The sequence below is a fragment of the Triticum dicoccoides genome, chromosome 1A (assembly GCF_002162155.2).
Source record: "Triticum dicoccoides isolate Atlit2015 ecotype Zavitan chromosome 1A, WEW_v2.0, whole genome shotgun sequence".
NCBI lineage: Eukaryota > Viridiplantae > Streptophyta > Magnoliopsida > Poales > Poaceae > Triticum > Triticum dicoccoides.
This window is the reverse complement of record NC_041380.1, coordinates 346781809-346853897: the sequence shown is the minus strand read 5'-3', so window position 1 is coordinate 346853897 and position 72089 is coordinate 346781809. Positions and strand designations below refer to the sequence as shown.

Sequence of the window (72089 nt, the reverse complement as noted above, 5' to 3'; positions counted from 1 at the left end):
AAATCCAGTCAGCAGAAAAAGCCATTCAAAAAGAATACTCAGGGCCTGTCCAGTTTGGACCGAATACTCGATCGCTTGTGCCAGATACATGGCACCCCCGAAAGGCCAGCCAATCACACTAACAGGGATTGTTGGGTGTTCAAGCAAGCAGGCAAGTTAAGGGACGAAAACAGAGACAAGGGGTTGCACAGCGATGACGAGGAGCCCAAGCCGCCGAACAACAATGGACAGAAGGGCTTTCCCCCACAAGTGCGGATGGTGAACATGATATACGCAACCCACATTCCCAAGCGGGAGCGGAAGCATGTGCTACGGGACGTATACATGATAGAGCCAGTCGCCCCAAAGTTCAACCCATGGTCCTCCTGCCCGATCACTTTTGATCGAAGGGACCATCCCACTAGCATCCGTCATGGCGGCTTCGCCGCATTGGTTCTCGACCCAATCATCGACGGATTTCATCTCACAAGAGTCCTCATGGACGGCGGCAGTAGCCTGAACCTGCTTTATCAGGATACAGTGCGGAAAATGGGCATAGATCCCTCAAGGATTAAGCCCATAAGAACGACCTTTAAAGGCGTTATACCAGGTGTAGAAGCCAACTGTACAGGCTCAGTAACACTTGATGTGGTCTTCGGATCCCCGGACAATTTCCGAAGCGAAGAGTTAATCTTCGATATAGTCCCGTTTCGCAGTGGCTATCACGCCCTGCTCGGACGAACCGCATTCGCAAAGTTCAATGCGGTGCCGCACTACGCATATCTCAAGCTCAAGATGCCAGGCCCTTGAGGAGTAATTACGGTCAACGGAAACACCGAACGCTCCCTCCATACGGAGGAGCATACGGCGACTCTCGCATCGGAGGTACAAAGTAGCCTTCTCAGGCAATTCTCCAGTCCGGCCATTAAAAAGCCAGACACTACCAAGTGCGCCCGGAGTAACCAACAGAAGGACCGCCTGGCACACTTTGAGCAAGCGTAGCAATGCGGCCCCAACCCCAGCTTTCGCGACATAGCGAAACTAGTACCTCGCGTACATAACTACGCCCTTGAAATACCATGGGCACAGGGGAAGGGACACAATAACGGCACGCCCAAAATACGGCTTAAAACGTACTAGGGGCTGCCGGATTCTTTTTTTAATTTTTTTCTTACTTTCAGGACTCCATACTTCGGACGACCTGTTAGGCAATTTGACTGCCGCACAAACGATGCAAGATCCAGGGAGGCAGACAAGCCATGCCGCATTATGGAACTCCCAGGTGGTCTCTGTTATGAGCGGTATACCTGTTTTAAATAAAATTCCGCGGCCTGCCCCTGGTTAGGACATACTGAATAGTCCAATATCTTTTGCTTACCGCACTATTTGTATCGTTCGGCTTTGATAAATAGCCTCTATAAACAATGCTTAGCTTCTTGTCTATTTTTTGCATTATCTTCTTTTCACATTTATGTTTATTAAATGACATGATTGCACCCGTACACCATGGTACGGCAAACACGCCAGGGGCTTCAGTACCCCTCATAATGGTGTGAGAAGTCCGTACACTTTCGCAAGTGCGGCACCCCGAACTTATAGCACTATATGCATCGGCTTCGAATCATGATTTGGGTCAATAATTGGGTTTGCCCGGCTCCTATGTTTTGGTGCCTTACGTTCCGCTCTATCAGCTAAGGTAGCACTAGGAGAACCACTGCGATTGGGCCCCGGTTCAGCTGGGTTAAGCACCTCAGTGGAGAAAGCTAAAACTGACTGTCATGATGTGGCGAGAGACCGGTCGCTATTCGAGAGGTTTTTCGAGTCCCTAAAGGCTTATGCCGCTTCGAGCGAGGAGCTGGCTTTGTCCGGCCAAGGCGTGGATAGCGCCCCGAACTCGGTCTTCCGAACTAGGGGCTTCGCCGAAATTTAAAATTATAGAGTTCTATGGCTAAGTGAGAGTGTTCAAGCATTATAGTCTGATTGCCTGGTTCGTTGTGCTAAGCGCCTCCCTCGAAGGACCCAACTATGGGAAAAAGAGCGCTCAGGTTTATCCCGAACACCCCAGCACTAGTGGCATGGGGGCAGAAGCCGACGACTGGCCATCTCTCAATTTTTTGATAAACGGCCGCACAGAAAGTAATATTTTAAATTCAATAAGCATTGCTTAGCGCATATGAACAAGTTTTCAGCACACAGGATAAACACGAGCGAGTTCATTCAAATATTACATCCTTGGTACATTCATCCGCCACAAGGCGGGCACCCGCAAGAACATCCTTATAGTAGTTCTCGGGCTTGCGATGCTCCTTCCCCGGCGGCGGCCCATCCCTCACAAGCTTTTCACCGTCTAGGTTACCCGAGTGCACCTTTGCACGGGCAAGGGCCCTACGGGCACCTTCGATGCAGACGGAGCGCTTGATGACCTCGAGCCTTGGACAGGCCTCCACCAGCCGCCGCACCAGCCCGAAGTAGCTCCCAGGCAGGGCCTCTCCGGGCCACAGCCGAACTATGAAGCCCTTCATGGCCTGTTCGGCCGCCTTGTGGAGCTCGACCAGCTGTTTCAGCTGGTCGCTCAAGGGCACAGGGTGTCCGGCATCAGCATACTGAGACCAGAACACCTTCTCCGTCGAGCTGCCCTCTTCAGCTCGGTAGAATGCGGTGGCGTCGGATACGCTGCGGGGAAGATCTGCGAATGCCCCTGGAGAGCTCCGGATTCGGGTAAGTAACAAGTAGTTTACTTTTATATTTCTGCTTTGCATAAAGAATGCCTTACCCGCTGTAATCTTCTTCATCTCCTCCAACTCTTGGAGGGCCTTTTGGGCTTCGGCCTTGGTAGACTTGGCAGTCCCCAGGGCCGCCGCAAGCTCGGATGCTTACGTCTTTGACTCAAGCTCCAAACTCTCATGTTTTTTCATGAGAGCCTGAAGCTCTTGCTGCACCTCGCCGACCTGGGCCTCAAGTCTCTCTCACTCGGTGCGCTCTGCGGCCGCTTTCTTTTCGACCTCGGACAGCGCCTGCTTGAGGGTCGCCACCTCAGTCGTGGCCCCTACAATAAGCAGTACAATCCTGTTATTTTTTGCAATCACGTCTTTTTATAAGCACCTTTTCTGTAAGGTATTTTCTTACCTTCTTTCTCCTCGAGCTGCCGCTTGGCAAGGCCGAGCTCTTGCTCGGTCCGCTCGAGGCCCTGTTTCAGGGCACCCACCTCCGCAGTCAGTGCGGCGGTGGCTAGCAGCGAAGCCTGCATACACATATTGACTCTTTGTTGTTAGACTCCTGCAAAATTTAATAGATCCTCTATTCGGCTTTTTTTTCGAACGCCAAACAGAGCATCAGGGGCTACTATCTATACGGTTATATTTTTACATATTTTTTACTTACCTCGAAGCCTGTTAGGAGGCTAGCGCAAGCTTCACTCAGTCCGCTCTTGGCGGACTGAACCTTCTGGATCACCGTACTCATAATAGTACGGTGCTCCTCGTCGATGGAGGCGCCGTCAAGCACCTCAAGCAGATTGTCTGGCACCTCCGGTTGGATGGAGGCCGCCGGCTCAGAAGGCTTGCTCCTCTTGGAAGGAGTTCGCCTACCGCGGTCCGGAACTGTTGAAGATTCCGGCGTGGTGTCCGGTACAAAGCCGGACTTGGAGCCCTGGGGAGTCTTGTCCCCTTTACTCCTGGGGTCCGGGAGGTCACCTTGCGGCTCCTTCAGGACCACCTCCTCCTGCCCCGGAGCTCGTTGCGACGCCACTTCGGCGTCGTCTGCAGTGCAGGGGGAGACAGCGGGCGGAACTGAGTTCACGTCCGATGAATCCAGGGAGCCGCTCGACGACTCGTTGAGTTCGGCCCGGGGCGGGCTGCATAATTATGTTCGACATTAGGGAAAGCTGTGCAACAAAGGAACGTCATGAGTTACTCTGATATCCGAATACTTACGATTTCGTCGGACGCTTGGCCCTATCTGGCCACTCCTCTTCGTCCTTTTCGGCGTCAGGGGAATAGTTCAGTGGAGGGGTCTTCCTCTTCCTGGACCCTTCGGCCTCCCCCGTTGGGGCGGCCTTCCTTTTCTTTCCTCCCCCTGCTGGAGGGGGAGAGTTTTCTTCTTCCTCCTCCTCGTTCTCACGGGAGGAGAGCGTCTCGGACTCGTCGGATGACGAGTCCGACACCACCACATTACGGGCACTCTTTCGAGTCCCCGTGGCCTTCTTCTTCTTGGCCTTCTTCTCCGGCACCACATAAGGTGCCAGAACCAGCAGCTTCACTAGGAGAGCAGAGGCTGGGTCTTCGGGCAAGGGAGCCGGACAGTTAATCGATCCGGACTGCGCCTGCCAAGTCTGTCAAAGGTGAGGGAGTTTAGATCCCGCATAGAGTCAAACTATGAAAAAACTTAACATCCTGTAAAAGGTGAAAATAGCTTACCTCGCTAGCGTGACGCTGCGAGCTATATCCGCGGTCCTTGGAAGCAGGTGTGGGAGCCTCGGCGCCTTTGGTTAGCACCTTCCAAACGTCTTCATACGTTGTGTCGAAGAGCCTGTTAAGGGTTTGGTGCTGTGCCGGGTCCAACTCCCACATATTAAAGTCCTGTTGTTGACACGGGAGGATCTGGCAGACGAGCATAACCTGGACTACATTGACGAGCTTGATCGGCTTGCTCACCAGGGACTGGATGCATGTCTGCAGTCCGGTCACCTCTTTTTCGTCGCCCCATGACAGGCCGTCTCTTTCCAGGACATAAGGCGCGTGGGGGGTCCGGATCGAAACTCGGGGGCTGCGATCCATTTCGGATCGCGTGGCTCGGTGATGTAAAACCACCACGATTGCCACCCCTTCAGGGTCTCCACGAAGGAGCCCTCGAGCCATAGGACGTTGGCCATCTTGCCCGCCATGGCGCCTCTGCACTCCGCCTGGCTGCCGCGCACCACCTTGGGCTTGACGTTGAAGGTCTTGAGCCAGAGGCCGAAATGGGGGCGGATGCGGAGGAAAGCCTCGCACACGACGATAAATGTCGAGATGTTGAGGACGAAGTTCGGGGCCAGATCATGGAAATCCAGGCCATAGTAAAACATGAGCCCCCAGACAAATGGGTGGAGTGGAAAACCCAGTCCGCGGAGGAAGTGGGGAAGGAATACTACCCTCTCATGGGGCCTTGGGGTGGGGAGAAGCTGCCCCTCCTCGGGAAGCCGGTGCGCGATGTCTTTGGACAAGTATCTGACCTTCCTTAGCTTTTTGACATGGCCCTCTATGACGGAGGAGACCATCCACTTGCCTCCCGCTCCGGACATTGCTGGAGAAGGTTGAGGTGGGAAGTGCGGGCTTGGGCACTGGAGCTCGAGTGCAGAGGAGATGGATAGGCAAAGGAGGAAGAAGGCGTAGGTAAAAAGGTGGATCCTTATCCCCTTATATGGGCAGATGCGGTTGTGCGTCCCCACCAGCCTAGTAAAACTCACTTGTCTCCCAAGTGCCGTGACAAATGGCGCGGTTGGGTTACCCACGTCCGTATTGATGAGAATCCCGTAAAAGGGGTACACGATCTCTGCTTTGACAAGACGTGCCAAGGAAACCGCCTCGCAAAACGTGCTGAGGTGGAAAAGTAAAAACGATTCGAGTAAAGGACTTGGCCGTAGTGTGATGACGCACTGCGGAATACGTCGGCAGATTTGATTTGTGTCAATATTATCTCTCTATGGCAATATGTGGAAACTTATTTTGTAGAACCGGACACTACTCTTGGTGTTTACAATCTTCTATGAAGGACTTGGAGGAGGAACCCACCTTGCAATGCCAAAGACAATTTGCGCGCCGGACTCGTCGTCCTTGAAGCCTGGTTCAGGAGCTACTGAGGGAGTCCTGGATTAGGGGGTGTTCGGGTAGCCGGACTATACCTTCAGCCGGACTATACCTTCAGCCGGACTCCTGGACTATGAAGATACAAGATTGAAGACTTCGTCCCGTGTCCGGATGGGACTTTCCTTGGCGTGGAAGGCAAGCTTGGCGATGCGGATATTCAAGATCTCCTACCATTGTAACCGACTCTATGTAACCCTAACCCTATCCGGTGTCTATATAAACCGGAGGGTTGTAGTCCGTAGGCAATCAACTCCATACACAACAATCATACCATAGGCTAGCTTCTAGGGTTTAGCCTCCTTGATCTCGTGGTAGATCTACTCTTGTACTACCCATATCATCAATATTAATCAAGCAGGAGTAGGGTTTTACCTCCATCGAGAGGGCCCGAACATGGGTAAAAAAACATCGTGTCCCTTGTCTCTTGTTACCATCCGGCCTAGATGCACAGTTCGGGACCCCCTACCCGAGATCCGCCGGTTTTGACACCGACAACCACCGACAGGACAACGAAAATCTACTCAGACATCATACGATGGCAACACATCATTGGATAATAATATGAAGCATAAAGCACCATGTTCAAGTAGAGGGTACAACGGGTTGCGGGAGAGTGGACCACTGTAGATAGAGGGGGCAAGGTGATGGAGATGTTGGTGAAGATGGCGGAGGTGTTGGTGTAGATCGCGGTGATGATGATGATGATGTCCACGGAAGTGTTCCGGCGCCACCGGAAGAGAAGGGGAGAGGGGGGCCCTTCGTCTTCTTCTTCCTTTACCTCCTCCCTAGATGGGAGAAGGGTTTCCCCTCTGGTCCTTGGCCTCCATGGCATGGGAGGAGCGAGAGCCCCTCCGAGATTGGATATATCTCTCTGTCTCTCTATGTTTCTGCATTCTCTGATTCTTCCCTTTCACCGTTTCTTATATTCCCGGAGATCCATAACTTCGATTGGGCTGAAATTTTAACACGACCTCTATCCAAATATTAGCTTTCTTGCGGCGAAAGAAGGGCATCAACCGCCTTACGGGGTGGCCATGAGGGTCAGGGGGGCGCCCCCTGCCTCATGGCCCCCTCGGGCATCGTCTCGCGTCGATTTTTCTTCCCAAAAATCATATATATTCCAAAAAACTCTTTGTCAGTTTTTATCCCGTTTGGACTCCGTATGATATGGATATTTTGCGAAACAAAAAACATGCAACAAATAGGAACTGGCACTGGGCACTGGATCAATATGCTAGTCCCCAAAATAGTATAAAAAATTGCCAAAAGTATATGAAAGTTGTAGAATATTGGCATGGAACAATCAAAAATTATAGATGTGACGGAGACATATCAGCATCCCCAAGCTTAATTCCTGCTCGTCCTCGAGTAGGTAAACAATAAAAAAAGATAATTTTTGATGTGGAATGCTACCTAGCATAATCTTGATCATGTAATCAAATCATGGCATGAATATTAAGACACGAGTGATTCAAAGCAATAGTCTATCATTTGACATAAAAACAATAATACTTCAAGCCCACTAATAAAGCAATCATGTCTTTTCAAAATAACAAGGCCAAAGAAAGTTATCCCTACAAAATCATATAGTCTGGCTATGCTCCATCTTCACCACACAAAATATTCACATCATGCACAACCCCAATGACAAGCCGAGCAATTGGTTCATACTTTTTAACGCGCTTCAGCATTTTCAACCCTCACGCAATACATGAGCGTGAGCCATGGATATAGCACTATAGGTGGAATAGAATGGTGGTTGTGGAGAAGACAAAAAGGAGAAGATAGTCTCACATCAACTAGGCGTATCAACGGGCTATGGAGATGTCCATCAATAGATATCAATGTGAGTGAGTAGGGATTGCCATGCAACGGATGCACTAAGAGCTATAAGTGTATGAAAGCTCAGACTGAAAACTAAGTGGGTGTGCATCCAACTTGCTTGCTCATGAAGACCTCAGGCATTTGAGGAAGTCCATCATCAGAATATACAAGCCAAGTTCTATAATGAAAATTCCCACTAGTATATGAAAGTGATAACTCAAGAGACTCTCTATATGAAGAACATGGTGCTACTTTGAAGCACAAGTGTGGTAAAAGGATAGTAACATTGCCCGTTCTCTCTTTTTCTCTCATTTTTATTTTTTTATATTTATATATATTTATATATTTATTATTTTTTGGGGGCCTTCTCTTTTTTTGGCATTTCTCTCTTTTTTTAATTTTTTTCGTCCGGAGTCTCATCCCGACTTGTGGGGGAATCATAGTCTCCATCATCCTTTCCTCACTGGGGCAATGCTCTAATAATGATGATCATCACACTTTTATTTACTTACAACTCGATATTACAACTCGATACTAGAACAAAGATATGGCTCTATATGAATGCCTCCGGCGGTGTACCGGGATGTGCAATGATCTAGCATAGCAATGACATCAAAAAACAGACAAGCCATGAAAACATCATGCTAGCTACCTTACGATCATGCAAAGCAATATGACAATGAATGCTCAAGTCATGTATATGATGATGGTGGAAGTTGCATGGCAATATATCTCGGAATGGCTATGGAAATGCCATGATAGGTAGGTATGGTGGCTGTTTTGAGGAAGGTATATGGTGGGTTTATGGTGCCGGCGAAAGTTGCACGATACTAGAGAGGCTAGCAATGATGGAAGGGTGAGAGTGCGCATAATCCATGGACTCAACATTAGTCATAAAGAACTCACATACTTATTGCAAAAGTTTATTAGCCCTCGAAGCAAAGTACTACTATGCATGCCCCTAGGGGGATAGATTGGTAGGAAAAGACCATCGCTCGTCCCCGACCGCCATTCATAAGGAAGACAATCAATAAATACCTCATGCTCCGACTTCGTTACATAACGGTTCACCATACGTGCATGCTATGGGAATCACAAACCTCAACACAAGTATTTCTACTAATCCACAACTACCCACTAGCATGACTCTAATATCACCATCTTTATATCGCAAAACTATTGCAGGAATCAAACATATCATATTCAGTGATCTACAAGTTTTATGTAGGATTTTATGACTAACCATGTGAATGACCAATTCCTGTCATCTCTCTAAACAGATATAAGTGAAGCAAGATTTTTAATTCTTTCTACAAAAGATATGCCCGTGCTCTAACAAGTATAAGTGAAGCAAAAGAGCATTCTAAAATGGCGGTTTTCTATGTAAAGAGAAACAGGCTATCCAAACTTCAAATGATATAAGTGAAGCACATGAAGCATTCTATAAAGCCATACTCAAAAGATATAAGTGAAGTGCATAGAGCATTCTATAAATCAACCAAGGACTTTTTCATACCAGCATGGTGCATAAAAGAAAAATGAAAACTAAATGCAAAAGACACTCCAAGATTGCACATATCACATGAACGAAACGAATCCGAAAACATGCCGATACTTGTTGAAGAAAGAGGGGATGCCTTCCGGGGCATCCCCAAGCTTAGACGCTTGAGTCTCCTTGAATATTTACTTGGGGCGCCTCGGTCATCCCCAAGCTTGAGCTCTTGCCTCTCTTCCTTCTTCTCACATCGAGACCTTCTCGATCATCAAACACTTCATCCACACAAAACTTCAACAGAAAACTCGGTAAGATCCGTTAGTATAATAAAGCAAATCACTACTCTAAGTACTGTTACAAACCAATTCAATTTTTTTGCATTGTTTCTACTGTAATATAACATTGTCATGGCTTAATCCATTGATATTATCGAGAGTTTCATCAAAACAAGCAAACTATGCATCAAAAACAGAATCTGTCTAAAACAGAACAGTCTGTAATAATCTGAACATTCACCATACTTCTGATACTTGAAAAATTCTGACAAAATTAGGAAAAATAAACAATTTGTATAGAAAGACATTGCAAAAATAATCAGAACCATTTTACGTTCCAGCTAAAAATGTAAAATTGCGCACTTCAGCCAAAGTTTTTGTCCTGCACCACACAAACCAACAAGCTTTGTAAACATCCTAAAGGCAAACTTTGGCACATTATTTTTATAATACAATGGAATTGTACAAGGGGATAATTATTTTTGTTGAAAAGTTTCTATAATAAAGATTCACAAAGTTGTCGTGAGCATGAACAAAGTTCAAGGAGCTCTCCCACTTCAACAATGCTTGTCTTTCTCACTTTCACTTTCCCTTTTGAAAAAGTTGTGGGTTACCCTCTTTATTTTTGTTGTTTTTAAACTATATGAAAGCACTCAACAGAAATAAATGACTCTCTAAAACTTCCGGGTTGTCTCCCTGGCAGCGCTTTCTTTAAAGCCATTAAGCTAGGCATATAGTGCTCAAGTAATGAATCTACCCGGATCCCAAGGTATATCAAAGCCAATTTTAATTAACAATGATTTGTAATTTAGTAGTGAGCACAAAGTAACATATATCATGCAACAACGAAGTCTAACTCTCTTCCTATGCATCGGCATGTCATAAAAGAACAATTCATGCACACATAGTAAGGCCAATGCATAGTATAAAGAATTTCTTGCAATTTTATCATGTGGGAAACATAGAGAGGTGGAGATATAGTTCCTCTCTCATAATAATTGCAAGTAGGAGCAGCAAGCACATGCATATTATATCTATCAAAATCATCATGTGTAATAGTAAAACGCAACCCATCAATATAATCCTTAATAAGGGTAAACTTCTCCGATATAGTGTAGTTGGGAGAATTCAAAAAGATAATAGGACTATCATGCGTGGGTGCAATAGCAACAATTTCATGTTTAACATAAGGAACTATAGCAAGTTCTTCTCCATAAGCATAATTAATATTGGCATCTTGGCCACAAGCATAGCAAGCATCATCAAAAAGGGATATTTCAAAAGAATTAAAGGGATCATAACAGTCATCATAGCAATCATCCTTCGGTAGGCACGAAGGGGAATTAAACGATGTATGAGTTGAAGAGTTACTCTCATTAGAAGGTGGGTACAGGTGATCAATCCGCCCTTCCTCCTTTTGTTCTTCGCTCTCCTCCTCATCTTTTTCACCCAATGAACTCACAGTTTCATCTTCTTCCATAGATTCCTGCAATTATTAGTCTCTTCTTGGACAGCGGAGACTTTCTCAATAAGTGCATTAATATCGGAATTGTATTCATAATTCTCATAGCAATATTTAAGGATAGCTAAATTTTTAGGTCTATAAACCGAATCATCAAAATCTTCAAACTCTTTAAACATAGATTCAATTTCATAAGCACCCATAAAAGCAACACATTCTTCTATTTGTTCCACATCATAGTAATCATATATACCATTAGCATAAGAAGCTAAGGATTTATTAGCATTAAATTCGCATAAAAAGGGAAGGTGTGGACCCTTCATCCTAGAGCAACAAGTATAATCATATCTCAAGCATAGTTGCCTAGCATACCACTTCAATATATGAATTTGATCCCATAATAGTTTTCCTTTTTGTGTCAAGCGGTAATCCCTAAAGTATTCACATTGATCCAATGTTACTCCCATTACATAATTGAATGGGGTTTTCTCAGGATTATTAAAGTAGTACATAATATCTTTCACATAACCAGCATCGAGGGTTTTAGGAGGTTCCCCATCTCCATGAGCAGAAAGTACACCTAATTTTTTGGTATTTCGTGTTCCATATCCATAACTAAAGATAAAGAACAACTAAGAACAGCAAATAAAAATTACTTAGTGATAAAGCACACAAGCACACACAAGAATATTCACCCCACGCTATTGCTCCTCGGCAACGGCGCCAGAAAAAGGTCTTGATAACCCACAAGTATAGGGGATCGCAACAGTTTTTGATAAGTAAGAGTGTCGAACCCAACGAGGAGCTAAAGGTAGAACAAATATTCCCTCAAGTTCTATCGACCACCGATACAACTCTACGCACGCTTGATGTTCGCTTTACCTAGAACAAGTACGAAGCTAGAAGTACCTTGTAGGTGTTGTTGGATAGGTTTGCAAGATAATAAAGATTACGTAAATAAAAAAGTAGGGGCTGTTTAGATAAAGAAACAATATAACGAGTGTGGAAAAGTGGTGGTAGGAGTTGCAAAATTGCCCCTAAGCAATTGACTATTTTACTAGACCGATAGCAAGTATTATGTGGGAGAGGCCACTGCTAGCATGTCATCCCTGACTTGGAATTCTATGCACTTATGATTGGAACTATTAGCAAGCGTCCGCAACTACTAACGTTCATTAAGGTAAAACCCAACCATAACATTAAGATATATTGGTCCCCCTTAAATCCCGTATGCATCAATTTCTATGCTAGGTTGAAGCTTCTGTCACTCTTGCCCTCCAATACATAGTCCTATCAACATATAACTAACCCTATGGTGTGATCCACACGCGCGCTCATATGATGTGCACCAAAGGACAGCAACATAACCACAAGCAAATTAAATCAATCATGGCAATTCATCAACCACCGATAGGACAACGAAAATCTACTCAGACATCATATGATGGCAACACATCATTGGATAATAATATGAAGCATAAAGCACCATGTTCAAGTAGAGGGTACAGCGGGTTGCGGGAGAGTGGACCACTGTAGATAGAGGGGGGAAGGTGATGGAGATGTTGGTGAAGATGGCGGAGGTGTTGGTGTAGATCGCGGTGATGATGATGATGGCCACGGCAGCGTTCCGGCGCCACCGGAAGAGAAGGGGAGAGGGGGGCCCTTCGTCTTCTTCTTCCTTGACCTCCTCCCTAGATGGGAGAAGGGTTTCCCCTCTGGTCCTTGGCCTCCATGGCATGGGAGGGGCGAGAGCCCCTCCGAGATTGGATCTGTCTCTCTGTCTCTCTGTCTCTCTCTATTTCCGTGTTCTCTGATTCTTCCCTTTCACCGTTTCTTATATTCCCGGAGATCCGTAACTCCGATTGGGCTGAAATTTTAACACGATCTCTATCCGGATATTAGCTTTCTTACGGCCAAAGAAGGGCATCAACCGCCTTACGGGGTGGCCACGAGGGTCAGGGGCGCGCCCCCTGCCTCGTGCCCCCCTCGGGCATCGTCTCGCGTGGATTTTTCTTCCCAAAAATCATAAATATTCCAAAAATAATCTTCGTCAGTTTTTATCCCATTTGGACTCCGTTTGATATGGATATTCTGCGAAACAAAAAACATGCAACACTGGCACTGTGCATTGGATCAATATGTTAGTCCCAAAAATAGTATGAAAAGTTGCCAAAAGTATATGAAAGTTGTAGAATATTGGCAAGGAACAATCAAAAATTATAGATACGACGGAGACGTATCAGCAAGCACAGGAGCCGGGCAACCCAACTATTGACCCAAGACATGATTCAGAGCTGATGCATATAAGGCCAAACTCGCGACGCCGAAGTATGCTATAAAGCTGTTCAGACTTGTTGGCAATTTATTTTGTTCCCATATCGAGCCCCTGGCAAGTTATGGCGGGGCGTGTGAAATAACACAAGGAGCAAATACAGTGTTTTGGAGAAAATTAAATACTAGATACAGATTATATTCACTAAAACTTGAGTGATATGCCAATCGTTGTTTTGTATATAATAATGCCACGACCCCGGCTATTTGACATGCCAAGGGTCGACGATTGAGGTGGAAGGCACTTTACAGGCTCACAAAATGGAGAGTGCGGTTTACAAAAAGTTGATTTGGACCTCCTGTCGCACGTCTGCGCCGCCTTTCCTCGATGAAGGGGTTCCTTAAAGGGAGTGTCTTTTGGATGAATTTACAAACCGGAACTCCGATAGAGTCGGTGAGATGACCAACCTGCGAGTCACCTGTGATAAACGATAATGAAAAAGAAAAGGTGGTTAGAAAATAAAAGAAGGGGGTTATGGGAGTACTTGTAGGCCCGTCCATATTGTGCCTCCGCCGATGCCCATGGTATTTTAAGTGCATAGTTATGTATGTGCGGTGTAGATTTCACGGGTGTATGAGGCGGACGGTGGAGGCCGAACTGCTAGTCCAGCTCCATAATTGGTCGGTCCTACTGAATGGAGACCGGTGGCTTAATGGCCGACAAGGTATGCGATTTAATAAGACCGATTTGTACTCCGGCTGGAGGGAACGTAGTATGATCCTCAGTCCGGAGGGAGTACGTCTCATGCTCCTCTATAGGGGCGTGTGTCATGTATACCATGTTCACTGTTTTTACCTCAGGGGGAAATTGCTTCTGACCCCCGGTATTTGGTTGGTGAATCTCTTTGTCATCGCTATCACTGGGCGGCCTTTTCCCCTTGTGTTCGGCGTTGAGCTTGCCGGCCTGCTTGAAGACCCAACAACTTCTGTTTGTGTGATTAGCTAGTTATCAGGGTTGCCATGAATCTGGCAGGGCCGATCCAATATCTTGTCTAAATTGGATGGTTCATCTCTGTTTGCCTTGAATGGCTTTTTTCGTTGACCGGGTTTGGGGCCGCTGAATCCGGCGATGACCGCTATGTCGCGCGTTCCTTCATTACCGTTGCGGCGCTTGTGTTTGCTGCGTCGAGGTTTGCCGTTGCCGTTTCGGACTCCAGAAGTGCTCGGATCGTTGGCGTTGTTGCTTCTACGAGTGAGCCAGCTGTCTTCTCCCACGCAAAAGCGGGTCATCAGAGTGGTAAGGGCTGACATGGATTTTGGTTTTTCTTGACCGATGTGGTGGGCGAGCCACTCGTCCCGTACGCTGTGTTTGAAGGCCGCCAGGGCTTCCGCGTCCGAACAGTCGACGATTTGGTTCTTTTTAACTAAGAACCTAGTCCAGAGCTTCCTGGATGATTCCAGGCTGTTGAACTATATGTCTTAAGTCATCGGCTTCTGGTGGACGGACATATGTTCCTTGGAAGTTGTCGTGGAAGGCATCTTCCAAATCCTCCCAGCTGCCAATAGAATTTTTGGGCAGACTGTTTAACCAGTGCCGAACTGGACCTTTGAGTTTTAACGGGAGGTATTTGATGGCATGAAGGTCATCTCCGCGGGCCATGTGGATATGGAGAAGGAAATCCTCAATCCATACCACGGGATCAGTTGTTCCATCATATGATTTGATATTTACGGGTTTAAACCCTTCTAGGAATTTGTGCTCCATTACTTCGTCTGTGAAGCAAAGAGGGTGAGCGACGCCTCTATGTTGGGCCACATTGCGACGTAGCTCCGATGGAGTCAGTCTGCGGTTTTCGGCCCGGGTGTGACTAGGCTTGTCACGTCCAAATAGATAGCCGTTGTCACATGTCGGGGCACGTCTTCGCGATCCGTAGATCGATCTGGTATGTCCTGTTCTATTGTCCAGGTCCTGCCGAAGGTCATATGTATGACCGCGAGCTGTTTTACCTCTGCCTTTATGATGAGGCGGGGCGGGCTGGTGTTCGGCTTGAGTTGCCGCTTTATCCCGACCACGTGGTGGTCGGTCAGCCGCATTGCGCGATGATGGTATGTGCTCCGGCGCCTCGTCGTCGAACTGAGGTAGCAATTTGCGCTTCGAATAGCTTTTGGCTGGGCGCTTAAGGTCATGTTCTTCGGCTGCTAGGACATAAGTCCATCTGTCGTTGAGCAGATCTTGGTCAGCTTGAAGCTGCTTCTTCTTCTTTTCAGGCTCCTTGCAGTGGCTATTAGCCGGCGTTTAAAGCGCTCCTGCTCTAGAGGTTCCTCGGGCATGATGAAATCCTCAGTGCCAAGGCTCGCCTCATCCTCGGAGAGCGGAAGATAATTACTATCCTCCGAGTCTTCGTGCGTGGCCTGTTCATCAAGGCTAACTTGCCCGTCTTCCCATTCGTTTTGTTCGGCAGTTGCCTCCACGGGGCCTTTGTTGTCTTCGGCACCTTCCGGAGTGTTATCTTCTCCTGTGCCGGTGTTGTTGTCTTTGTTGCGGCGTGACTTAGAGCGGCGCCGCTGATGCTGTCGCTTTGATTGTATCTTGGGAGGTTTATCCTCACCTGGATCTTCCTTGTCATCGCCGCTATTCTCTTTTGGTGCATCCACCATGTATACGCCATACGAGGAAGTGGTAGTCGGTAAACGGCGGGTTTTGGGCCTTTTCTTCTCTGGCGTCATCGTCCATACCCTCGATGTCGTCGGAGCCGTAATCGAGCATGTCAGTTAAGTCTTCGACGGTGGCTATGAAGTGGACGGTGGGTGGGAAGCGAAATTCTCCGTCATCAGCCTCCGGCTCGAACCGGATACAATTCGTCTATGAGCCCCCCGCTAAGGATAGTGCTCTTAACGAGTTTAACATGTCGCCCAAAGGTGAGTGTCGGAAGATGTCCGCGGAGCTGAATTCGACGATCGATGACCGGTCAAGCTCGACGTACGTGGACGCACAAGGTTCGGAACCTGCAACCGGAGGCGAGTCCATGGTTCAGGTGACATAGATGTCTCTTGAAGTTAAGTTTGTGTGCGGCTCCAACGCCGCTGAGTCTGCTGCTTCTGTGGCAGGGTTGAACTTCCCATCCTCAGATGGCGCTATCTGCTCCGGATCTAAAGCCGAGGCAGCTACATGTGCTATCTCCTGGGTATGTTCAGATGACAGATTTACGTCGTGTTCATCGTAGTGGCAGGGAGCGGCTGCCGTGGTCTCGAATCCGTTGAAGATCAAGTCTCCATGGATATCCACGACGTAGTTCAAGCTTCCAAATCTGACCCGATGGCCAGGGGCGTAGCTTTCGATCTGCTCCAGATGGCCAAGCGAGTTGGCCCGCAGTGCGAAGCCGCCGAATACGAATATATGTCCGAGGAGGAAGACTTCCCCTTGGACAGCATCGTTGAAGATGGTAGAAGGAGCCATCAATCCTTTTGACAACGGCATAGTGGAACTCTCAATGAAAGCACCAATGTCGGTGTTAAAACCGGCGGATCTCGGGTAGGGGGTCCCGAACTATGCGTCTAGGATCGATGGTAACAGGAGACAGGGGACAGAATGTTTACCCAGGTCCAGGCCCTCTCTGTGGAGGTAATACCCTACTTCCTGCTTGATTGATCTTGATGAATATGAGTATTACAAGAGTTGATCTACCACGAGATCGTAATGGATAAACCCTAAGAGCCTAGCCTGACTATGATTATGAGGATATATGTCTACGGACCTAGCCCTCCGGTTTATATAGACACCGGAGGGATCTAGGGTTACATTAGGTCGGTTACAGAGAAAGGAATCTATACATTTGAACGCCAAGCTTGCCTTCCACGCCAAGGAGAGTCCCATCCGGACACGGGTAGAGTCTTCGGCCTTTGTATCTTCACGTCCCATCAGTTCGGCCCATGTCCCATAGGTCGGACGCCCGAGGACCCCTTAGTCCAGGACTCCCTCACTTGAACCATGTATGGGACATTTCGCCACACACAAGGCATCAGGGCCTGCTGCTATGGCCAACACCTTGGCCATCATTTCTGGTGGATCAAGCAGATGAAAAGCTGAAGCCATGTCTTTGTGAGAAGGTTGCTTGCGGGATTCCTCCTAGATAAAGAAATACCCATGTCTCAAGTTTGCTGATAATGCCAATAATGGATGGTTTACACTTGTCTGCTGCAGAGTGGTGGTCGGTGATCTCTTTTGTGCAGTCCTCTTATGAAGTACGTGATCAAGAGAATATGCCGCTGGAGCTATTGTGGCCACCATTTTCAGGCAACTTCAGAGCAATACAGGTATGGAAGATGGTTACTCACATATTTAAGAAGATTTTGGGGGTTTGTGTAACTACTCACTCTACTCAAGGGTTGACTGAACGGTGGCATGCATACCAATTCAGTTTTTATGGTGCCGCTCATGTCATCTTGTAGAGTGGCACAATGTGCTTCTTGCTCATGGAGTAGTACTCCGCACAATGCATAAAAGGGTCCTACAGATTGTGGCACAATTAAGGGACCTCGTACCTACAATTATGCTCAAGAACAACGATTCAAAAAAATTCAGTTGTAGAGCCCATAAGTACAACTACAACAGAGAAGTATTGTTCAGGTCATTCAGTTATATATCCAAGCAGTGTTCATGAAAGGAGAGTGCAGTATACTGAAGTACATAGCAAGAAAATCACTAGCAACATTTTCCTAGGTGTTGGCATTCACTTGGTGGGAAACATGTTTATTCTAATTCGACTTAATCCATTTTTCACCCAATCAGGGGAGCATGTGCGGTTGCTGCAAACCCAACCTCCATGGCCAACCAATTTTGCTACAGAGTTCAGGAGAAACTTGAGAACGAATTCTGAATTTCCGCACATCACTGGTGTTCTTTCGGAGTTGACTCGGGTTTGGGTTGCTACTCAGGATATCAGTACATCTAGCTTTGGGATCCATCTGGTGGGAACTTTATTGATTATGATTGAGCTAGAGCAGTGCACTGAGACGATTTCTTATATGATAAAACATGGGCTGCATCCTTTATGCATGAGTGCTACTAGCAGGGCATTGTTGGTGTTACAGCTTGAGAGGACATTATTTCCACGTACAGATTTTCTTGTTGGAAACCTTGCAGCCTATTCAAATTCCTGTGCAGTCAATGCCCCTAGAGATTACAGTCATCAACATCCCTTTCTTCAGACTATGAAAGAATTTGGAGAATGCTTAGCTATAGTGGAGAACAATGGTTCGAGTAATTTAGTGAAAGAGCTCAAATATGATACATCAGTATGGCGCCCAGAGGATTGCAAGTGTGTGATTTTGATGCCGCTCAGCTATGAAGAAGCACCGACTTCGATGGTAACTCAACCTGTGAACAGTCGTATCAATGGGTTTGCAAGTTCTTGTTTGAGGGTATCTCCAGTTCATGAATTCAATTATATGATGTCCAATGCGACAACTGTCGGATGGGCCGTGGGTTTGGTGCTTTTCTCTTGGGCAAGTTACCCTACGTATCCTTTTGTTTACCATCAGTCCAACCAAAACACCCATGGCCATCCCCTGTTGCAGCCATGTTCACTCAGCGGCTCTTATTTCCCATGACAACCATTACTGGATTTGTGCCTATTCTTAAGATTTATGTAAGGCTCTTCGAAGTTGGGCTTGCTCAATGGCTTGGCAGTAAATCAGGTAGTGCACGTCACCTTGAGAAGTCTTGGGATCCTGGCTCCAGTAACAAGACATTGTCAGTTCAGATTTCTCACCCATGGGAATATATTACTCACTGTCAAATAATGTTTCAAGATGACCAACATGTGGTGGATGCCATGCAGTTCTCTTCTGGCTGCCCACAAGAACATTTTCATGGAGGAAATAGTCCTGGTTTTGTGAAGATAATCAGCAGGGGAGCACCGGCCATGAGTGGTATGACATTCTCTACAGGCTACAATCAATATCATTTTCAAGAAGGGAGGGGTGTCATCACCGTCGCCGCCGTCTTCGCGCAAGGCTCTGTCAACCATGAGCACTACCTCGGCTTCGACCACAGCAGTGTTGACAAGGGCTACGTCCTCGACGCCTTCTTTGGTGGAGCTTCCATCAGCCACAACTACCGCTCCTACTTCGTTGAAGTCCACTCCTGTTTCGACCGCCATTGTGACTACGTCTAGGTCAAGCAACATCACCTGCAATGGGATCCGAGGGGGTTTTCGGTGGCGTCGGCTTGGGGTCAAGCCGAATTTCAAGAAGGGAGGGATGTCAGGAGCCCCTCCTGATGGGTATGTGGGCCTGCCCCTGGACCGGTACATGGGCCGGGCCCATCAGACTACCGAAGTTGAAGAGTACAAGTACCAACAAGTGGAGGAAGCTCTAGTCATCCGGTGGATCAACGAACCGGCGGCGGCTACCTCTCTCCCCTATCTCCTTCCTTTCCCTTTCCTCCAGTTCATGTGTTCTTCCTCCATTAGTGTAACCATTCCTCGGTAATCACCATCATGTACTAAACCTTGTGTTGGAGTGAGATTAATCTAAAGGGAGATCGCTACTCTTACACGTGAACATTCACAATTTTTTCAGAATTGTTTGAAACATTTACAATTAATGTTTTGAAGTTGGAGCATGGGGAACACCCCAAGGATGGATGTGAGCACATGATATTTTCCCATAAGTGATAACCGAGTGGTGTGTCTCTATTTTTTTAGAAGTTGCCAGCGCCCGTGAAATGGAACCAGCGGCAGCAAGAATGAAAAAGGAAAGCTGGTAATGGAGGCCCAATAGTCAGTGGCCGTAACTCGAAATGTTCCCGATCCCATCGCCGATAAGAATACCCGTACCGAGGACGTGACCACCACGGCCACCACCTGCAAAGCAACCACCCGCCCGCCGACGATTCGATCCCCCTCCCCGGTTCACCCCAACCGCTCCGCCGCCGTCGCCGCCGCCGGAGAGGGGGAGGAAGGGCCGGAGGGGAGGGGCTGCCCGTCGACGAGATGAAGGAGGTGGTGCTCCACGTGTACGACGTGACCAACAGCGACTCCGAAAAGACCAACAACACCATCCTCCAGATCAACCGCATCTTCAAGGACCGCATCGGCCTCGGCGGCATCTTCCACAGCGCCGTCCAGGTCCTCCACCCTGCGCCTCCCGCTCTCCCGGATCCCGGCGACGCATTCTGCCTGCGTGCTTACCCCCACCTCCTCCAGATCCCCAATTCTCATTTCCCGATGTGTCGCGTGCAGGTCTATGGCGAGGAGGAGTGGTCGTTCGGGTTCTGCGAGAACGGCAGCGGGGTGTTCAGCTGCCCCGTGAGCAAGAACCCCATGTACACATACCGCGAGCGCATCGTCCTCGGGGAGACGGAGTGCACCATAGCCACCGTGAACAGGATCCTGCGCGAGCTCAGCCGCGACTGGCCAGGGCACTCCTACGACCTCCTTTCCAGGAACTGCAACCACTTCTGCGACGTGCTCTGCGACAGGCTCGGCGTCCCCAAGCTTCCAGGTAAAGAATCGGAGGAGTTTTTTCTTTTGTTGCGAAATCGGAGGAGATTAGGAGCTTTGTTCTTCTGATTAGCCACTGTGGTAGTCAGTACCGATAGGTGGATTCCAAATGTATATCTGACCCTGAAAGGATACCAAATCTCTGGTGGTAAAAGTAATTCACAACTTTGTTGATGCCACCGTACCGATAGGAGGATTCCAGTTTAGTTAATGAGATTGGATTGACTAGGAAAATAAACTGAAGTTGAATTGGATGCTGTTGTGACGCCGAGCCTTTCACAGAGAGTTTGGGGATAGTTTTCAGCCGGCAGATAGTAGTTAGAATGTCTGTTGATGCATTTCACCTTGTATCTTTCAACTACGTTGCTGGTTAATCGCAACCGTGAAACGGGAACCAGTAGCAACAAGAAAGAAAAGGAAAGCTGGTAATAGGGGCCCAATTGTCAGTGACCGTAACTCGAAATGTTTCCGTTCCCACCACTATATTGTGTAGCTAATTTCTGTGGTGAAAGCCAAGGACATTTGCATATTGCTACTCAGCTATATAGGATCGGTCATGTTGAAGTGTTGAACTTGAACTTCAGTAGCGTAGTAGACTTGTTTGAGAGCCGATGATCGGTGGTGCACATTAAGCGGAAGGGATTGTGTTATCTAGAAGGTGTTAAATGTCTTGGGAGGAGAGTGGATGTGGCTGGAAAGAGTGGTGCGGGCTATAAGGACTATTTAGCTAATATTGCTTTCACTTGAAGGTGTCAATTGCCTTACAAGTAGAGGAGATTCACCTCAACATGATAGGACCGGTGCCCATGGCCTTTTAAGACCATGAGGAGCTATCTATCTTCCGCTGGAACTCTATATTTGTACAACTTGCAAGGCTCAGTTTACGTTGCTGAACTGTGCTGCCTGAAACTTGTTTTGTGATCTGATCAGGAATGGTAAGAAAAACAGGAAAAAAAACTAGTTAACCAAATACTACCTCCGTCCCATATTAATTGACGCTCAAAAGGATGTATCTAGACGTATTTCAGTGCTAGATACATCCGTTTGAGCGTCAATTAGTATGGGATGGAGGGAGTAATAAATAGTCAAAAACTGGTTGGGCAAATGGGGTTATTGTAATCCACTACGCCTTACGTGGTCTAAGTGTCTAGGTTTTATGAATTCTGGAGCCTGGGAGCCCTGAGTTTTTCACCATTTAGGGTTATTAGCAGTCTAGCAGCCCATTTCCGTTTACTAGGGCCACGTGAAGTCAATTATGCTATGTTCGATTGGTTTTAGTGCGCTCGACTTGGAACATTATTTTTGTTAGTACTATTATAGTATGGAAATTGGGATGTCGGAAGATAAACTGCTGTTCCCTCACACCTGAAGCTCCTCACACCTGAAGCTTACTATTATAAGATGATTAACGTATAAAAAGTCTTTAGGATAAGATTTCTAATGTATGAAAACTACATAGCGTAGGACTTGATGAGTTAACTTCGGTAAGCTAACTTGGATTATTGCATGAATTTTAAGCTATATGCCACTAGACGCCTTGAGTGATGGAGATATCACTTTCCCGATTGTTATCTGTCTTGCTAGCATGTAGTATTCCCATTCAGATTTGAAATGACTTAACAATCGATTTATTTTTATTTGGCTGACCTTGTATATTGAACCTTGCAGGCTGGGTTAATCGTTTTGCCAATGCCGGCGATACAGCTGTGGTGGTTGCTGAGAATACAGCAGTTAAGGTGTGTATTTAATCTGTTCGTATGTGCGCCAGTCCTTTTGTCTTCTGATAACAAAACTGTTGTATTCGTGGACTACTTCCATGCGCGATTATTTGCTGTGTTACACTATCCTAACTGTTATGAGTTTAGTTCGTTCTGCGTTGCATAGATATTTCATAACAGTATCTCAGCAGTACATCATTATTACAATCTGCAAGTTAAGGGGCATATCGACAGAGATACCAGATTTAGGCCCTGCCCTCATTTTCAAATATGGTATTTCAAAGCAATTTATTTTTGTGATAGATGTGACAAATTGGCATCGCAATTGATTCATACCAGCCAATATCTTGGCATATAAGCAATTATGGTTTTCTTAATCCTTGACCTCATCATTAAATCAAGGATCATTGTATTACCTCCTACCTTTTTTTGTGTGACTGCATGGCATGCAAAATTAGGGTTGGTTTAGTGATAGCGAGTCGTCTATTTCCGCAGAATTTTAAACATTACTAGCATGATGCCCGTGCGTTGCCAAGGAGCCATTGGCTTAGGAGGTGGTCAAATAACGTTAGTGTCCTTGTGTCCATTGCACAATTTACGATTAGTAAAGATAGCAAAAATACGGTGAGGGGCATGCAATGTCAGAGAATTTCAAATGACCATAGTAGGTTGGGAAGAGGAACTAAAACCAAGATCGATTTTGAGTTGAAGTCACAATTTTGTGTTTGTTATTTGTGCCTTCTACAAAAAAGTTGGTCTCACATGAAAGTAGTGTGTTTATTTATTTATGATAGATCCCACATGTGAGTAAAGTATATTTGTTTATATCTCTTTTGGAAGATTGCTTGTTCCACATGTGGGGATGCTCGTATTTGTTTATTTGGAAAGGATGTTGGACCCACATGTGAACTCACCACCAACTCCAATCTTTATAAGTAGGAAATATTGTCTCGGTAAATTGAACATGCTGCACTGCATGTGATCGAGTGTTAGGGCCTGTTTGGTTCCCAGCCTAAGTTTGCCACACCTAACCTTAGTCATGCCACAACATCTTAGGCATGTGTTTGGTTCATTGCCACACTTTTCTAGTTATATGGTCCACATGTCATAGGCTCAATTTTTTTGCCAAATCTTGCCACACTTGTGGTGGTCATTTTGTTAGCCACACTTTTTGTGGCAGCCACACTTAGTGCCGGCAAGTCCTGAATGTCTGAACCATGCTGCCACCATATGAATGCACGGAATTCGCGGCCATGTTGCATAATTGTTTGTTTGACTTTGTACCCGTTGTTTTCTAATATTAATGTGATGGTACAAATAGATGTCAAAACTTCAGAAAAATGCATACTACAAGCAAGGGAAAATCAGTTTTTACCTAATCAGTTAAGATTTTGCCAAAAAAACTAATTAGTTTGGCCTTAGCATGCTTTCTGTTTTAGTCTCTGTTCATGCCATGTCCATCTTGGGTACTTGACTAATCTGAATGTATGTTTATTTGCTTTTTAATATTATAATTGGTGTTCTTCAATTGAAGACAGTTAGTTTTAAAAGTAATGTTGCAATTCTCTGTTCTATTTGGTTGTCTCGCTCTTTGTTTCCCTGATTTTGGGCACTTTCTTTGTTCATATTTTCTTCATCAAGATGCTATATGCTCGCTAAATACCCTATGTGTTTATTAGTTTTTGTATTTCGTGCCTTTGGATTGAAGCTTTGAAATAACGTTTACGTGTACTGTTATGGGTTCATTGTTATTCACTTATTCCATAATTTTCCCATTATCTTGCTTATACATATTGTATTGATTATTCTCCTTGACATGCTTTCTCTTGTTGCAACTTTATGTTTTGCAGTTCAGGCAGGCTAAAACAGAAATTGTCAATGCTAGTAGAGTAGCATATAGATTTATGGCAGGCCTGACTTCGAAAAACCAGGCTTCACAAGAGTCTCCTGGTGAACAAAATAGAGGCAGCCCTACTTTCCAAGGAACATGGTTCAAGAATGTTGTTTCAGCTGGCGCGAAGCCATCTACAAGCGGGTCAACTCCCTCACAAGAAGCTGATGATGCACCTCCCTTGCAGCGCCAACAATCAGCAGAGCAACCAATAAGGTTGTAGTCGCTGTCACAGCAGGCCTACCGACCGTTGTATTGAAATCTGTAGTGTAACAGTAGCAAACATTTGTTCAAACTTGTTTATTCATACATGAATCTATGTGTCTCTGCATTGCAACTGAAAGCATCAAATGTGAAACATACTCTTCTAGCTTGACAGGCTCACTAACCAGGCTGATAACTTCCGGAAGGTGCCCAAGAAAACATTTGCCTTCCATTTAACCTAGATGCGCTACTCATTAGTGACCATAGCTAAGGGAGTATGGGTGGCGCTGACGATTTGGTTGTTTAAATTAAACTGCCAAAACGTCCTATATTAAGGTCTTCTGGGATGTGGCTTTTAAATGCTTCAAGATCCTTGGAAGGCAGTCTTCTGGTACAACTATTGGAATTGGTTTGTTCGTAGATACACAGGATATACAGGCGGGTACACAGATTCAGATCCAAGCATCAACAGCAGATTCCCCTCTTCAGGCCAAAGCGCTTGCGCTACTTCTTCCGGCCAAAATCACTGTTTTGACTTTTTTTGTTGCCAAAATCACAATTTAATCCCCTTAAAAAAACTGATTTGAACCTTTCATGTTGACGTCATTCACCATGGCGTTTGAGTTGCATGGAAGACGCCATGGTCCATGGCATTTACCTCAGCAGGACATGGCGTCTCTGGTGTGAGACGAATTGCCACAGACCACGGCGTCTCTTTCCTCACCGAGTGTTTGCCTCTCGCCGAGGCAGCTGCGGGCAGAAGAGTGGATACCCATCTCCGACGAGCTGCTGCCTTCCATCTTTCACATATTCAGAAGCTCAATGGCATATAGCTGATAATGTGTGGTCATCAGCAGAAGTACCTTTCTATACTCAGCTCAAATGCTCCTGGTGTGAACAGTAAAAAAACTTGTTTTTGGAGCTCAAACCTGTTTTTGGATGTAATTCTTCAGCTCATAGGCATACTCCTTGACTCCTCGTCCTTGTCATAGAAGGCATAAAAGGCAAGTCCCAGGAGTGTAGCCTATCTCTTGAAGAGATTTACCACACGTGTGTTTTCTATCTGTTTTTCCTTTTCAAGCACATGATTATTTTACCTTTTTATTTGTTTTACATTCAAAAAAGAAATGTAAAAAACATTGCAATAATTACTAATGCACAATTACTTTGTACTTTAAATCTTCATTGGATTTTTATTATTGAATCCCTCGAAGAGGTAAACGTGAATTGTTTTTATATATTGGTGGATTTACAAATATAGAAATGTAAGAAAAAAATTACGTATGTTCATTCAGGTCCACAAGCAAGCAGAAATGGGTGTGTATCTTCATTAAGTTTGTCTTTAAAATACCCCCCAAAAAACATTGTCTTTAAAATACACCATTATTAAAAATGCTGACATTAAAATACAACATTGTCTCTAAAAAACATTGTATCTTCATTAAGTGTGTACCTTTCTATATTTTGAATTTTAACATGTATTAAAAGTATTTTTTATTTACAATAATAATCTAGAAATATGTTAACTAAATGTTCAACGCGTTTTGAAAATGTAAGAATAATTTTACAAAATAATTTTATTAATACATGGTGAATTTTCTAAAAAGACATAGAACATTTTTTTAAATGCATGAAGAATATTTTTTATAATACATAGATTTGTTTCTAAAATAGCGCTGAACATTTTTCCAAATGAATGATGACATTCTTGAAAATACTTCATAATCATTTTTTTAAATGCACTATTTTAAAAAAAGTTTCATGGAAAATTTATTTGTTCTTGCGTTTATTTTGTCAATGAGGGAACAATCAAAATCAAAAAATGAAATGGGAAACAAACATGAACTTGGAAATAGATATAAATCAAAGCGATAGGGAACATACATCAGGAAAATCGCTTGAAGAGGTATGATACATTACTGGGGCGGCCAAACTGTGCATGTTGTAGGAGAGTTCGAGCGATGCATAGCAAGGCACAAGCTATATCTCACCTATAGCAAGACATAAACTTCTCATGCCTAAAGCATTTTCCGGTGGCAATGGTACTGGGTCGGCCCATTGATACGTCTCCAATGTATCTATAATTTTTGATTGTTCCATGCTATTATATTATCTATCTTGGATATTTTATATGCATTTATATGCTATTTTATATGATTTTTGGGACTAAGCTATTAACCTAGAGCCCAGTGCCGGTTTCTGTTTTTTCCTTGTTTTTGAGTTTCGCAAAAAAGAATATCAAACGGAGTCCAATTGACCTAAAAATTTACGGAGATTATTTTTGGAAAATATAAAAAATACTATAACGAAAAGATACCGGAGAAGAGTCCTGAGGCCACTACAAGGGTGGAGGGCGCCCCCCTAGGATGCGCCCCCTACCTTGTGGCTGCCTCATGGGTCCTCCTGACTTGTTCCCGATGCCAACACCTCTTATATATCCCCAAACCTCCAGAATAGAATCTAGATCGGGAGTTCCGCCGCCGCAAGCCTCTGTAGCCACCAAAAACCAATCGAGACCCTATTCCGGCACCCTGCCGGAGGGGGAATCATCACCGGTGGCCATATCCATCATCCCGGCGCACTCTATGACAAAGAGGGAGTAGTTCACCCTCTGGGCTGAGGGTATGTACCAGTAGCTATGTGTTTGATCTCTCTCTCTCTCTCTCTCTCTCTCTCTCTCTCTCTCTCTTGTGTTCTTGATTTGGCACGATCTTGATGTACCGTGAGCTTTGATATTAAGGTTGGATCTTATGATGTTTCTCCCCCTCTACCTTCTTGTAATGGATTGAGTTTCCCCTTTGAAGTTATCTTATTGGATTGAGTCTTTAAGGATTTGAGAACACTTGACGTATGTCTTTGCATGTGCTCATCTATGGTGACAATGGGATATTCACGTGATCTACTTGATGTACGTTTTGGTGATCAATTTGCGGGTTCTGTGACCTTGTGAACTTATGCATAGGGGTTGTCACACCGTTTTCGTCTTGACTTTGTGGTAGAAACTTTGGGGGCACTCTTTGAAGTTCTTTGTGTTGGTTTGAATAGATAAATGTGAGATTGTATGATGACATTGGAGTATCTAGGTCACATTAGGGTTTTGGTTGATGTGTGTCTTAAGGTGTTATTTTAGTACGAACTCTATGGCTGTTTGTGAATAGCCCAATAGATCGATCAGAAAGAATAACTTTGAGGTGGTTTCATACCCTACAATAATCTCTTCGTTTATTCTCCGCTATTAATGACTTTGGAGTGACTCTTTGTTGCACATTGAGGGATTGTTATATGATCCAATTTTTTATCATTGTTGAGAGAACTTGCACTAGTGAAAGTATGAACCCCAGGCCTTGTTTAGAAGCATTGCAATGCCGTTTTCGCCCACTTTTACCACTTGCTACCTTGCTGTTTTTATATTTGCAGATTAGTAAAACCTATATCTACCATCCATATTACACTTGTATCACCATCTCTTCGCCGAACTAGTGCACCTATACAATTTACCATTGTATTGGGTGTGTTGGGGACACAAGAGACTCTTTGTTATTTGGTTGCAGGGTTGTTTGAGAGAGACCATCTTCATCCTACGCCTCCCATGGATTGATAAACCTTAGGTCATTCACTTGAGGGAAAATTGCTACTGTCCTACAAACCTCTGCACTTGGAGGCCCAACAACGTCTACAAGAAGAAGGTTGCGTAGTAGACATCAAGCTCTTTTCTGGCGCCGTTGCCGGGGAGGTTAGTGATTGAAGGTATATCTTTAGATCTTGCAATTGAATCTTTTAGTTTCTTGTTTATCACTAGTTTAGTCTATAAAAGAAAACTATAGAAAAATGGAATTGAGGTTGCCTCATATGCTTCATCTTTATAATGTCTTTCGTGAAAATGATGGAAAGGAAAATTGTGCTCAAGTTAGAAGAAGAAGTCTATAAAATGTATATATGGTGTACACTATGGGCCTCAACATCTACTATACAAAGACTAGGAGGTGGGCCAGGATATACAGTATACATGCAAAACCATATATTCAACAATACATATACCTCATGGCATCGAATTGTAGTTTCCACACTTTTTTTTGAAAAGGGGCGCTTTATTACTTAAAAGGTTTAAGCATTACACCCGGTGAGGGAGTCCTGGATTAGGGGGTCTCCGGACAGCCGGACTATATCCTTTGGCCGGACTGCTGGACTATGAAGATACAAGATTGAAGACTTCGTCCCATGTCCAGATGGGACTCTCCTTGGCGTGGAAGGCAAGCTAGGCAATACAGATATGTATATCTCCTCCTTTGTAACCGACCTTGTGTAACCCTAGCCCTCTCCGGTGTCTATATAAACCGGAGGGTTTTAGTCCGTAGGACACAACAATAACATACAATCATACCATAGGCTAGCTTCTAGGGTTTAGCCTCTCTGATCTCATGGTAGATCTACTCTTGTACTACCCATATCATCAATATTAATTGAGCAGGACGTAGGGTTTTACCTCCATCAAGAGGGCCCGGACCTGGGTAAAACATCGTGTTCCCTGTCTCCTGTTACCACCCGCCTTAGACGCATAGTTCGGGACCCCCTACCCGAGATCCGCCGGTTTTGACACTGACATTGGTGCTTTCATTGAGAGTTCCTCTGTGTCGTCGCCGTTAGGCTTGATGGCTCCTTCTATCATCGTTAGCGATGCAGTCCAGGGTGAGACTTTTCTCCCCGGACAGATTTTTGTATTCGGCGGCTTTGCACTGTGGGCCAATTTGCTTGGCCATCTGGAGCAGATTGAAAGCTACGCCCTGGCCATCAGGTCAGGTTTGGAAGCTTAAACTACACGGCCGATATCCGCGGAGACTTGATCTTCGACGGATTCGAGCCTCTGCCTTGTGCGTCACGCGGTCATGATGAGTGTGATTTAGCTCTACCATCCGACAGTGTCCAGGAGATCGCATCGGGAGCCGCTCCGACCCTCAATTCAGAGCCAGTTGCGCCGTCCATGGACGGGTGGATGGACCCCGCCACGGAGGCCTTACCCTCATCGGCGATTGAGCCGAACATCGACCTTACTCTGCACGAGAGCCGTGTTGACAAAGTGCCAGATCTCTCTCCGGCCACGGACTACGAACCGCTTGCGCCCGTTCCTAGCGAATCCGATTGGGCTCCGATCATGGAGTTTACCTCCGCGGATATTTTTCAGCACTCGCTCTTTGGCGACATACTGAACTCGTTAAGGTCTCTCTCCTTGTCAGGAGGATCCTGGCCGAACTATGTCCGGCAGGATTGGGATGCGGACGACGAAGAAATTCGCGACCCGCCCATCACCCACTTAGTAGCCACTATCGATGACTTAACCGACATGCTCGACTTTGACTCCGAAGACATCGACGGTATGGACGACGATGCGGGAGACGAAGATGAACCACTGCCCACAGGGCACTGGACAACCACCTCATCATACGATATATACATGGTGGACACACCCAAAGAAGGCAATGACGACGAGACAGCGGCATATGACCCCTCCAAGAAGCAACCCAAGCGCCAACGTCAGCGGCGCTGCTGTAAGCCCACCAAAGCAAAAGTGGTGATACCAGCACAAGAGATAATAACACTCCGGATAGTGTCGAAGATAACAACAATCCCCTCCAGCAAGATTTGGAGCAGGAGGATGGAGGAGCCAGCCCTCCTGAGAGAGCAGCAGATGGAGAAGCGGAGGATGATAATCACACGCCCCCTCCGAAGACGAGGCAAGCCTCGGCGATGACGAATTCGTTGTGCCAGAGGATCCCGTCGAACAAGAGCGCTTCAAGCGCCGACTTATGGCCACGACAAATAGCCTTAAGAAAAAGCAGCAGCAGCTTCAAGCTGATCAAGATCTGCTAGCTGACAGATGGACTGAAGTCCTCGCGGCCGAGGAATATAAACTCGAGCGCCCCTCCAAGAGTTACCCAAAATGCAGGTTGCTACCTCGACTAGAGGAAGAAGCATATGACGCGGCTGATCGGCCACCTCACGGCCGTGATAGAGAGGCATTCCAGCCAAAAGCTCAGCCCGCACCCCGACGCCATCCAAATAAAAAAGCATGGGGAAACACAACAGACCCGCGAGACATATTGGAGGACAAAGCAAAACATGCAAGATCGATCTACGGATCACGAGGGTGCGCCACTATGCAAGACGATAAACGTCACGCCGGATACAGTAAAAGTAAATCCGGCCGGGCCGAACACAGCGGGCAAGACCCATCCAAGCTACGTCGCGATATAGCCCAATACAGAGACGCCGCACACCCCTTATGCTTCACAGACGAAGTAATGGATCATCAAATCCCAGAAGGTTTCAAACCTGTAAATATTGAATCATACGACGGCACAACAGATCCTGCGGTATGGATCGAGGATTACCTCCTCCACATCCACATGGCCCGCGGTGATGACTTACACGCCATCAAATACCTCCCACTAAAGCTCAAAGGACCAGCGCAGCATTGGCTTAATAGCCTGCCAGCAGAGTCCATTAGCTGTTGGGAAGATCTGGAAGCCACATTCCTCGACAACTTTCAGGGCACTTATGTGCGACCACCATATGCTGATGACTTGAGCCACATAATTCAGTAGCCAGAAGAATCGGCCAGGCAATTCTGGACTCGGTTCCTAACAAAGAAAAATCAAATTGTCGATTGTCCGGATGCAGAGGCCTTAATAGCTTTCAAACACAACATTCGCGACGAGTGGCTAGCCCGGCACCTTGGTCAGGAAAAGCCGAAATCTATGGCAGCCCTCACGACACTCATGACCCGCTTTTGTGTGGGAGAAGACAGCTGGCTGGCTCGCAGTAATAACACGTCAAAGAACCATGGTACTTCGGATATCAAGGACGGCAATAGCAGGTCACGTCGCAACAAACATAAGCGCCGCATTAACAGTGATAATACTGAAGATACGGCAGTCAATGCCGGATTCAATGGCTCTAAACCCGGTCAGCGGAAAAAGCCATTCAAAAGAAGCACTCCGGGCCCGTCCAGTTTGGACCGTATACTCGATTGCTCGTGTCAAATACACGGCACCCCCGACAAGCCAGCCAACCACACCAACAGGGATTGTTGGGTGTTCAAGCAGGCCGGCAAGTTAATTGCCGAAGACAAAGATAAGGGGCCACATAGCGATGACGAGGAAGAGCCCCGGCAGCCGAACACCGGAGGACAGAAGAGGTTCCCCCCACAAGTGCGGACGGTGAACATGATATACGCAACCCACATCCACAAGAGGGAGCGGAAGCGTGCACTCAGGGACGTATATGCGTTGGAGCCAGTCGCCCCAAAGTTCAACCCATGGTCCTCTTGTCCGATCACCTTCGATCACAGGGACCACCCCACTAGTATCCGTCATTGTCGGATCTAGGGTTCCGGCAGACCCTTGAGGTTCAAACACTGGGGTGCGCGCGAAGATTTCACCTCCTACCTACCTGCACCCCTCCGCCTCGCTAAGATCTAAGCTATGGAAAGAACAACACGAGAGACGCAGGGTTTATACTGGTTCGGGCCACCGTTGTGGTGTAATACCCTACTCCAGTGTGTGGTGTGGTGGATTGCCTCTTGGGCTGATGATGAGGAAAAGTACAAGGGAGAACAGCCTCGCGAGGGTCTGCTCTTGGCTGGGGCGATGAACCGCTGGGAGGAGTTCAGTTACCCTCCTCTCTCTCTCTCTGATTCTCTAATTCTTCATCCCCTCCTCCTGTGGAGGGCTGGTCCTATTTATAGAGGCCCTGGTCCTCTTCCCAAATATCGAGCGGGAAGGGAGCCAACAATGGCGGGCTAATTTGAAGGGGGACAACTAGTACCAGCTATCCTGACAAAAGTAGTCTTCGCCTGCACAAAGCTCTGGCGGTGACACCGTCTTGGGCTCCGCAATGACCTCCGTCTTGTAGTCCTCCTGGTCTTGGTCTTGTTGCACCGAAATGGCAACCTTTGCCTGATGCCTCGATACTCCGCGGCTGCGCTTGCTCCCTTTGCACCAAAGAGGAAAGGAGGACATTGCGCGGGCTGGCACCCGCCTGGCGCCCTTGGTCGTCATGGCTTGCGTCACGGGCACCTCGTGAGGTACCCCACCTTGATCTCTCCGCCTCCTTGTGAGCCAGCCTGATGAGGCCATGTCTGAGGAAGCTCCGCGTTGTCCGCCCCGCGAGGCTTGGCCCCTCGCGAGGGTCTTGGGTCTGTGTTGGTGAAGATGGGCCGTACTGGGCCCCCCTTTGAGCCACGCCGCAGGCCGCAGACAGGCAAGTCTGGGGACCCCCATTTCCAGAACGCCGACAATAGCCCCCGGGCCCAAGGCGCGCCCGGAGCAGGGAGGCGGAAGGGCGAGGGCGAAGCGCCGCGGGCCCTAACAGCCTGTGGCCTTGGGCGCCGTGTGGCGGTTGATTGGACGTGGGCGGCACTGTTCCCCCACGCCCCCTTATTTTGCGCCATGCTAGGCGGACTCGTAGTTGTACACACCCGCTCCCCTTTCTATCGCTCGAGTGCCCTCTGTCCTTCCTCCGCTCGAACTCCAGCTCCTGTTTTCGACCCAATCTCGAACTCCCCCCCCTTCCCATCGCCATGGCTCCGACGAAGAAGGGAAGAGGGAAGAAACCCGTGCCTCCGCCTTGCCCGCCGCCGTTGGCGGCCCCCGCCGAGGGCTTAGGCAAGGTTAGCTCGGCTCTGGCCACTATCTTCAACGAATGCGAGAGGACGACGGCCTGGCCCGCGTCCCACTTCTCCATCGACAGTATAGTCACCGAGGTCCCGTATTTCGCCGACGCCCTGTGGGCGGGTCTGGTTCCTCCCTTTTCTGATTTCTTCAATGCCGTGCTTTCCCACTATCAGATCCACATGATGCATCTGGGTCCTGAATCCATCACCCTCCTTTCGGTCATCGCCTTTGTTTGCGAGGCTATGATGGGCATCCTTCCTTCGGTTGCCTTGCTGCGTCACTTCTTCTCGCTGCGCCTTGTCGACCCTACCCAATGCTGGGCGTGCGTGAGCTTCGTTGCCGCGCCTGAGACAGCAGCCTCTGGGATTGACTTCAAGCTCCCCACCCGCGGCTGGGTTCCGCGAGCGGTGGCTGTATGTGGACACAGGGGTGCCCAGCCCCCTGCTATCGGAGCCAACTTCGCATGCTGTCCCCAATTCGGGCTGGGGCCAGGAGACGCTTGAGATCCCCCGACTCGTCTTTGTTTGGCACCGCTTCGCGTTCTTGAGGTCGCTTGGCGTGACAGCGCCCATGGTGGTGAAGCAGTTCCTACTACGCCGCGTTGCTCCTCTCCAATGCCACTCCCGCCGGATGTGGGCCTTCAGCGGGCGCGATGATCGTATGAGGCTCCAGGAAGAGGACCTGACTCTTGAAGTGCTGAGGACAGCGCTCTTGACCCTGACTGGGGATCCCAACCCCGGCAACATCCAGCAGGGAGGGGCCTTGCTGTACCTCTGCCAGAGCAGGGGCGACTTTGTGAAGCAGATGCCTATCTTTGATGAGTGGGGGTCGCGCCCCGCCGGCCTCCAGGGACCTCGCGAGAACCCAGTGATGGTGACTGCCCTTTTAGTCGGCCACGGCGACTCTTCCTCAAGCGGCGGAGCAGGGAGGCATGAGGCGCCAGAGACCGAGGGGGCTCCCGGCGGGGTGACAGCACAGGGCGATGCTCATGAGGGAGCAGCTCTTGGGGCCCGTGCCGCTGAGGCTGGGGGTGGCAAGCAGCTGCCCTCAGCGCCTGTGAATGAGGCCCCTGAGGCTCCAGCTGCTTCTCTTGGCGAGGCGATTGGCAGCGCGCACCAGGCAGGCGCCCCTGACGCAGATCGCCTTGACGCTCCGTCTTCGTCGCAGGTTGATCCCTGCGCCCAACTCTTGGGCCGCTTCCGCGTGGACTTTGAGGCCCTTCGGAAGAGAAGGAAGGCCCTGGGCGACGATTACCCTTGTCGCCTGCTGAAGCGTAGGAAGTACTTCGCCACTGATGAGTAAGCCTTCTCCTTTCCTAGCTCCCGATCCTTCTGTTGCTTTTACTGACCCTTGCTCCGCAGGCCCCTTCCAGCTGAGCATGCGGAGACGGCTGAGGTGTCGTCCCCCTTGGCTTCGCCCCCTCCATCGTCCTCAAGCACCCCGAGCAGCGGAGCCCTTGTGGTGAGGGCGATCGAAGAGGCAGACCGTCCCGAGGCGCATCATGGCCCTGCACACCTCGTGATCCTCTTCCGCAGGCATTCTCGTGGCATAGCCAGCCTGCCGTGGGCTTCTCGCCTGGTCGTGGACTGCGATTGGCTGAGGCGCTCCCTGCTCTTCACCTGGGGATGGGCTGGCTCCAGGCCGGGCTTCTGGCGCGGCATGCCCGGCCGTCGGGAGGGTGCCAACCCCCAGCCCCCAGCCCGGAGGGGGAGTGCTGATTCGTGTCCCCCGACGCTTGCTTGGGGCAGATGATGGTGTGGAAGACGTGCTCGAGCGCGCTCGGGGGCGTCGTGCTCTCCGCCAAGGATTCCTTCAAAGGGCGGCTGACGCAGTAAGCCTGCTTGGTGAGGAGCTTGCTGATTAAGACGCGCGCCTTGAGGTCGAGGGCCTGCGCCTGGCCGCAGAGAGGCGTGAGCTGGAGGGCGCCATCGCCCTTGCGCACCGTCAGCGCGATCTTGACGACGCAGAGGCCAAGGCATCGCTGGTGGCCTCTCGGGAGGCCCGATCTTGGGCCGCTGAGGAGGCCCGGGAAGCAGACCGGCGGCGAAAGACGGCGGAGGAGCGGGCTCGGGAGCTCCTGGCATGGTGCCACTCACTGGAGGAGCAGGTGGAGCTGCGCGAGGCAGCCCTCGCGTTGATGAAGGTGGCCTCTGGCGACTCAGCAGAGCTCCAGAAGCGTGAGGAGGCGTTGACGCTGGAAGCCATCGAACGTACCCGCGAGTACGAGCGTCTGGAGACGAGGGAGCGCTTGGTGACGCAGGCGGAGGATGATATCGCTACACAGGAAGCCCGTGTCCTGGAGGAGGTCAGACGTCGGGTGGCGATGGCGCATTTGAACCTCGAGCACGAGTTCGAGGAGAAGCTAGGGTTGATTCGGGCCGAGGCTGAAGGCAGGACTGCTGCCTTGAGAGCCAAGCTGGAGGGGGCGACACGGCGGGCCGATGCTTTCTGGGCCGCCCTTGAGGTGGCGCAAGGTGAGTTAACCACCTCCCAGGCCGAGGTGCTCCTTCTTCGCCAGCGGGTGGAGGAGGCTGAGGCTGTCGCGCGCCAGAATGCGGATGAGATACGTCAGCGGCGGATCCTGGAGCATGAGCACGGCCCCATGCTCACCACGCTCCGGGAGAGAGCCAACACAGCCTTGGGCAACATCTGCAAGGCGACTGTTGGCGAGCCGCATGCAGTCAACTACGCCGGCAATCTTCAGTCTTCATTGATGTGGTGACGCAGCTAGAGGCGCGGTCGGTCAAGGCTGACAGGTTGGTGGAGGATAGGAGCCGTGCCCTGCTCGGGCGTGCCTTTTCTCGCGTCTTCAGCTATCTCCAGAACATGGATCCCCACTTCGATTTCGACGCCGCCATTGCCCCAGTCCCCCAGGCCGTCCGAGGTGACCTGGCGCACTGGGTGGAATACAATGTGGATGCTCTTATCAGGGCCTTCGCTTCAGACAATGACGACGTGGTCGTAGATGCCGACGAGGGCGGTGTGGTGAACGGCCCTGACGCCGCTGGCGGCGACGGGGACAGCGATGGCGAGTTCAGCAACGCCAGCAACAGCCCGGGTGCTGCTCTTGAGGACGCATTGGGGGATTTATCTGACTGATTGTGCATCATTCCTGCTTCCTTACCCTGCATGAATAGAACTCAGGTTTTGGCCTGATGGCTGTGAGAGCATTTTGGAGGGGGAGCCCCTCATGTAAAACTCGTGTTCATCGTATTAGTAGACACCACATTGCCCATGCGCCCGCGCCAAGTGGTTGGCTTAAGCGACGCGCTGGTCGGCTAGTTTACCTTTGTCCCGTGCTGGCCCTGAGGTAGCTTGTGGGAGGTTGTGGTGTCCCGAGTGTTCCTTGATTGGATCCGTAGGACCTGCAATAAAACACCCTCCTGAGAGGACGCGGCGGCGGCAGTCTGGGCTGCGTGCAAGCTAGGCCTGACCCGTCTTGTGAGGGGCTCACGAGGGGAGGCAGCTGAGGCGAAGCGGTAACCAAAATGCGAGAAATTGCTCGAACGAGACTAAGCACCCCTTCCCCGAACACACGCAAATGTCAAATTCGAATCCAACTTGAATCCAGCGGGGGAAAGCGACAACCAAAGGGGAAAGCAACGAAAGCAGACAAAAGGCCGCGTCCGGCACCTAATCTAGTCTTGGACGCCTTCTCACCAGTGCGGAGCTAAGTGCTGCCACTAGGCGTGGGAGGGAGCCCCAGGGCCTGAGGCCGGCGCCCCTGAGACTCCGGGGCGTGTACAGCCCCACTCATTATTACGTGAGAGTGTCACGGAGCGGCGAGCTTCATAGGCACTGGGCCATCTTCACAGGTACTGGCCTTGCTTCATATCGCTAGATGAGGGCCCCGCCTTGCGCCACACTCTAGTGCCATCAACGACAACCGGAAACCAGGACGCCGCCGATGGGGTAGAGCGGTCGCCAGCGGTTCCACTGACGACCACGGGTCCTCCGCCAGGGGCAGGCCCTGAGGCACCTCCCCAGCAGAGGGCCTACCTTCTGAGAACACCTTGCTCCGAACGCCGCGGTGGTGATGTCGGATCTTGGCCCCTCTACTACAGCCCCCTGCGCCCTCCTCCCGAGGGGTAGGAGACTGTGGGAGCGGGGCAGCTGCTCGCTGTGGCGACCTGCACCTCCTGCGATCCATGGTTAGCGTATGCCTGCTCCTAAAGAATTAGCGGTACCCGATAATTGTTGCCTCCAGCGTGGCCAGTGGGACCGTCCCGGGGCTCCTGGAAAGGCTCAGCTTCTGGTGCCTCGTCCCCCCAGCTTGGGCTGAGGAGCGAGCCTTTTTCGCTCTCATGAGGGTGTCCTTGGTCCATCATGAGGGGCACGTATTCCTCTGGCGCCGTCATCCCGAAGGCCACGCCGTAGTGCTCCGCGTGCCACGTGGTCCTGCCTGACGCGCCCACCGTGGGGTGGCAGCGCGGCCGTCCACTGGGGCCGCGGGTCGCGTCGAGTCCTTCTCCTTCACAGACCGGGAGCGGGGGCGGCGCCGCCGCCGGTCCGGTGCTGACAGCTTCGCTGGCGTTGGAGTAGCCTTGGAGCCCGCGGGCGCGCGCGGAGCCCCCGCGCGGGCCGCCCTGGGCTTGAGATGGGAGCTGGGTGCAGAAGGGGTGAGCCCCCGAGGCGGCGAAGCCCAGGAGCTCTGTCACCCGCTCCAGCAGCACGTCGCGGCCGCCCTCCAGCAGCCTGCACTGCAGCAGCTCTCGGGCCACCGTGAGCGCGGCCCTCGAGTTCACCTGCTCCCGGCGGGTGTACAGTGTCATGGTCGCGGCGTGATTGGACCCTTGCTGCCGATCGCGCCTGCCGTGGTGTGAGAGCTGTCGAAGCCTGTCCTCGTTGCCCACGGCCCGCTGCGCCCTGCGGACCACGAGCTGCCTGGGGCACGGGGTCGCCCGAGGCGAGCGGCTCTGCGCGGGCGGGCCACGCCGCCCATGGATCTGGGTTGCCCGCTTGGTTGCCGGACATGGTGATGACGACGCGACGGGGCACGAAGCGGTAGAAGGTGGATTCCGGTGCACCCCTACCTGGCGCGCCAAATGTTGGATCTAGGGTTCCGGCAGACCCTTGAGGTTCGAACACTGGGGTGCACGTGAAGATTTCGCCTCCTAGCTACCTGCACCCCTCTGCCTCGCTAAGATCTAAGCTATGGAAAGAACAACACGAGAGACGCAGGGTTTATACTGGTTCGGGCCACCGTTGTGGTGTAATACCCTACTCCAGTGTGTTGTGTGGTGGATTGCCTCTTGGGCTGATGATGAGGAAAAGTACAAGGGAGAACAGCCTCGCGAGGGTCTGCTCTTGGCTGGGGCGATGAACCGCTGGGAGGAGTTCAGTGACCCTCCTCTCTCTCTCTCTGATTCTCTAATTCTTCATCCCCTCCTTCTATGGGGGGCTGGTCCTATTTATAGAGGCCCTGGTCCTCTTCTCAAATATCGAGCGGGAAGGGAGCCAACAATGGCGGGCTAATTTGAAGGGGGATAGCTAGTACCAGCTATCCTGACAAAAGTAGTCTTCGCCTGCACAAAGCTCTGGTGGTGACGCCGTCTTGGGCTCCACAATGACCTCCGTCTTGCAGTCCTCCTGGTCTTGGTCTTGTTGCACCGAAATGGCAACCTTTGCCTGATGCCTCGGTACTCCGCGGCTGCGCTTGCTCCCTTTGCACCAAAGAGGAAAGGAGGACACTGCGCGGGCTGGCACCCGCCTGGCGCCCTTGGTCGTCATGGCTTGCGTCACGGGTACCTCATGAGGTACCCCGCCTTGATCTCTCCGCCTCCTCACGAGCCAGCCTGATGAGGCCGTGCCTGAGGAAGCTCCGCGTCGTCCGCCCCGCGAGGCTTGGCCCCTCGCGAGGGTCTTGGGTCTGTGTTGGTGAAGATGGGCCGCACTGGGCCCCCTTTGAGCCACGCCGCAGGCCGCAGGCAGGCAAGTCTGGGGACCCCCGTTCCCAGAACACCGACAGTCATGGCGAATTCGCTGCACTGGTCCTAGACCCAATCATTGACAGATTTCACCTCACTCGAGTCCTTATGGATGGCGCCAGCAGCCTGAACCTGCTTTATCAGGACACAGTGCACAAAATGGGTATAGACCCCTCAAGGATCGAACCCACAAAAACGACCTTTAAAGGCGTCATTCCAGGTGTAGAGGCCCATTGCACATGCTCAATTACACTGGAAGTGGTCTTCGGATCCCCTGATAACTTCCGAAGCGAAGAATTAATCTTCAATATAGTCTCGTTCCGCAGTAGTTATCATGCCTGCTCGGGCGAACCGCCTTTGCAAGATTCAATGCGGTACCGCATTATGCATACCTCAAGCTCAAGATGCCAGGACCTCGTGGGGTTATTACAGTTAATGGAAACACAAAGTGCTCTCTTCGAACGGAGGAGCACACTGCGGCCCTCGCAGCAGAAGCGCAAAGCAGCCTCTCAAGGCAATCCACCAGTTCGGCGTTTCAAGACCCGGACACCTTCAAGCGCGCTCGGAGTAATCGACAACTAGACCGCCTGGCACGATCTAAGCTCGCATAGCAATGCGGCCCCCACCCAGTCCCAGCTAAGCGGCGAAACCCGTGCCACGCGTACATAATTACGCATTATAAATACCATGGGCACAGGTGGGGAGGGGGGCACAACTACGGCACACCCCAAGAGGCGGCCTAAACCGCACTAGGGGCTTCCCGCTTTGTTATTTTTCTCTTTCAGGACTTTAATCTCTGGAAACCTTGTCCGTCAGCATGATTGCCGAACACATGATGTAGCAACCAAGAGAGGAAGAAAGCTACATCACACCACGGAACTCCCAGGTGGATCACGATAACGAGTGAAATATTTGCTTTAATACTATTCCTTAGCTTGCCCTTGGAAGGGACATAGTCCTACTTTTTTGCTTATCGCACTATCTGTATCATTCTGCTTTAACGCACCTCTTTGAATAAACAACGCATAACATTACGACTACTATTGCATTCTTGTTTTATATATATGTGTTCATTAATGACACCTTGCAACCGTACACTTTGGTACGGCCAACACACTAGGGTCTTAAGTACCCCACAATATGGTGTGAGAAGTCCGAACACTTTCACAAGTGCGGCACCCCGAACTTATAGCATTATATGCATCAGCTTCGAATCATGTCTTTGGTCAAATATTGGGTTTGCCCGGCTCCTATGTTTTGGTACCTTACGTTCCGCTCTATCGGCTAAGGTAACACTAGGAGAACTACTGCGATTGTGCCCCGGTTCTGCTGGGCTAAGCACCTCAGTAGAGAAAGCTAAAACCGACTGTCATGATAAGGCGAGAGACTAGTCGCTGTTCGGCGAGGTTTCGAGTCCCTAAAGACTTATGCCGCTTAGAGCGAGGAGCTGGTCCTAACTGGCTTAAAGGCGTGTATCGCGCCCCGAATTCGGCCTTCCGAATACCAGGGGCTTCGCCGAAATTTAAAATTATAGAATTCTATGGCTAAGTGAGAGTGATAAAGCATTATTAGTCTGGTTGCCTTGTTCGCTGTGCTGAGCACCTCCCTCGAAGGACCCAAACATGGGAACAAGAGTGCTCAGGTTTATCCCGAACACCCCAGCACTCGCGGCATGGGGGCAGAAGCCGAGGACTAGCCATCTCTCAGATTGGATAAACAGCCAAACAGAAGGTAATATTTTAAATTCAAACAAGCGTTGCATAGCGCATATGAAACAAGTTTTCATCATACAGGATCACACGAGCAAGTTTGCTCAAATATTACATCCTTTGAACATTCGTGCGCTACAAGACGGGCACCCTTCAGGACACCCTCATAATAAATTTCAGGGGTGCGATGCTCCTTGCCCTGCGGCGGTCCCTCCTTGATCAGCTTCACGGCGTCCAGCTTGGCCCATTGCACCTTCACGCGGGTGAAAGCCCGGCGTGCACCTTCGATGCAGATAGACCGCTTGATAACCTCCAGCCGTGGGCATGCGTCCACAAGCCGCCTCACCAGGCCGAAGTAGCTGTTCAGAAGGGCGTCGCCAGGCCATAGCCGGACTATAAAGCCCTTCATGGCCTGTTCGGCCGCCTTGTGCAGCTCGACCAACTGCTTTAGCTGGTCGCTCATAGGCACCGGGTGTTCGGTCCCAGTATATTGGGCCCAGAACAACTTCTCTGTTGAGCTTCCCTCCTTGGCCTGGTAAAAAGTTGCGGCATCCGACACGCTGCGGGGCAAATCTGCAAATGCTCCTGGAGAGCTCCGGATTCGGGTAAGTAACAGGTAATTTACTTTCACATGCTTTCTTTGCATATAGAATGCCTTACCCGCCGCTATTTTCTTCATTGCGTAAATCTCCTGGAGGGCCTTTTGGGCTTCGGCCTTGGCACCTTTTGCGCTCTCGAGGGCCGCGGCAAGCTCAGACTCTCGCGTCTTCGAGTCAAGCTCCAACGCCTCGTGCTTCGTCACGAGAGCCTGGAGCTCTTGCTGCACCTCGCCCACCCGAGCCTCTTGCTTTTCCCGCTCGGTGCTCTCCTTGGCTACTTTATCTTCGGCCTTGGACATCGCTTGCTTTAGGGTCACCACTTTGGTCGCGGCCCCTGGCAAGCATACGATGATCCTGTCATTTTGCAATCACGTCTTCTTTTATATATACATATCTATAGACAGGGTATTACTTACCTTTGTTCTCCTCGAGCTGCCTCTTGGCAAGGCCGAGCTCGTCCTTGGACCCTTTAAGGTCCTGCTTCAGTGCGGTGACCTCCGCAGTCAGTGCGGCAGATGCCAGTAGCGAAGCCTGCATACGCATATTGACATACTTATATTAGACTCCTGCGATATTGTTTGATCCTCTGTTCGGCTTTTCTTTGTGAACACCAAACAGAGCATCATGGGCTACTATCTATGCAGTAATATTTTTCCTATATTTTAACACTTACCTCAAAGCCTGTTAGAAGGCTGGCACATGCTTCAGTCAATCCGCTCTGGGCGGACTGAACCTTTTGGACCACACTAGCACTCATAATAGTACGGTGCTCCTCGTCGATGGAAGCACTGCGAAGCGCTTCCAATAGATTGTCCGGCGCCTCTGGATGGACAGAGGTCACCGGCACAGGCGTCTTGCCCCTGTTGGAAGGAGGCCGCCTGCCCGAGTCCGGAACCACTGGAGGTTCCGGCGCGGTGTTCGGCTGAGGGCCGAACTTGGAGCCCTCAGGGGCCTTGTCCCCCTGCTCCCGGAGTCTGGAAGGTCGCCTTGAGGCGTCTCCGGGACTGTCTCCCCTCGACCCGGTGCCTCTTGAGACAATACCTCGGCGTCGTCCGCAGGACAGGGGAGGTGGTGGTCGGAAGTGGATCGCTATCCATATCCGACGAGCCCAGGGAGCCGTCCGTTGATACATCGATACGGGCTCGTGGCGGCTTGCATAATCATAGTCGGCGTTAGGGGAAGCGGTACGCAAAAGGATACTATGAGTTACTCTGGTATCCGAATACTTACGACCTCCCTAGGGGCTTGGCCCTGGGTAACCACTCGTCTTCGCCTTCGGCGGCGGTGGTGGAACTGTTCGGAAGGAGAGTCCTTCCCTTCTTGGACCCTCCGGCCTCCCCAGTTGGGGCGGCCTTCCTTTTCTTATCTCCCCCAACTGAAGGGGGAGCATCTTCTTCTTCTTCTTCCTCGTCTTTGGGGGAGGAGTGTGCCGCAGAGTCATCGGACGGTGAGTTCGATGACGCCTGGCGTCGGGAACTCTTTCGGGTTCCCTTGGCCTTCTTGGTCTTCTCCGGCCCCTTGTAAGGAGCCGGAGTTAGCATCTCCGTCAGGAGAGCGCCCGCAGTGTCTTTGGGCAAAGGGGTCGGACAGTTAATCTGCCCCGACGTCTCCACCCAGTCCTGTCAAAGGCATGGAGATCAGACCCCGCACATGATTAAGCTAGGGGAAATAAATATCCTACAGGACGTATTGAACTCACCGAACGCGCTAGGCGCTTTGCGCTTAGCCCGCGGTCCTCAGCGAGAGAAGGAGGGACCTTGGCGCCCTTGAATAGCACCTTCCAGACGTCCTTGTGCATCGTATCGAAGAGCTCGCTCAGAGTCTGGTGCTAGGCCGGGTCGAACTCCCACAAGTTAAAATCCCGTTGTTGACACGGGAGGATCCGACGGATGAGCATGACCTGGACTATGTTGACAAGCTTGAGCTTCTTGCTTACCATACTCCGGATACATTTCTGGAGTCCATCCAGCTCCACCGATGAACCCCACGACAAGCCCTTCTCTTTCCAGGAAGTGAGCCGTGTAGGGAATCCGGATCGAAACTCGGGGGCCGCCGTCCATTTGGCGTCGCGCGGCTCGGTGATGTAGAACCACGCCGATTGCCACCCCTTTATGGTCTCCACAAAGGAACCTTCAAGCCATATAACATTGGGCATCTTGCCCACCATGGCTCCGCCGCATTCTGCTTGTTGGCCTCCCGCCACCTTCGGCTTGATATTGAAGGTCTTTAACCACATGCCGAAGTGGGGCCAGATGCGGAGGAAAGCCTCACACACGACGATGAACGCCGAAATGTTGAGGACGAAGCTCGGGGCCAGATCATGAAAGTCCAGCCCGTAGTAGAACATGAGACTGCGGATGAATGGATGGAGGGGAAACCCCAGTCCGCGGAGGAAGTGGTGGAGGAGAGCTACCCTCTCGTGAGGTTCCGGGGTAGGGACGATCTGCCCCGCAGCGGGCAGCCAATGTGCGATATTCGTGGCTAAGTATCCGGCTCCGCGCAGCTTCTTGATATGTCCCTTCGTAACGGAGGAAGCCATCCAGTTGCCTCCCGCTCCGGACGTGTTTGGAGAAGGTTGAGGGAAAAGATGTGGACTTGGGTGTTGGAGCTCGAGTGCGCGAAAATGGATGAGCAAAGGAGGAAGAAGGCATGGATGAAGAGGTGAATCCTTATCCCTTTATATGGGCGGACGAAACTATGCGTCCCCACTAGCCTGGTAAAGCTCGCTTATCCCCCAAGCGTTGTAATTGATGGCGCGGTTGGGTTACCCACGCCCGTATTGATGAGAATCCCGTGATAAGAGGACACGATCTCTGCTTTGACAAGACGTGTCAAAAAACTGCCTCGCGTTATGTGCGGGGCTAGTCAAAGGAAACAGTTCGAATAATCACCGGGCCATGACATAATGTCGTGTTGCCAAAACAAGTCAGCAAATTAGATTTGTGGAAATATTATTCTCTCTACGGTGGAATGTGGAATTTATTTTGCAGGGTCGGACACTATCCTTGTGTTCAAATTCTTCCGTGATGTATTCGGAGGAGGAACCCGCCTTGCAATGCCGAAGACAATACTGCGCGCCGGACTCATCGTCATTGAAAGCCTGGTTCAGGGGCTACTGAGGGAGTCCTGGATTAGGGGGTCTCCGGACAGCCGGACTATATCCTTTGGCCGGACTGCTGGACTATGAAGATACAAGATTGAAGACTTCGTCCCGTGTCCGGATGGGACTCTCCTTGGCGTGGAAGGCAAGCTAGGCAATACGGATATGTATGTCTCCTCCTTTGTAACCGACCTTGTGTAACCCTAGCCTTCTCCGGTGTCTATATAAACCGGAGGGTTTTAGTCCGTAGGACACAACAATAACATACAATCATACCATAGGCTAGCTTCTAGGGTTTAGCCTCTCTGATCTCGTGGTAGATCTACTCTTGTACTACCCATATCATCAGTATTAATCGAGCAAGACGTAGGGTTTTACCTCCATCAAGAGGGCCTGAACCTGGGTAAAACATCGTGTTCCCTGTCTCCTGTTACCATCCGCCTTAGACGCACAGTTCGGGACCCCCTATCCGAGATCCACCAGTTTGACACCGACACCGGCCTCTGCATAATTAAGATGCACACAGCCAAACAAAGTCCTCTCGTACAAACAAAAAATCAAAAGGCAGAATACAAAGAAACATGTAGAGTCCGTATAACGCCTAAAGCGAAGGTGGGCCAATCCTAAGATCATACTGCCACCCATGTTGGGTAAAAGTATCCCTTGAAGTATCCTCCAATCATATACACACCTCCATAAATAGGTCTCAATTCTCCACGTGTTGTAGAGAGGACCATAAATGAAGAGTCCCAGTACATGTGTAGATAACCTGCATTAGAGAAGTACTTTTATCGTTAAAAACCTTATCATTTCTACACAACCAAAGCGACCAAATAATGACAAGCACTCCCACCCTTAGAGTTCTAAACCTGTGATCAATCCCATGTAACCAGTTGCCAAATATATTAGCAACACTAGAAGGAAGGTACAAGCTAGAAGCTATCTGGATGACTGACCATATAGACCGAGGCAATTTGCATTGGAAAGATAAATGTTTTATTGTCTCATCATGATGACAAAAAACACATTGCGGAATTTCATGCCAATTCCTCTTGATAAGGTTATCTTTAGTAAAAATGACTCCACGACGAAGATACCATGCAAATATTTTATCTTAAGAGGTGTTAGGGCAAGTATCTCTCTAAGTAGTTTTGGTGATTGATGACAATGCTTTTGCGGTCTAATCATGTGCGTTGAGTATTTCAGAGATTCATTCATTGGCACGAGACGATTCTTTCCCCTCGGAGTTTCAAGTGAAGACGGTGTAGTCTCCCTCATTTCGGTTTTGGTGGACTTGAGTCGTAGGAGACACCGTACTATCAAGAGGGGGTCCGCATTGGAAAGGCTAGGGTGAAATCAACACGTAGACTTCCTTTTTGCACCCCCAGCTCATTTCTTCACCTTGGAGTTTTCCGTTTCAACTGAAGTAGGGATTGTGAGGTGCTAGCGGTAGTATCTCCACCCTAGCGGTAGTGCTGCCTATGGTCCTCAAGCAGTAGTACCGCTGTCCAACAGCGGTAGTACCGCTCGGGTACATCGTCAGTAGTATTGTCCTGGTTCGGCACCGCTACCGCCTCGACTCAAGGGTGTCTCTCCCGTGTCGGTTTGTGCGGAAGTAGTAGCTGCAGTAGCAGCGGTAGTACGGCTCATGGGCGGTAGTACCACGGCTACCAACGCTTCTAGTGCCGCCCCAACCCTCTCTCCCTCTTCTATTGCCTCTTCTCTCAGTCTCCGCGGTAGTACCGCTGGGGGTCGCGGTGGTACCACTGCCACCAGCAGTAGTACCGCTCCATTGAGCGGCAGTACCACTCCGTGCGGGCTGAAGGGGGGGTAACAGTTGGATAAGTTCCCCCCTATAAAAGGAGGTCTTCTTCTCCAAAGAGAACCACCTCTTCCCTCCCCAAGCTCCATTGTTGCTCAAAGCTCCATTTTTACCCGATCTCTCTCCCTTGCCAATCAAACTTGTTGATTTTCTAGGGATTTGTTGAGAAGGCCCCGATCTACACTTCCACCAAGAGAAATTTGATCCCCCCACTAATCCCTTGCAGATCTTGTTACTCTTGGGTGTTTGAGCACCCTAGATGGTTGAGGTCACCGCGAAGCCATATTCCATTGTGGTGAAGCTTTGTGGTGTCGTTGGGAGCCTCCGATTAAGTTGTGGAGATTGCCCCAACGTTGTTTGTAAAGGTTCGGTCGCCACCTCCAAGGGCACCAATAGTGGAATCACGACATCTCGCATCGTGTGAGGGCGTGAGGAGAATATTGCGGCCCTAGTGGCTTCTTGGGGAGCATTATTATGCCTCCACGCCGCTCCAGTGGAGACGTACTTCCTCTCAAAGGGAAGGAACTTCGGTAACACATCCTCGTCTCCACCGGCTCCACTTTTGGTTATCTCTTACCTTTACTTGTGCAAGCTTATATTGTGTTGTATACCTTGCTTGCGTGTGTGCTTGTTGTTGTTGCATCATATAGGTTGCTCACCTAGTTGCATATCTAGATAACCTATTTTGATGCTAAGTTTAATTTGGTAAAGAAAAGCTAAAAATTGTTAGTTGCCTATTCAACCCCCCTCTAGTCAACTATTAAGGACTTTATTAAGGCCTCATCTCTTTATTAAGGACTTTGCCGTCTGAAGAGGTTGACACCATAGACGAGGTGGAGGAGCACCCTGGTGCGAGTCCCACTTTGTCTGTGGCCAATGGGGGATCTTCGGTCTCTCGTGAGGAGTTCAATCTGGCCTTGGACACATTGAAAACCTCCATGACGACTGAGGTCAAAGGCATGCTTAAGAATTTTCTTGATGGTCTTAAATTTTCCACCGCACCCTTGGAAGTGGTCGATCCCACTAACAAGGTGACGGATGCTAACTCCAACAAGGGGGAAGCTACTAGTGATCAAGTTCCTTTGACTAGTGGTAGAAGTGGGAATAACATCTTTGCCCATGTTGAACCTCCAATTACTTATGGAGGACCGGTTCCCTCCAGGCATATGAATCATGTTGGTCCTCCTCCTAAGCTTGGGAAAAATGAGGATTTTTCCTCTTGGGTCTATCGCTTTAAACGTCATTTAAATCATAGTTCTACTAATCTTTGGATAATTGTTGAGCAAAGTTTCTACCCGCACGACCCAAGAAACTTTACTCCTAGAGAAGCCGCGGATCATCAATTCAACGAGTCCGCTCTCTTCATTCTCCAAGAAGCAATTCTACCAAAAGATATTGTGCACCTCCGTCCCTTCACCGTGGCCAAGGAAGCATGGCAACATGTTGTTTCAATTTACAAGGGAAGTGCAAGCATTCAACGCTCAAACTTTGAAGTGGTGCAAGATGAAGCCGATGAGTTTGCAATGATTGAAGATGAAGAACCTCGAGAGCTTTACCGAAGATTAACCACTCTCGTGGTCTCACTCCGAGATCATGGAAGCAATGATACAGATGACAATTGGATCAAGCACAAGTTTCTCAAGGCCATGATGCCTTACCATAAGGCCATTTCCTGCATCCTCCGCAAAAGGCCGGACTTTCACGCCTTTTCCTCAAGTGAAGTGTTGGATGAGTTTGTTGCAATGAGGATATTGGACAAGACCGCCGACAATACGATGTTGCGTTCTCAACGAGCAAATAAGCTCAACCTTGCTTTGAAGGCCAAGGCTAGTGTGGAAGAAGAGGGTGAAGAGGAAGAAGAGGAGTGTTACCCCGAAGATACCAAATATGCTTATCATGAGCACATGGCTCTTGCTTCACGGTAATTTTGGAGCCAGAAGAACTCAAGGCCCAACTTCAACAAGAATAACTCAAGTGGCGCCAAGGGCAAGCAACATGTGAGGACATGCTATAATTGTGGCAATGTGAGCCACTTTGTTGCGGAGTGCCCGTACGAAAATAGGGAAGACAATGGTGGCAAGCTTATCCAAAAAGACAAGGCCAAGTCCTTCCCCAACAATAACAACTTCACCAAGAAGACTCCTCCCAATGGGCTGGTGGCACAAGAAGAGTACAATGAGGATGATGGTGATGATGAAGATGGTGAGACGGTTGCCATGGCCTCCGTTGCCATTGCAACAACTCCATGGGTGTCCCTCTTCGATTCACCCAATGAGAACATCACCACCAAGTGCCTCATGGACAAAGCCGCCAATAAGGTAACCCCCAACATCAGAACTACCATCACTACTAATCCTTACTTGACGGATTGCATTGATGGAAGTGAGGGGACGAAGGAGGAATAAAATGAATTTGAGTCTTTTATGGGTAATCTCAAGGGTAAATCCAAGAAGCACTTTGTTGCTCTCTTGGAACAACTTGGTGAAGCCAATGACATGATCAAGGCTCACAAAGAAGCCATCTCTAAGATGGAAGGGCATAGTCGTGACTATGCCGATGAGATATCAGATCTCTCTAATGCACTTGAGGAAGAGCGTGGTCATTGTTTGGCTCTTGAGGAGTCACACAATGATGATCATGCTAAATTAAAGAAAGATCTTGACCATGCTCTTGTTGTATCTCGTGTGCTCAATTCCGAGAAGGCCACACTTGGGGTTGACCATGCCAGACTCAAGGTGGAGTTTGATATACTTCACAAGGCTCACAAGGCCTTGAAGGGTGCTCATGCTAGCCTCAAAGAGTCTCATGATCAACTCCAAGTGAAGCTAACTGTCGGTGTCAAAACTGGCGGATCTCGGGTAGGGGGTCCCGAACTGTGCGTCTAAGGCGGATGGTAACATGAGGCAGGGGACACGATGTTTTACCCAGGTTCGGTCCCTCTTGATGGAGGTAAAACCCTATGTCCTGCTTGATTATTCTTGATAATATGAGTAGTACAAGAGTTGATCTACCACGAGATCGGAGAGTCTAAACCCTAGAAGCTAGCCTATGGTATGATCGTCTGTTCTCTACGGACTAAAACCCTCCGGTTTATATAGACACCGGAGGGGGTTAGGGTTACACAAGGTCGGTTACAAAGGAGGAGATATACATATCCGTATTGCCTAGCTTGTCTTCCACGCCAAGGAGAGTCCCATCCAGACACGGGACGAAGTCTTCAATCTCGTATCTTCATAGTCCAATAGTCCGGCCAAAGGATATAGTCCGGCTGTCCGGAGACCCCCTAATCCAGGACTCCCTTAGTAGCCCCTGAACCAGGCTTCAATGACGATGAGTCCGGCGTGCAGTGTTGTCTTCGGCATTGCAAGGCGGGTTCCTCCTCCGAATACACCACAAAATAGTTTGAATACAAGGATAGTGTCCGACCCTGCAAAATAAGTTCCACATACCACCGTAGAGAGAATAATATTTCTAGAAATCTAATCTGCTGACACGTTTTGGCAGCATGAGAGAGTAATTATTCGAACCGTTTTTCTTTAACCAGCACCGCACATAACGCGAAGCGGTTTCTTGACACGTCTTGTCAAAGCAGAGATCGTGTTCCCCTTATTACGGGATTCTCATTAATACGGACGTCGGTAACCCAACCATGCCTACGACTCCTAGATCTTAGGCAAGTCCCAAACGACCACGAGGAGGACGCTTGATATTCACCCTCTTTATAAAGGGACAAGGCTTTTACTTTTTTCCCTCCCGTGCTCAATCGAATCCTTCCCCCGCCTCGAGTTCTAACACCCAAAGCCCAAGTCAGGTGCTTCAGACCTTCAATCATGTCCGGATCCAGCATTCAAGGCCGGTGGATGCCTTCCTCCATCACGGAGGAGGATATCAAGAAGTTGAGGGAGGCCAGATATCTGACCGCTGAAATTTCGCATAGGCTGCCCGCCCGAGGGCAGGTCGTCCCTACTCCCGAACCCAACGAGAGCGTTGTGTTCATCTCCCACTTCGTTCGAGGACTAGGCCTCGCTCTGGATCCTTTTGTTAGGGGTCTTATGTTCTATTACGGGTTGGATTTTCACGATCTGGCCCCGGATTCCCTTCTTCACATCTCGTCATTTATTGTCGTGTGTGAGGCCTTCCTTCGCATTACCCCTCACTTCGGCATGTGGCTCAAGACCTTCGATGTGAAGCCGAAGATGGTCGAGGGGGAGTACGCAGCGTGTGGAGGTGCTCTAATAAGAAAAATTGTTGATGCTCCATGGCCAAAGGGTTCCTTTCCAGAGGTGTCCGGATTGTGGCAACGGGAGTGGTTTTACGTCACAGCTCCCCGAAGTGCCAAGTGGGTAGCTGCCCCCACCTTTCGCTCGGGCCCTCCACCACAACTAATGTCATGGATCAGCAGGGGGCTGAGCTGGGGTCCAGCCAAGGACATGCCAATACTGCAGAGCCGTATCCGAGATCTCTTCGAGGGAGATTTCAGTCTGATTATGGTAATGCAAGTTATGCTGGTTCATCGAGTCCAGCCTCGCGAGCGCCAGCCCCTCCGCATGTGGGAATTCAACCCGGAAGGACCGCACACTATTCAAAATTTCCTTGGCATGACGCACAAGGAGATGTACAAATCGTTCTTTAGACCTGAAATAGAGTGTCCGGACACTACCGAGGACGTGGGCCTGAGCAGCAATCGCACCGCTGCCCAAGTAAGTAATCCCATGGCCGAACACACTGTCCTTTTATTTATCATGACATCATTCTTAAGAATCGCTCTTTGACCAGGACTGGATAACAAAGGCGAAGATGATCCGGTGTTTGGCCCCCCTTCCTGAAGGCTTGGACAATCCGGTGCTGGAAAAGATGCTCGAGCCAGCACCTTGTCTGGTGCCCTCAAAGGAAGATGAAGGGGGGAATAAAGAGGGCGAAAGCGGGCCTCCATCGCTACCTATTCCAACCGAGGGAATGAGCGCCTCCGTGAGGGAGGATAACCAAGGGGAAGAATCTGACATTCTCTCTCCCCGGGGAAGGAAGAGGACTACCTCTGAAGATCCGGAAACCAAGGTTTCCAAATGGGAGAAGAAATCTCCACCAGAGGGTCCTGCCTCGGAGGGTGTTCTTGCCGCACAATGTCCGCGTGGGGATCAGCCCTCTAACGAGCTGTAAGTAATCAAAAAGTACTTAATAGGGAAGATATTCTACCTTACTTCTGAGGAAAATAACAGAAGCATTTATCTTGCAGTTCGGATCTTAGCCCTTCTCAGCAGAGCTCGTCTTCAGGGGATCTTCTTCCGGAGATGATGGAGAGCGAAACGCCTCCCCCGGACTCCCCAGCTCAAGAAGCAGGCGACCTTGAAGTGTCGTCGTGGAGGGTTTCTCCTGATCCGGCAAGGCCAGAAGGTAATCCTATGGCCACCCGAAGTCCCCAGTATCCGGCTCTTGAAGAGAGCAATCAAAAGAGTCCGGCACCATCTGGTATGCGGTCGGACGTACTGAGGGATCTTCTAGAGCGAGCGACTATCTCAGAAGAGCACCGTATGTTGATGAGTACGGTGATTGAAAGGATTTCGTCCGCCGAAAGCGGGTTGCATGAAGCCTTTATGAGTCTACTGACGGGTTTTGAGGTACGTGAAATGATGTACATTTTTGATAGTACCGCACATTTTTAGGTGTGCCCTGTGTAGATAGTAGCCCCTGAGACTCTGGTTGTCGTCGAGAACGGCGGCAAACAGAGGATCATAGTCCCAGGTAATAACCAGACCGCCTTTATGTGCAGGTGGTTGAAGCTCCGGTGGCTAGCCGGACTGATGGGGTTGCCTAACTAAAGCGGCAACTGGATGCGGCCGATGCCGACATCGTGCTTGTTAACAAGCGGCTTGACGTGGCACAGTGAGGGAGTCCTGGATTAGGGGGGTCTCCGGACAGCCGGACTATATCCTTTGGCCAGACTGTTGGACTATGAAGACACAAGATTGAAGACTTTGTCCCGTGTCCGGATGGGACTCTACTTGGCATGGAAGGCAAGCCAGGCAATACGGATATGTATACCTCCACCTTTGTAACCGGCCTTGTGTAACCCTAGCCCCCTCCGGTGTCTATATAAACCGGAGGGTTTTAGTCCGTAGGACAACATACAATCATACCATAGGCTAGCTTCTAGGGTTTAGCCTCTCCGATCTCGTGGTAGATCAACTCTTGTAATACTCATATTATCAAGTATAATCAAGGAGGACATAGGGTTTTACCTCCATCAAGAGGGCCCGAACCTGGGTAAAACATCGTGTCCCCTACCTCCTGTTACCATCCGCCTTAGATGCACAGTTCGGGACCCCTACTCGAGATCCGGCGGTTTTGACACCAACTTTGGTGCTTTCATTGAGAGTTCCTATGTGTCGTCGCCATTAGGCTTGATGGCTCCTTCGATCATCGATAGCGATGCAGTCCAGGGTAAGACTTTTCTCCCCGGACAGATCTTTGTATTCAGCGGCTTCGCACTGCGGGCCAACTTGCTTGGCCATCTGGAGCAGATCGAGAGTTACGCCCCTGGCCATCGGGTCAGGTTTGGAAGCTTAAACTACACGGCTGATATCCGCGGAGACTTGATCTTCGACGGATTCGAGCCCTTGCTTAGTGCGCCACGCGGTCACGATGAACATGATTTAGCTCTGCTATCAGACAGTGTCCAGGAGATCGTGCCGGCAACCGCTCCGACCCTCAATTCGGAACCAGTTGCGCCATCCATGGACGGGTGGATAGACCCCGCCACGGAGGCCTTATCCTCAGCGGCGATTGAGCCGAATATCAACCTTACCCTTCACGAGAGCCATCATGCCACACTGCCGGATCCTTCCCCGGCCACGGACTCCGAACCGCCTGTGCCCGTGCCTATCGAATCCGACTGGGCGCCGATCATGGAGTTTACCTCCGCGGATATCTTTCAGCACTCGCCCTTCGGCGACATACTAAACTCATTAAGGTCTCTCTCCTTGTCAGGGGAGTCCTGGCCGAACTATCTCCAGCAGGATTGGGGTGCGGATGATGAAGAAATTCGCCGCCCACCCACCACCCACTTAGTAGTCACTATCGATGATTTGACCGACATGCTCGACCTCGACTCAGAAGACATCGATGGTATGGACGACGATGCAGGAGACGAACAGGAACCACTGCCCACAGGGCACTGGACGCCCACCTCATCATACGATGTATACATGGTGGACACACCCAAAGAAAACAACGACGAGGAACGGAAGGATGCAACAAAGGGTTGTTCCCTCGAGAAGCAGTCAAAGCGGCAGCATAAGCGCCGCTCCAAATCCCGCCTCGGCAGAAACAGTGGTCACATGGACCCAGTGATAGAGCAGGGTGAACCATCGCCCAACCAGGGCAACACGGAGAATCAAACTGAACAACCCGACTCCGTCGAAGATAACAGTCCGGACAATATCACATCGGACAGGCGCCCGGAGCAACAGAATGCCCATCAAAGGCTTTTTGCCACCGCGAGGAGTCTGAAAAAGCAGAAGCAAAGGCTCAGGGCTGCGCAAGACACACCCAGAATCAGATGGAGTGAAGTACTCAACACTGCAGCAAAGTGCGACGGTAATAGCCACACCAAGAGCTACCCAAAGCGAAAGTTGCTACCTGAATTCGACGAGGAGGCCTTAGATCCCCCGCAATTAGAAAACAAAATGGCCACCCGGTCGGATAGACGACCTCGCGGCCAATATAGAGCGGCAAACGACGCCGCACATAAGCCAGTACGCGATCCACGCGAGGGCTCGCATCAAAAGGACGACGCAACCAGATCCATATACGGGCCACACAAGCGCGCCCCAGTATGCAATACAACACAACAAACATCTGAACACCATGGTACACCCAAATACAGGGGTGCCGCACACCCCCTATGTTTCACCGATAAGGTGCTGGACCATGAATTTCCAGAGGGATTCAAACCGGTAAACATAGAGGTGAATGACGGAACAACAGACCCTGGGGTTTGGATTGAGGACTATATCCTCCATATCCATATGGCTCGAGGAGACGATCTCCATGCCATCAAGTACTTACCCCTCAAGCTCAAAGGACCAGCCCGACACTGGTTTAAAAGCCTCCCCGAAAACTCCATTGGAAGCTGGGAAGAGCTCGAAGACGCCTTTCGGGCAAATTTTCAAGGGACCTATGTCCGACCACCGGATGCAGACGATTTAAGTCATATAACTCAACAGCTCGGAGAGTCAGCCCGAAAGCTTTGGAACAGGTTCCTCACTAAAAAGAACCAAATAGTCGACTGTCCGGACGCCGAAGCCTTAGCAGCTTTCAAGCAAAATGTTTGAGACGAATGGCTTGCCAGACACCTCGGCCAAGAAAAACCGAGAACAATGGCAGCATTAACAAGCCTCATGACCCGCTTTTGCGCAGGCGAGGACAACTACTTAGCCTGATGCAGCACCAGCGACCCAAGTACATCCGAAGTCAGGGACGGAAATGGGAAATCACGACGTAGTAAAAACAAGCGCCGGAATAAAGAAGACACCCCGAAGAGCACAGCGGTAAACGTCGGATTCAAAAGCTCTCGGCCAGGTCAGCAAAAGCTGCCCCCCAAAGGCAACAGAGACGAACTGTCCAGCCTAAACAAGATTCTGGACCAAATATGTCAGATCCATAGCACCCCCGATAAACCTGCAAATCATACCCATAGAGAGTGTTGGGTCTTCAAGCAGTCCGGCAAGCTCATCGCCGAACATAAGGGGCAGGATACACCAAGCAAAGACGAGGACGAGCCTCGCAAGCAAAGCACTGGGGAACAGAAGAAGTTCCCACCAGAAGTCAAAACAGTAAACGTATTACACGTGACAAAGGGGAGAAACAAAGCGCCCCTCCTAGAGACACATGCCCCAGGGCCTATCACCGCGAAGTCCTACCACTAGTCATTCCAACCGATCACCTTCGACCATCGAGATTACTCGGCAAGTATCCGGCGTGCAGGATGGGATGCCTTGGTATTAGACCCAATAATTGCCGGATACCACTTCACACGAGTCCCGATGGACGGTTGCAGCAGTCTAAACCTGATATATCAGGACACAGTTCGCAAAATGGGGATAGACCCAACAAAAATTAGCCGCAACAATACTACCTTTAAAGGAGTAATGCCAGGCCCAGAGGCCCATTGCACGGGCTCCCTGCTACTAGAGGTTATATTCGGCTTTCCCGATAACTTCCGTAGAGAAAATTTAACGTTCCACATCGCTCCGTTCCAAAGTGGCTATCAAGCACTACTCGGGCACGAAGCTTTCGCTCGCTTTAACGCAATACCGCATTACGCTTCCCTCATTACGCTTCCCCGTGAGGGCACTGCAAAACAGCTGACTTTTGTTGATACGGTGGCAATGGGGAAGGGTGGCATATCGGATGGGGCAGGAGAGGAGATACAAGGAGGTGCTAGCGGGGGCACACATACCGAGGCCAAACATAAAGCCATGCAGATCGATGTAAGGGTTGAGGACAAGGAGAAAGGAGGGGGAAAGCTGGAGGAAGATAACATAAAAGAGGTGTATAAAAACAGGAAGGGTTCTGGTACGTATAAGAAAGTGAAGGGGAGGAAGGTGGGAGGGCCTGATACTGATAGGACAAAGGTGGGAAGTGAGTTGGGGGGCAAGCGGAGAGCGGATCAGATGGATGTCGATGGAGAGGAGGAGGATGGCGTGAAGAAACTGCGGTTGGCAGAAGGAGTGGGGGCGGAGGACACGCACAACAACGAGATCGTCGGGCTGCAAGGACAGCCTGGCGCAACCCAATGAAAATCATCGCATGGAACTGTCGGGGACTGGGGCATAGGCCGGCAGTTCGTGGTCTTCTGAAGCTTTAGAAGAAGGAGGACCCCGACATCCTTTTCTTGTCGGAGACAAAACTTGACAAGGCAAGGATGGAGAAGTTTCATAGTATGTTGGGCTTGCAACATATGTCGGTGCAAAATAATAATGGCAAGAGTGGCGGCTTAGCACTTTTCTGGCAGAGGGGTATAAATGTGACTCTGAGATGGGGTGGACGAATGCATATTGATGTGATTGTACAGGAGGATGATGGTTTCAAATGGAGACTAACAGGCATTTACGGTGCAGCTCAAACTGAAAGGAAGGTGGATACTTGGAGGCTTTTGTGCACTCTGAACCACCAAATAAATCTGCCATGGGTGTGTATGGGTGACTTCAATGAGATACTATTTCAGCATGAGAAGCAAGGGGGTGTCCCTAGAGGCCACATGTTCATGCAAAATTTCCGTGATGCCCTAGAGTGTTGTAATCTGAATGACCTGGGCTTCGAAGGTGATGTGTTCACCTGGAGAAATAATAATTACCGCAGTGAGGGCTATATCCGTGAACGCCTTGATAGGGTGGTTGCCTCACCGTCATGGTGTGCTCGCTTCCCGCACTATAAGGTTGTAAATGGTGACCCGGAACAATCTGATCATAGGCCTGCGATCTTATGGTTGGATGGAAGTCGAGGGCAGCCTCGGAGGACGGGGGGTGAGCAGGCAAAGAGGTTTGAAGCGCGCTGGCTGTTGGAGGAGGGCTGTGATGAGATGGTCCAGACAGCCTGGGAGTGGACCAATGGCCCGTCTGTGGCTAGCAGACTAGCGGCTATCAATCAAGTGCTTCATACTTGGTCTCGAGATGTGTTGGGGGACCTCCAGAAATGTGCGAGGAAATTAAAGGATGAACTCGAGAGGATTCGATGTGAACCTCTATCTCAGGACCAGATTCGGAGGGAACTCACGGTGAAGTATAAACTTGATAAGTTGGAAGAGCAGCAAGATCTGATTTTTCGGCAGCGGGCACATGTGGACTGGCTGACTTATGGTGACCATAACACAAAGTATTTTCAGGCCTTTGCATCTGAACGGAAGAAGAAAAACACCATTCTAAAGTTGAAGAGGGAAGATGGGGTGGAGGTGACAGGAGAGGAGGGCTTAAAGGCTCTCATAACTGATTACTTCTCTAGCTTGTTTACCCCCATGGCAGGTGCGGACGCAGATGAAATTCTAAACCACATCACCCCTAAAGTAACATCACAAATGAATGAGTTCCTGATGGCGGAGTTCACTCCGGAGGAAGTGAAGGTGGCTCTAGATAGTATTGGTGATCTTAAAGCACCAGGAGTTGACGGTCTGCCTGCAATTTTTTATAAACACTATTGGCGGCTGATTGGTGATGATGTGGCACGTGAGGTTTTACACGTGTTACAAGGCGGCAGTATACCTGAAGGATGGAACGACACCCTAGTGGTGCTTATCCTAAAGGTTCGGAACCCAGAAAGTCTGAAAGATCTCCGCCCTATTAGCCTTTGTAATGTGGTGTATAAGCTTGTGTCCAAAGTCCTTGCCAACCGGCTTAAGGACATCCTTGGGGAGATTATCTCGCCAAACCAGAGTGCGTTTGTCCCGGGCAGGTTGATTTCTGACAATACTATTCTGGCATATGAAATGATGCATTTCCTGAAGAGACGGAGATCAGGGAACACCAGTTATGCCGCGCTCAAGCTTGACATGAATAAAGCGTATGACCGTGTGGAATGGGCGTTTCTCGAGAAGGTTATGATCCAGCTGGGCTTCTCTCGGTGTTTTGTTGAGCAGATCAGTAAGTGTATGCGTACAGTGAGGTTCAGATTCAAGATAAATGGCTCATGTACGGATACTGTGATCCCTGGGTGTGGACTTCGTCAGGGTGATCCAATATCGCCGTATATTTTCTTGATTTGTGCTGAGGGCCTATCTGCTCTACTCAAAGATGCCGAGTCAACGGGCCGGATCAGGGGCATTCGGGTGGCTCCTGCTGCACCACCGGTGACCTACCTCCTCTTCGCTGACGACTCTCTTCTCCTAATGGAGGCTACGGAAGATAGTGTGTTGACGATCAACAATATCCTGGAGGTTTATGAACGGGGATCTGGACAAACAATAAACCAGGACAAGTTTGCGATTCTCTTTAGTAAGAACACACCACACCAACAAAAGGATCTTCTGCTGCAGTTACTTGGGTTGCATAGTGAAGGGCATCAAGGGAAGTACCTCGGCTTGCCGCTCTATGTTGGCAGGTCTAGGCTAAGCTGTTTTGAATACATTCGTGACAGAATTTGGGAGCTGCTACAAGGATATAAAGTAAAGTTGCTGTCAAGGAAGGGCAAGGAAATCTTGATTAAAACGGTGGCTCAGGCTATACCCGCGTATGCCATGGCTTGTTTTGATCTTACTAAGTCTCTGTGTGAGAGTATTAGCCAGTTGATCTGTCGCTTTTGGTGGTCAGAAATGGATGATGATACAAGACACCATTGGGTAGGATGGGATAAGATGAAGCTTCCTAAGGAACAAGGAGGACTGGGGTATAGGGATCTCCACTCGTTTAACATCGCAATGCTTGCCCGGCAGGTGTGGCGTCTGATCCAGGCCCCTGATTCTCTTTGTGCTCGTGTCCTACAAGCCAAGTATTATCCGGACGGTGACATTCTTTCTGCTACAATTGCTCCTGGCATAAGCTATGTTTGGCGGAGCATCCTTCAGGGAGTAGAGGTCATTAAGGAGGGGATGGTGTGGCGAGTTGGCAATGGCGACAATATTAGGATCTAGCAGGACCCATGGCTTCCTTCTGGTGCGGTCAGGTACCCAAGAACGAGGAGGGGAAGCACCCTGCTGACTAGGGTTGCGGAGTTGATTGATCCATACACTAACTCTTGGGATACTCAGCTGGTTAGGCAAACTTTCTGTCAGGAGGATGCAAATGTGATCTTGTCGATTCCCATCTTTGAACATCATGAGGACTTCGTGGCATGGCAGTTTGACAGGAAGGGGTTATTCTCTATCCGCTCAGCATATAGGATTCATGTCGACCTTCTTCGGCGCCAATGCCAGCGGCAAACTGGTGAATGCTCGTCAGGGCAGGAGGAGGAAAAGAAAATGTGGCGGCACCTCTGGCAAGTGAATTGCCCCGGGAAGGTACATCACTTCATGTGGAGATTGGCACACAATAGTCACCCTTTGCTGTGAAACGTGGAGCACATTGGAGTTGAACTGGACACAAGTTGCGTGGTGTGCCATCGTCTGCCAGAGGACGGAGGGCACTTGTTTCTGCGCTGCAAAGAGGTAAAGAAAATGTGGAGTGCTTGTGGTCTGGAGGGTGTTCGTCAAAGCCTGCTTGAATGCCAAACATCTCGCCGGCTGCTGGAGGAGCTCTTTCGTATACCAGAGGATGTAAAACTAAGAGCAATTTGCCTCATGTGGTTGTGGTGGACAGAGAGGAACAAAGCGAATCATAACCAAAATAGAGCATCAACGGAGGAGTTTCAGTCTTCAGTTACTAGACATGTCACTGAATGGCGGGAATACAATGCAAAACATGTACAGCCAAGAGTGCAGAGGATTCAGAAATGGGTCAAGCTAGCTCTGGATGTGGTTAAAATCAACATTGATGCAGCTTTTAGGGGCCTGTCACAACCTGGTGGCTAGGGGTGCATTGCTCGGGACCATGCTGGAGACGTCCTCTTTGCGGCCGCCGGCGTGTTGGAAAACGTGTCCGATGCTCTTCATGCTGAAGCTTCTGCCCTGCTGCATGCGGTCCGGTTTGCTGAAGACCATGGCATGGGTCGTGTTGTTTTTGAGACTGATTGCTTGGCTCTTGTGCAGGCCACCAATTCTGGAACTCTTGATCGATCCCCACTGGGTGCCATCTTTCGCGAGCTCAAATACCTGCTCCAGTTCGGTTTTATTAAGTGGAATGTCTACCACTGTCCACGCGCTTGTAATGCCCCAGCCCATGAACTGGCTGCTTTAGGCTGTAGTGGTGTCTATGGGAACCAATTTGTTTGGCTTTCAAATCTCCCTGATATTGTAACTCATGTGGTGACCACCGATCTGGTTGGTCCTTGGTAATTGGAATGCACGGTGTCCCAGTAAAAAAAAAAGATGCCCGGTCCACGTGGCATCATCACAGTAAATGGAAATGTTGAGCACTCCTTGCGCGCGGAAGACCGTGCGGCTGTCGTGGCAGCCGCACACTAAACGGCCTCACCAACTAAAGCATCTGACAGGTCGTTAAGACCACGGACACGGTTGGACGAGTCCGGTACTGCTATATGTAATTGATACAGGTTTGATGGCTATACCCCTATTACAATACAAGGGGCTCAACGCGCGCGCACAAGTGACAATCAAGCTCAACTTTACTCATATTGTTTATTTAGTATAACTTACCTTTTGCATGACAACTTCTCAATTAAGTTCCTCTCTTTTTCAGATGACCATCGTGCTACATCCATCCAGAATACGACACAACGGAGACGCATGCGCATGCGTGCAGCAGGGACCCGTTCTAAGGATTCTTTTTAGATGAAGACCCTGCGTAAACCTTTTTTACTGTCTCTTGTTGATACACATCCCTCGGATTCCCAGCACAATTGAGAAGGATGCTGACGTATTGGCATGTGGCCACGTCAGAATATTGCACGTACCTGGACACCAGGGGCTTATTACAAAGGGCACTATTTAGGCCCGGTTTACACCATAAAGACCGAATACCTTAGGGACTGTTCAGCGTCGCAAGTTTGGCCTTATATGCATCATCTCCGAATCATGTCTTTGGTCAAATGTTGGGTTTGCCCGGCTCCTGTGTTTTGCTGCCTTACGTTCTGCTCTATCGGCTAAGGCGGCACCAGGAGAACTACTGCTATTGTGCCCTGGTTCATCCGGACAAGCACCTCAGTAGAGAAAGCCGAAAACTGACTGTCATGATATAGCATGAGACTGGTCAACCACTCGATGACCTACCGGAATCTTCGGGATTCCTCCTCCTTAACGAAGGGCCGTTTCTCGGCCAGGCATGTACGCACCCCGAATTCGGATGAGTGTGGAGCCATGAGGGGCTATATAGTAGCCCCACTGTCAAACTCCTCTGGCTAAGTGAAAGTGTTAAAGCATTATAGTCCGGTTGCCTAGTTCGCTGCGCTATCACCTCCTTAATGGACCAAGACGTTGGATCAAGTGTGAACATGCGTCTTCTGCGAACACCCCTGCATTATATGCGTGGGGGCTGAAGCCGACGACTGCAATCTTTCAGGTTATATACATATATACATAAACGGCCGCACATGAGGCATCATAATACTTTCGGGCAAAAGTATAAATACAGCCTTGATAAACTTAATAAAACATTGTTTTTACAATGGGCATACATGTCATTCAAACATAATATTCTTCGAGCACTGGGCCTCTATCGAATGAGCGCCTTCCAGAACTTCTTAAAAATAGTGCTCGGCAGCCACTCGGCCTATGGCCGAACCCTGCGCCGCGACAATGGTGGCATCCATCTCCGCCTAGTATGTTTTGACATGGGCAAGGGCCATCCGCGAGCCTTCTATGCACGCCAACCTCTTCATCGCATTAATGCGCGGCACCGCACCAAGGAACTGCTGCACCAAACTAAAATAGCTGTTCGGCTTTCGCCTTTCCGGCCACAGATGATCCACAATAGACCTCATGGCGAGTCCGGACAATCTATTCAGCTCGGCCCATTCGGCAAGCCGATCAGTTAATGGAAGCGGACGCTCTGGAACATTAAATTGTGACCAGAATAGCTTGTCCACTTCACGATCTGTTTGATCTTAGAAGTATTTGGCCACATCGACAACACTCGCCGCCAAGTCCAGATATGCGTCCGCCGAACTCCACAGCCGGTCCAGAGGGGCATACTAAGGATCTCCAAACTTCCTCCACAACATGAAGGGTTTCCAACCGCGATATCCCCGGCTTGACGCAGCTCCTCCTTCTTCACTCTCATCGCAGAGCGGGTGTCTTTGGTCGCCATCGTGGCCTTTTCCAGGTCCGTCGCCTTCGCCCGGTTTTCTTCTTCAAGAAGCTGGCAACGGTCGGCAGTGTCTTTTAACTTTACAGCCATCTTGGCCATTTTCTCTTTGCTCTCGCAATGCACGACCTTTTTGGATCTTAACTCTTCGGCCGCCTTTAAAGCGGCCGCATTACTACTCCTTGCTTGCTCCTTGGCTCGGGCAAGCTCCGCCCGAAGGGTCTTCATGGTGGTAGCTCCATATGCAGTCACAACATATTAAAGATACTGGCGTCATGCTGCTCTTATTATGTGACGATCACCAGAAAAATCACTCACCCTGTGCCTCGTCAAGCCGCTTGTTGACAAGCACAATGTCGGCATCTGCCGCATCCAGTTGCCGCTTTAGTCCGGCAAATCCATCAGTCCGGCTAGCCACCGAAGCTTCAACCACCTGCACATAAAGGCGGTCTGGTTATTACCTGGGACTACGATCCTCCGTTTGCCGCCGTTCTCGACGACAACCAGAGTCTCAGGGGCTACTATCTACACAGGGCACACCTTAAAATGTGCGGTACTGTCAAAAATGTACATCATTTCACGTACCTCAAAACCCGTCAGTAGACTCATAAAGGCTTCATGCAACCCGCTTTCGGTAGACGAAATCCTTTCAATCATCATACCCATCAACGTATGGTGCTCTTCTGAGATAGTCGCTCGCTCTAGCAGATCCCTCAGTACGTCCGACCGCATACCAGACGGTGCCGGACTCTTTCGGTTGCTCTCTTCAAGAGCCAGATACTGGGGACTTCGGGTGGCCATAGGATTATCTTCTGGCCTCGCCGGATCCGGAGAGACCCTCCGCGACGACACTTGAAGGTTGCCCGCTTCTTGAGCTGGGGAGTCCGGGGGAGGCGTTTCGCTCTCCATCATCTCCAGAAGAAGATCCCCTGAAGACGAGCTCTGCTGAGAAGGGCTAAGATCCGAACTGCAAGATAAATGCTTCAGTTATTTTCCTCAGAAGTAAGGTAGAATATCTTCACTATTAAGTACTTTTTGATTACTTACAACTCGTTAGAGGGTTGATCCCCGCGCAGACATTGTGCGGCAAGAACACCCTCCGAGGCAGGGCCCTCTGGCGGAGATTTCTTCTCCCGTTTGGAAACCTTGATTTCCGGATCTTCAAAGGTAGTCCTCTTCCTTCCTCGGGGAGAGAGAATGTCAGATTCTTCCCCTCGATTATCCTCCTTCGCGGAGGCGCTCATTCCCTCAGTTGGAATAGGTAGCGACGGAGGCCCGCTTTCGCCCTCTTTATTCCCCCCTTCATCTTCCTTTGAGGGCACTGGACAAGGTGCTGGCTTGAGCATCTTTTCCAGCACTGGATTGTCCAAGCCTTCAGGAAGGGGGGCCGAACACCGGATCATCTTCACCTTTGTTGTCCACTCCTGGTCAAAGAGTGATTCTTCAGAATGATGTCATGATAAATAAAGGGACGGTGTGTTCGGCCATGGGATTACTTACTTGGGCAGCGGTGCGGTTGCTACTTAGGCCCACGTCCTCGGTAGTGTCCGGACACTCTATTTGGGGTCCGAAGAATGATTTGTACATCTCCTCGTGCGTCATGCCAAGGAAATTCTGAATAGTGCGCGGTCCTTCTGGGTTGAATTCCAACATGCGGAGGGGCCGGCGTTTGCAAGGCTGGATTCGACGAACCAGCATGACTTGCATTACCATAACCAGACTGAAATCTCCCTCGAAGAGATCTCGGATATGGCTCTGCAGTATTGGCACATCCTTGGCTGGACCCCAGCTCAGTCCCCTGTTGATCCATGACATCAGTTGTGTTGGATGGCCCAAGTGAAAGGCGAGGGCAACTACCCACTTGGCACTTCGGGGAGCTGTGATGTAAAAACACTCCCGTTGCCACAATCCGGACACCTCTGGAAAGGGACCCTTTGGCCATGGAGCATCAGCAATTTTGCTTATTAAAGCACCTTTGCACGCTGCGTATTGTCCCTCGACCATCTTCAGCTTCACATCAAAGGTCTTGAGCCACAAGCCGAAGTGAGGGGTAATGCGGAGGAAGGCCTCACAAACGACAATAAACGACGAGATGTGAAGAAGGGAGTCCGGGGCCAGATCGTGAAAATCCAGCCCATAATAGAACATAAGACCCCTAACAAAGGGATCCAGAGCGAGGCCTAGTCCTCGAAGGAAGTGGGAGACAAACACAACACTCGTGTTGGGTTCGGGAGTAGGGATGACCTGCCCTCGGGCGGGCAGCCTATGCGAAATTTCGGCGGTCAGGTATCTGGCCTCCCTCAACTTCTTGATATCCTCCTTCGTGACGAAGGAAGGCATCCACCGGCCTTGAAGGCTGGATCCGGACATGATTGAAGGTCCGAAGCACCTGACCTGGGCTTTGGGTGTTAGAACTCGAGGTGGGAGAAGGATTCGATTGAGCACGGGAGGGAAAAAGTAAAAGCCTTGTCCCTTTATAAAGAGGGTGAATATCAAGCGTCCTCCTCGTGGTCGTTTGGGACTTGCCTAAAATCTAGGAGTCCTAGGCACGGTTGGGTTACCCACATCCGTATTGATGAGAATCCCGTAATAAGGGGAGCACGATCTCTGCTTTGACAAGACGTGTCAAGAAACCGCCTCGCGCTATGTGCGGGGCTGGTTAAAGAAAAAACGGTTCAAAAAATTACCGGGCCGTGGTATGATGTCATGCTGCCAAAACATGTCAGCAGATTAGATTTGTGGTAATATTATTCTCTCTACGGTGGTATGTGGAATTTATTTTGCAGGGTCGGACACTATCCTTGTATTCAAACTCTCCTGTGGTGTATTCGGAGGAGGAACCCGCCTTGCAATGCCGAAGACAACACTACGCGTCGGACTCATTGTCATTGAAGCCTGGTTCAGGGGCTACTAAGGGAGTCCTGGATTAGGGGGTCTCCGGACTGCCGTACTATATCCTTTGGTCGGACTGTTGGACTATGAAGACACAAGATTGAAGACTTCGTCCCGTGTCCGGATGGGACTCTACTTGGCGTGGAAGGCAAGCCAGGCAATACGGATATGTATATCTCCACCTTTGTAACCGACCTTGCGTAACCCTAGCCCCCTCCGGTGTCTATATAAACCGGAGGGTTTTAGTCCGTAGGACAATATACAATCATACCATAGGCTAGCTTCTAGGGTTTAGCCTCTCTGATCTCGTGGTAGATCAACTCTTGTAATACTCATATTATCAAGTATAATCAAGCAGGACGTAGGGTTTTACCTCCATCAAGAGGGCCCGAACCTGGGTAAAACATCGTGTCCCCTGCCTCCTGTTACCATCCGCCTTAGACGCACAGTTCGGGACCCCCTACCCGAGATCTGCCGGTTTTGACACCGACACACAGGGTAGGTGATTTTTCTGGTGAATGTCACAAAGTAATAACATCATGATGCCAGTATCTTTAATCTGTTGTGACTTTAGATGGAGCTTCCACCGTGGAGACCCTTCGGGCGGAGCTTGCCCAAGCCAAGCAGCAAGCAAGGAGTAGTAATGCGGCTGCTTTAAAGGCGGCCGAAGAGTTAAGGGCCGAACATGTCGCACATTGTGGGAGTAAAGAAAAAATTGCCAAGATGGCCGTGGAGTTAAAAGATGCTGCTGACCGTTACCGGCTTCTTGAAGAAGAAAACCGGGTGAAAGCAACGAACCTGGAGAAGGCTTGGGTGGCTGCCAAGGAGGCCCGCTCCAAAATTAGAGCGACGAAGGAGGAGCTGAATCAAGCTGCGGATATCGTTTCTAGGAAGCCCTTCTTGTTGCGGACTAAGTTCGGAGATCCAAAATATGCTCCTCTGGACCGGCTATGGAGTTCTGCGGATGAGTATATGGATTTGGCTGCGAGTGCTGCGGATGCGATTGAGTACTTCAAGGATCAGAAGGGTCCTGAAGTGGAGAAGCTGTTCTTGGTCACAGTTTCACGCTCCAGTCCGTCCGCTGTTGCTGAATGAGCGATTGACCGGTTGGGCCGAGCTCCATAGATTGTCCGGACTGGCCATGAGGTCCGTTGTGGATCATTTGTGGCCAGGAGGGCCAAGACCGAATAGCTACTTTAGCTTAGTGCAACAATTCCTTGGTGCTGTGCCACGCATCGATGCTGTAAAGAGGTCGGCGTGCATAGAAGGCTCGCGGATGGCCCTTGCCCATGTCAAAACATACTAGGCGGAGATTGATGCCACCACTGTTGCGGCACAGGGTTCGGCCATAGGCTGAGTGGCTGCCGAGCACTACTTTGAAGAAGTTCTTGAAGGCACTCGTTCGATAGAGGCTCAGTGCTCGAAGAATATTATGTTTGAGTGACATGTATTCCCATTGTAAAAACAATGTTTTATTGAATTTATCAAGGCTGTATTTATACTTTTGCCCAAAAGTGCTATGATGCCTCCTGTGCGGCCGTTTATGTATATATGTTTATAACCTGAAAGATTGCAGTCGTCGGCTTCAGCCCCCACGCATATAATGCGGGGGTGTTCGCAGAAGACGCATGTTCACACTTGATCCAACATCTTAGTCCATTAAGGAGGTGATAGCGCAGCGAACTAGGCAACCAGACTATAATGCTTTAACACTTTCACTTAGCTAGAGGAGTTTGACAGTGGGGCTACTATATAGCCCCTGGTGGCTCCGCACTCATCCGAATTCGGGGTGCGTACATGCCTGGCTGGGAAAGGGCCCTTCGTTAAAGCAGAGGAATCCCGAAGATTCTGCTAGGTTATCGAGTGGTTAACCAGTCTCACGCTATATCATGACAGTCAGTTTTTGGCTTTCTCTACTGAGGTGCTCGTCCAGATGAACCAGGGCACAATCGCAGTAGTTCTCCTACTGCCGCCTTAGCTGATAGAGCGGAATGTAAGGCAGCAAAACACAGGAGCCGGGCAAACCCAACATTTGACCAAAGACATGATTCAGAGCTGATGCATATAGGGCCAAACTCGCGACGCCGAACACTCCCTAAGGTATTCGGTCTTTATGGTGGAAACCGGGCTTAAGCAGTGCCCTTTGTAATAAGCCCCTGGTGTCCAGGTACGTGCAATATTCTGACGTGGCCACATGCCAATACGTCAGCATCCTTCTCAATTGTACTGGGAATCCGAGGGATGTGTATCAACAAGAGACAGTAAAAAAGGTTTATGCAGGGTCTTAATCTAAAAAGAATCCTTGGAACGGGTCCCTGCTGCACGTCTGCGCCTGTGTCTCCATTGTGCCGTATTCTGGACGGGTGTAGCACGATGGTCATCTGAAAAAGAGAGGAACTTAACTGAAAAGTTGCCGTGCAAAAGGTAAGTTATACTAAATAAACAATATATAGTTCAAAATGAGTAAGTTGAGCCTGATTGCCACTTGTGCGCGCGCGTTGAGCCCCTTGTATTGTAATAGGGGTATAGCCATCATACCTGTATCAATTACATATAGCTGTACCGGACTCGTCCAACCGTGTCCGTGGTCTTAATGACCTGTCAGATGCTTTAGTTGGTGAGGCCGTTTAGTGTGCGACTGCCAAGGCAGCCGCACGGTCTTCCGCGCGCAAGGAGCGCTCAATATTTCCATTTACTATAATGATGCCACATGGACCGGGCATCTTAAGCATGAGGGAAGCGTAATGCGGTATTGCATTAAAGCGAGTGAAAGCTTCGCGTCCGAGTAGTGCTTGATAGCCACTTTGGAACGGAGCGATGTGGAAGGTTAAATTTTCACTGCCGAAGTTATCGGGGAAGCCGAATATAACCTCTAGTAGCAGGGAGCCCATGCAATGGGCCTCTGGGCCTGGCGTTACTCCTTTAAAGGTAGTATTGCTGCGGCTAATTTTTGTTGGGTCTATCCCCATTTTGCGGACTGTGTCCTGATATATCAGGTTTAAACTGCTGCCTCCGTCCATCAGGACTCGTGTGAAGTGGTATCCGTCAATTATTGGATCTAATACCAAGGCAGCCCATCCTTCACGCCGGATACTTGCCGAGTAATCCCGATGGTCGAAGGTGATCGGTTGGGACAACAAGTGGCTGAACTCCGCGGTGATAGGCCCTGGGGCATGTTTCTCTAGGGGTGCCGCTTTGTTTCTCCCCTTTATCACGTGTAACATGTTGACTATTTTGACTTCTGGTGGGAATTTCTTCTGTTCCCCAATGCTTTGCTTGTGAGGCTTGTCCTCGGCTTCGCTTGGTGTATCCTGCCCCTTGTGTTCGGCGTTGAGCTTGCCGGACTGCTTGAAGACCCAACATTCTCTATGGGTATGATTTGCAGGTTTATCGGGGGTGCTATGGATCTGACATATTTGGTCCAGAATTTTGTTTAGGCTAGATAGTTCGTCTCTGTTGCCTTTGGAGGGCAGCTTTTGCTGACCTGGCCGAGAGCTTCTGAATCCGGCGTTTACCGCCGTGCTCTTCGGGCTGTCTTCTTTATTCTGGCGCTTATTTTTGCTGCGTCGTGATTTCCCGTTTCCATCCCTGACTTCGGATGTACTTGGGTCGCTGGTGCTGCATCGGGCTAACCAGCTATCCTCGTCCGCGCAAAAGCGGGTCATGAGGCTTGTTAATGCTGCCATTGTTCTCGGCTTTTCTTGGCCGAGGTGTCTGGCAAGCCATTCGTCTCGAACGCTATGCTTGAAAGCTGCTAAGGCTTCGGCGTCCGGACAGTCGACTATTTGGTTCTTTTTAGTGAGGAACCTATTCCAAAGCTTTCGGGCTGACTCTCCGGGCTGTTGAGTTATATGACTTAAATCGTCTGCATCCGGTGGTCGGACATAGGTCCCTTGAAAATTTGCCCGAAAAGCGTCTTCGAGCTCTTCCCAGCTTCCAATGGAGTTTTCGGGTAGGCTTTTAAGCCAGTGCCGAGTTGGCCCTTTGAGCTTGAGGGGTAAGTACTTGATGGCGTGGAGATTGTCTCCTCGAGCCATATGGATATGGAGGATGTAGTCCTCAATCCAGACCCCAGGGTCTGTTGTTCCGTCGTACGCCTCTATGTTTACGGGTTTGAATCCCTGTGGAAATTCATGGTCCAGCACCTCATCGGTGAAACATAGGGGGTGTGCGGCACCCCTGTATTTGGGTGTACCGTGGTGTTTGGATGTTTGTTGTGTTGCATTGCATGCTGGAGCATGCTTGCGTGGCCCGTATATGGATCTGGTTGCGCCGTCCTTTTGATGCGAGCCCTCGCGTGGATCGCATACTGGCTTATGTGCGGTGTCGTTTGCCGCTCTATGTTGGCCACGAGGTCGTCTATCCGTCCGGATGGCCGTTTTAATTTTTGGTTGCGGGGGATCTAAGGCCTCCTCATCGTATTCAGGTAGCAACTTTCGCTTCGGGTAGCTCTTGGTGTGGCGATTACCGCCGTACTTCGCTGTAGTGTTGAGTACTTCACTCCATCTGATTCGGAGTGTGTCTTGTGCAGCCCTGAGCCTTTGCTTCTGCTTTTTCAGACTCCTCGCAGTGGCAACAAGCCTTTGATGGGCATTCTGTTGCTCCGGGTGCCTATCCGGTGTGACGTCGTCCAGACTGTTATCTTCGACGGAGTCGGGTTGTTCGGTTTGATTCTCCGTGTTGCCGTGGTCGGGCGATGGTTCACCCTGCTCTAACGCGGGGTCTATATGATCCTTGTTTCTGCCGAGGCGGGATTTGGAGCGGCGCTTATGCCGCCGCTTTGGCTGCTTCTCGAGGGAACAACCCGTCGCTGCGTCCTTCCGTTCCTCGCCGTCGTTTTCTTTGGGTGTGTCCACCATGTATACATCATGTGATGAAGTGGGCGTCCAGTGCCCTGTGGGCAATGGTTCCTGTTCGTCTCCTGCATCGTCGTCCATACCGTCGATGTCTTCGGAGTCGAAGTCGAGCATGTCGGTCAAATCATCGACAGTGGCTACTAAGTGGGCGGTGGGTGGGCAGCGAATTTCTCCGTTATCCACATCCCAATCCTGCCGAACATAGTTCGACCCGGACTCTCTTGACATGGAGAGGGACCTTAATGAGTTCAGTATGTCGCCGAAGGGCGAGTGCTGAAAGATATCCGCGGAGGTGAACTCCATGATCGGTGCCAAGTCGGATTCGATAGGCACGGGCGCAGGCGGTTCGGAGTCCGTGGCCGGGGAAGAATCCGTTAGTTCGGCGTCACGGCTCCCATGAAGGGTAAGGTCGATATTTGGCTTGATCGCCGCTGAGAATACGGCCTCCGTGGCGGGGTCTTTCCACCCGTCCATGGATGGCGCAATTGGCTCCGAATTGAGGGTTGGAGCGGTTGCCGGTGCGGTCTCCTGAACACTGTCCGATGGTAGAGTTAAATCATGCTCATCGTGACCGCGTGGCGCACTCGGCAGGGGCTCGAATCCGTCAAAGATTAAGTCTCCGCGGATGTCGGCCGTGCAGTTTAAGCTTCCAAACCTGACCTGGCCAGATGGCCAAGCGAGTTGGCCTGCAGTGCGAAGCCGCCGAATACAAAGATTTGTCCGGGGAGAAAAATCTCACCCTGGACTGCATCGCTATCGATGATCTAAGGAGCCATCAAGCCTAACGGCGACGACACAGAGGAACTCTCAATGAAAGCACCAATGTCGGTGTCAAAACCGGCAGATCTCGGGTAGGGGGTCCCGAACTATGCGTCTAAGGCGGATGGTAACAGGAGGCAGGGGACATGATGTTTTACCCAGGTTCGGGCCCTCTTGATGGAGGTAAAACCCTATGTCCTGCTTGATTATTCTTGATATTATGAGTAGTACAAGATTTGATCTACCATGAGATCGGAGAGGCTAAACCCTAGAAGCTAGCCTATGGTATGATTGTCTGTTCTCCTATGGACTAAAACCCTCCGGTTTATATAGGCACCGGAGGGGGCTAGGGTTACACAAGGTCGGTTACAAAGGAGGAGATATACATATCCGTATTGCCTAGCTTGCCTCCCACGCCAAGGAGAGTCCCATCCGGACACGGGACAAAGTCTACAATCTCGTATCTTCATAGTCCAACAGTCCGGCCAAAGGATATAGTCCGGCTGTCCGGAGACCCCCTAATCCAGGACTCCCTCACTAACCAAGGAGAAAGCCACATTTCCTCATATGGTTTTAATTTATAATGCAAATGCTACTAACCCATGTTGTGAGCATGTGCATCTTGTGGAGGAGAATGCCAAGTTGAAGGAGATGTTGGGGAATGTAGCATGCAATTTTAAAAAAATTCCTACGATCACACAAGATCTATCTAGGAGATGCATAGCAACGAGAAGGGGGGAGTGTGTCCACGTACCCTCGTAGACCGAAAGCGGAAGCGTTAGGTTAACACGGTTGATGTAGTCGAACGTCTTCATGATCCAACTGGTCTAGTACCAAGCGTACGACACCTCCAAGTTCAGCACATGTTCAGCTCAATGACGTCCCTTGAACTCTTGATCCAGTAGAGGGTCAAGGGAGAGTTCCGTCAGCACGACGGTGTGGTGACCGTGATGGTGATGTGATCCGTGCAGGGCTTCGCCTAAGCAGTATGACGCTATGACCGGAGGAGTAAACTATGAAGGGGGCACCGCACACGGCTAAGAGAATAATTGATGTGCTCTTGGGTGCCCCCGCCCCCGTATATAAAGGAGGGGAGGAGGAGGTGGCCGGCCTAGAGGGGGCGCGCCAAGGGGGAGTCCTACTAGGACTCCTAGTCCTAGTAGCATTCGCCCCCTTTTCCTTTCTTCGCCGGAGGGAAAAGGAAGGAGAGGGAGAGGGAGAGGGAAAGGGCGGCACCGCCCCCTCCCCTAGTCCAATTCGGACTGCCATGGGGGGGGCACCCCTTGCGGCCCGCCTCCCTCTCCACTAAGGCCCATGTAGGCCCATTAACTTCCCCCGGGGGTTCCGGTAACCCCTCGGTACTCCGGTAAAATACCCGAATCACTCGGAACCATTCCGATGTCCTAATACTACCTTGCAATATATGAATATTTACCTCTCGACC

The 72089-nt window shown here is 49.8% G+C and overlaps 1 protein-coding gene across 1 annotated transcript; it reads left to right on the top strand.

The window, feature by feature from the left end:
- Positions 1-19977: 19977 nt before the first annotated feature.
- LOC119272121 (deubiquitinase DESI2-like) lies at positions 19978-24639 on the top strand. Its single transcript, XM_037553697.1, has 4 exons — positions 19978-20279; positions 20394-20655; positions 22323-22390; positions 24223-24639. Exons 1-4 carry the CDS (start codon positions 20145-20147, stop codon positions 24484-24486), a joined length of 729 nt encoding a protein of 242 aa, XP_037409594.1. The 5' UTR covers positions 19978-20144; the 3' UTR covers positions 24487-24639.
- Positions 24640-72089: the final 47450 nt, after the last annotated feature.

Coding starts and splice junctions, on each gene's coding strand:
- LOC119272121 (XM_037553697.1), top strand. CDS start 20,145: ATGAAGGAGGTGGTGCTCCACGTGTACGACGTGACCAACAGCGACTCC. Junction 20,656..22,322: donor CGGCGTCCCCAAGCTTCCAG/GTAAAGAATCGG, acceptor TGAACCTTGCAG/GCTGGGTTAATCGTTTTGCC. Junction 22,391..24,222: donor CTGAGAATACAGCAGTTAAG/GTGTGTATTTAA, acceptor TATGTTTTGCAG/TTCAGGCAGGCTAAAACAGA.